The 69,387-nt window shown below is 45.6% G+C and overlaps 6 protein-coding genes and 3 long non-coding RNA genes across 12 annotated transcripts; 4 read left to right on the forward strand and 5 right to left on the reverse strand.

Moving 5' to 3' along the window:
• The first annotated feature begins 12,930 nt into the window (after window positions 1-12,930).
• Window positions 12,931-17,913, forward strand: LOC101761366 (T-complex protein 1 subunit eta). The gene is made up of 14 exons (XM_004966222.3): window positions 12,931-13,092; window positions 13,181-13,441; window positions 14,013-14,138; window positions 14,240-14,443; window positions 14,603-14,772; window positions 14,883-15,018; window positions 15,115-15,231; window positions 15,366-15,485; window positions 15,572-15,670; window positions 15,749-15,838; window positions 16,322-16,403; window positions 16,515-16,603; window positions 16,684-16,758; window positions 17,501-17,913. Exons 1-14 carry the CDS (start codon window positions 13,078-13,080, stop codon window positions 17,597-17,599), a joined length of 1,683 nt encoding a protein of 560 aa, XP_004966279.1. The 5' UTR covers window positions 12,931-13,077; the 3' UTR covers window positions 17,600-17,913.
• A 2,444-nt stretch (window positions 17,914-20,357) lies between these two features.
• Window positions 20,358-23,118, reverse strand: LOC111256985. Of its 4 annotated transcripts, none has more exons than XR_002677328.1 (3): window positions 22,864-23,118; window positions 20,945-22,689; window positions 20,358-20,699 (listed from the first exon to the last, which is right to left on the reverse strand). It is a non-coding gene; the product is annotated as an uncharacterized LOC111256985 (long non-coding RNA). The 4 variants fall into 4 exon arrangements; XR_002677327.1 differs by having other exon boundaries at window positions 20,358-20,605; window positions 22,773-23,118; XR_002677326.1 differs by having other exon boundaries at window positions 22,773-23,118.
• Window positions 23,119-23,480: 362 nt separating this feature from the next.
• LOC105914156 lies at window positions 23,481-25,063 on the reverse strand. Its single transcript, XR_001163789.3, has 4 exons — window positions 24,916-25,063; window positions 24,756-24,811; window positions 23,843-23,884; window positions 23,481-23,757 (listed from the first exon to the last, which is right to left on the reverse strand). It is a non-coding gene; the product is annotated as an uncharacterized LOC105914156 (long non-coding RNA).
• A 3,115-nt stretch (window positions 25,064-28,178) lies between these two features.
• Window positions 28,179-32,406, reverse strand: LOC101760548. The gene is made up of 6 exons (XM_022825743.1): window positions 32,181-32,406; window positions 31,738-31,870; window positions 31,369-31,472; window positions 30,802-30,946; window positions 30,559-30,699; window positions 28,179-30,467 (listed from the first exon to the last, which is right to left on the reverse strand). The coding sequence occupies exons 1-6, from the start codon at window positions 32,219-32,221 to the stop codon at window positions 28,593-28,595; spliced, it is 2,439 nt and encodes an 812-aa protein (XP_022681478.1). The 5' UTR covers window positions 32,222-32,406; the 3' UTR covers window positions 28,179-28,592.
• Window positions 32,407-35,352: 2,946 nt separating this feature from the next.
• On the forward strand, window positions 35,353-39,973 carry LOC105914253. Its single transcript, XR_002677305.1, has 3 exons — window positions 35,353-38,930; window positions 39,020-39,233; window positions 39,319-39,973. It is a non-coding gene; the product is annotated as an uncharacterized LOC105914253 (long non-coding RNA).
• Window positions 39,974-46,509: 6,536 nt separating this feature from the next.
• Window positions 46,510-47,706, forward strand: LOC101760136 (ras-related protein RHN1). Its single transcript, XM_004966220.2, has 6 exons — window positions 46,510-46,542; window positions 46,676-46,921; window positions 46,998-47,046; window positions 47,158-47,231; window positions 47,325-47,418; window positions 47,517-47,706. Exons 1-6 carry the CDS (start codon window positions 46,510-46,512, stop codon window positions 47,627-47,629), a joined length of 609 nt encoding a protein of 202 aa, XP_004966277.1. The 3' UTR covers window positions 47,630-47,706.
• Window positions 47,707-47,873: 167 nt separating this feature from the next.
• On the reverse strand, window positions 47,874-51,824 carry LOC101759729 (uncharacterized protein At1g04910). Its single transcript, XM_012845654.2, has 11 exons — window positions 51,376-51,824; window positions 51,233-51,283; window positions 51,047-51,137; window positions 50,493-50,569; window positions 50,102-50,190; window positions 49,867-49,986; window positions 49,362-49,478; window positions 49,116-49,259; window positions 48,908-49,031; window positions 48,604-48,795; window positions 47,874-48,378 (listed from the first exon to the last, which is right to left on the reverse strand). The coding sequence occupies exons 1-11, from the start codon at window positions 51,679-51,681 to the stop codon at window positions 48,016-48,018; spliced, it is 1,674 nt and encodes a 557-aa protein (XP_012701108.1). The 5' UTR covers window positions 51,682-51,824; the 3' UTR covers window positions 47,874-48,015.
• A 515-nt stretch (window positions 51,825-52,339) lies between these two features.
• LOC105914318 (probable methyltransferase PMT9) lies at window positions 52,340-56,367 on the reverse strand. Its single transcript, XM_012845653.2, has 7 exons — window positions 56,043-56,367; window positions 55,759-55,923; window positions 55,477-55,659; window positions 54,778-55,372; window positions 53,885-53,997; window positions 53,582-53,802; window positions 52,340-52,921 (listed from the first exon to the last, which is right to left on the reverse strand). Exons 1-7 carry the CDS (start codon window positions 56,292-56,294, stop codon window positions 52,606-52,608), a joined length of 1,845 nt encoding a protein of 614 aa, XP_012701107.1. The 5' UTR covers window positions 56,295-56,367; the 3' UTR covers window positions 52,340-52,605.
• A 4,398-nt stretch (window positions 56,368-60,765) lies between these two features.
• Window positions 60,766-65,388, forward strand: LOC101759323 (U2 small nuclear ribonucleoprotein B''). The gene is made up of 10 exons (XM_004966219.3): window positions 60,766-61,256; window positions 61,393-61,455; window positions 61,650-61,734; window positions 61,815-61,877; window positions 62,252-62,327; window positions 62,489-62,525; window positions 63,269-63,375; window positions 63,453-63,522; window positions 64,493-64,575; window positions 65,020-65,388. Exons 1-10 carry the CDS (start codon window positions 60,966-60,968, stop codon window positions 65,069-65,071), a joined length of 927 nt encoding a protein of 308 aa, XP_004966276.1. The 5' UTR covers window positions 60,766-60,965; the 3' UTR covers window positions 65,072-65,388.
• Window positions 65,389-69,387: the final 3,999 nt, after the last annotated feature.

The raw sequence follows: 69,387 nt of genomic DNA on the forward strand, positions 1-69,387 counted from the left end.
TGGATAAGGAATTTCCTCATTGAGCTTGGTGTGTTCCCGAATGCGTCCAGCCCATTGAATCTCTACTGTGATAATAATGGGGCAATTGCGCAAGCAAAGGAGCCAAGGAACCACCAGAAGAACAAACACGTAATGCGGCGATTTCATCTCATTCGAAACTTCGTTAACCGGGGTGAGATCAAGATATGCAAAATACACACGGATCTGAACATTTCTGATCCGTTGACAAAACCACTCCCGCAGGCTAAGCATGATGCGCATGTAAGAGCTATCGGTATTAGGTACCTTCTTGATTGACTCTAGTGCAAGTGGGAGACTGTTGGAGGTATGCCCTAGAGGCAATCATAGAGATGATGATATTCCATTTGTATCCATGATTTGTATATTGTGTTCATTGAATATCCATTAAAGGCTACTTGAATTGATTTGCAATTATGTGAATTGTATGTGAAACTCTTTACTTGTATGGTTATTCTAAAGTTGTCCCTAGTCGGAGTTCATGTGAGGACACACATGAATATTAGACTAGCACATGTATTAGTTGATGACTATGTTTCACAAGTCATGGACATGGAGATGTTGAACTAATAATGTGGACACATGTGGAGACATTTGCTAGGACTGACCCAACACGAGAAGTAGTTCTCTCTTTAAACAACATATACGCTTTGTCCTTAGACCTGAGATTGTCGCAAGTATTCTAGATGTGGATCGACCTACTTAGGGGCTATCAAACGCTACGCCGTAACAGGGTAGTTATAAAGGTAGCTTTCGGGTTTGTCAAGAAGCATGCTATGAGACATGGTCAATGAAGATGGGATTTGCCCCTCTCTGATTGAGAGTGATATCTCTGGGCCCCTCGAGTGATCGGATCCGAAAATGCATGGCCATGCTACGTACGGTTAAGAGTTAACCTACAAAGGGATTTCGAATCACAGGATCGAGAAAGAGCGGTCGGTTTGAAGCTAGACCAAATATCGTGAGGCAAAGGGAATAGCATGTATATTATGTTGTGATGGTTCGTCTGATATGATCTTCGTGTGCGTATATGAGTTGGCACGTCTTGCTAGAGGCCGCTACCGACTATTGGGCTGAGTAGGAGTACTCGGGCCATGTCTATACGTATCCGAACCCATAGGGTCACACACTTAAGGGGCTGGAAGCCCAATTCGGATCTGATCCGAGTTGGATTAGGTTTAGAAGTACTAATGGGCCTCAAACCCAGAGGCCCGTTAGGAACCTCTATAAATAGAGGGGTGGGGGCGCCCTAGGGTTTACACCTTTTTGGCGAAACACACCTGCCGCGCCTCCCACGCCCTCGCCTGTTGCAACTCGCGGATCTAGCAGTCCGGCTTGCGACGCTTCCTCCCTACACGTGTGGATACCTTGGAGGTGTTGCGCCTGCAGCACTTGGACGAGCCGCCGACGAGCCGCGGCACCGGAGGCGATCTTGTTGCACGTGGACGTGAGAAGCTGCTGGACGTGATCGACTACGTACGACTACGTTGATCGACTACGTACGACTACGTGATCATCTTCACTGCATCGACGCATATCTACATCTTCCGCACCAGTAGTGCGTCGAGTGGTAATCCCGTGATCCTTATACGGCAGTTATTCCTGGTTTTACGCGGTAGAAATTTTGTTTTGCGCTAGCGTAGCCTACCTCGTATTTTCCTACAGCTGTTCGTCTGCATGGACCGCCTCGGGATTTATGAGCACCCGGAGTACACCAGCAGGGAGTATGAAGACCGTGGGACTCTCCGGTGTGAGATGACCATCTACGTCGACAGGAGCAGTTGTTACCCCGACATTCAGCCATGGAACGTGTCTGCCACTGGTTTTTGGTGGAAAGACACTTACCAGGTGGCAGCCCAAAAGGCTCTGCGCTACCTGTCCTAGATTTATGAGAGGCACATCGGCCGCACACCGATAAGGCTTTACCCGCCTGTCAAGAAGAACCGTCCGGTTTGGCTGGCTCGTGTGAGGATCTTGGAAGGACGTGGACAGCGTGAGGACGACCCCACAGTGCTCCACATGGTTGCCTACCTTCTCACCTTGGATGAGCTCTACGATGAGCAGACCGCACAGCTGAAGCAGCAGATTTGTAGAGCCGAGGATGCAGAGGTTATGGTAAGGTGGCTCCACGTTAGGTTGGCAGCAGCTAAGGCGCGAGCAGCGGCCGCCCAAAGTAACGAGGCCGTCACCATTGAGGCCCTCAAGGAGGCTGAGGATCGGCACTCTCGGGAATTGAAGGATGCCCATCTCACGAACCGCACGAGAAGGAAGATGTGGGTTGCTGAGGACGATGAGGCCCCGATCTTGGAAGGGATTCCCGGTGCCCAAGGGTCCGGCAAGCGGAAGAGCCCTGAAGCCACACCAGCACCACCGCCTACGGAAAGAGACTCTGAGGTGGCCGATGGAGAGGCGCTAGAGCCCCCTCCAGCGGGTGGGACACTAAAGGATAAAGTGCTGGCCCTCCTCATCCCGCCTGAAGACCACTCCGCTCAGGATGAGGAATCGCCCCGCGAGTAGAATGCCCCACCAAGAGTTGTACCCCTAGCCGAGAAGTCGTCCTGAGTCTAGTGTTGTACCCTAGTTGTATTGTTGTACCAGTCGTGTAGTGCGTGTTTTGGTCTCACCCCAAGTGTTGTAACCGCCCCGGCAAAATAATAAAATCGTTTGTGCTTGTTATTTTTTAGTTTGTGTGCTTGTCGACAGGATGTGGATTCTGTCTTTTCGAAAACACGAGCTAATTAACTAAACATCACTTTAGGTCCAAATCCAAGTCTCATGAAAATTCGCTCAATCTGCAGATGCCTCCCAAGCGTGCTACAAGGACCTCCCCGAGTCAATGTGGATCCCAAAGCTACGCCCAAGCGACAATGACTACGCCGGTTCACCCAAGACAGAAGAGAAGCCATCAAAAAAGAGTTGGCAACTACTTGCAACTGGCTTCATAAAGGAATTCCTTCATCCAGAGTGGTTGGTTAACCCCATCTTGGTACGGAAGAAGAACAACAACAAGTGGAGGATGTGTCTCGACTATGCAGACCTCAACAAGCACTGTCCAAAGGATTCTTTCGGGCTCCCTAGGATTGATCAAGTCATCGACTCGATGGCTGGGTGCGCTCTACTTTGTTTCATTGACTGCTATTCGGGGTATCACCAGATATCACGAAAGGAAGAAGACCAGATCAAAACCGCGCTCATCACCCCGTACGGAGCTTTCTGCTACACCATGATATCCTTTGGGTTGAAGAACGCAGGCGCCACATACCAATGAGCAATCCAGGAGTGCTTCATGAACCAGCTACACCGCAACGTAGAGACGTATGAGGATGACGTGGTCAAAAATACCACAAATCCCGATGACTTCATTGCGGATCTAGAAGAAACCTTCGCAAGCCTGCGAGCATATCGATGGAAACTGAACCCAACAAAGTGCGTGTTCGGTGTACCCTCCAGAAAACTACTCGGGTTCATCATCAGCCATTGAGGAATCGAGGCCAATCCCAAAAAGATCGCTGTCATCATCAACTTACACGCTCTATCATGCATCAAGGACGTCCACAAGCTGATTGGATGCATGGCGGCCCTCAATAGATTTGTCTCAAGACTTGGGGAACGGGGACTACCCTTCTTCAAACTACTCAAGTGGCAAGATAAGTTCCAGTTGAAGGACTTCTCATCAAAGCCACCAATCCTCACAGGACCTACTCCTAATGAAGACTTACTGCTCTACATCGCTGCAACTACTAACATCGTCAGCACGACGATCGTGGTTGAAAGACCAGAACCGACCATGTATACAAAGTACAGAGGTGTTGTCAAACTCCAAAACAAGGTACTATACGCAATATTACTCACCTCGTGGAAGCTACGACACTACTTTCAGGAACACAATATCTCTGTCATCACAGACTTCCCCTTGAGAGATATACTGCACAACAGAGATGCAACAGGAAGAATCTCCAAGTGGGTAGTAGAACTCGAAGCCCTTTTTGGGCAGTAGAACTTGGAGCCTTATCCCTGGAATTCAAACCAAGGACTACCATCAAGTCGCAAGCACTATTCGATTTCATGGCAGAGTGGCGGGAAAATCAAGTACTCGCACTGGTAGAACGACCAGAACATTGGGTCATATACTTTGATGCATCAGGTGCCGGCGCAGGAGTACTCTTAATCTCTCCCAAAAGCAAACAACTCAAGTACATTCTGCAAATCTTCTGGGAGGTTTCCAATAATGAAGCAGAATATGAAGCATTACTGCATGGGCTTCGCCTAGCAGTCTTGCTGGAATCAAACAGTTGTTGATCTACGACGACTCACTAGTAGTCATCAAACCAAGTCAACGACGAGTGAGATTGCCACAAAAACAACATGAATGTGTACTGCCTCGAAGTTCGTAAGCTAGAGAATAAGTTCTCTGGCCTGGAATCCCATCGCGTGGCTTGTGACAACAACGTATCCACAAACGTCTTGTCCAAGCTCGGGTCAACTCGTGCCCAAGTCCCAGCTGGGGTCTTCATCCACAAACTACACAAGCCATCCATACAGGAGCTAGCACCATCTAAAACCACCGATCGCGGCAATAATGCGCCAGACCGGGAGGTTATGATGATCGACGTAGATTGGAGAACCCCCTTCATCAACTACATCAAGGAGCACAAGTTGGCTCCCGACAAGATAAAAGTAGAGCAAGTCTCATGGTGCGGCAAGAACTACGTTGTAGTCAGGGACGAGCTCTATAGACGAGGCGCATCAACAGGAGTACTCATGAAGTGCGTCTCACGCGAAGATAGCAAGGACATATTGGAGGAGATTCACAAAGGCATCTACGACAACCACGCATCATATAGAACGATTGTAGGCAAAACTTTCAGAGCTGGATTCTACTAGCCTACAACTCTCAAAGACACCGAAGAATTAGTCCGCCGATACCAAGGTTGTCAATTCTTCGCCAAGTAGTAGCACGTCCCTGCCTACAAGCTGATCACCATACCGCCCTCCAGGCCCTTCGCATGCTGGGGGCTAGACATGATTGGCCCTCTACCTACGGTGCCCGGTGGCTTCAATCGAGTACTTGTGGCGATCGACAGGTTCACCAAGTGGATCGAAGTGAAGCTGGTGATCTGCTCTAAGGCAGAAAGAGTACTTGACTTCCTCGATGAGATCGGCCATCGCTACGGCTTCCCCAATCGCATCATCATAAACCTGGGCTTGAATTTCAACAATCACGAGTTCTGGGAGTACTGCGAGAACAACAGGATCGATGTCTGATACGTATCTGTCGCTCATCCGCAGCCCAACGGTCAGGTTGAGCGCGCTAACGGGATGGTACTGGAAGCTCTCAAGAAGAGACTACACGATATTGACAACACCAAATGAGGCAAGTGGCTCAAGGAGCTACCCAATACCCTCTGGGGGCTTCGCACACAACCATACAAGCCTACCGGGTACTCACCCTACTTCCTGGTCTACGGATCAGAAGTTGTCCTACCCGCCGACGTCACGTGAAAATCTCCATAGTCGAGCAGTATGAGGAAGGTGGGGCAGAAGAAACTAGGCGTCTAGACATAGACAGCCTCGAAGAAGCTCGATGTGCAACACTCGTCTAGTCAGCAAGGTACCTTGAAGGAATCCGCCGCTACTATGATCACAACATCAAATAACGTTCGTTCAACACAGGCAACATGATCCTCAAGTGTATTCAAGACACAAAGGGGCTGCACAAGCTAAACTCATCTTGGGAGGATCCTTACATCGTCTCCAAGGTCACTGGATCTGGGTCGTACATGCTCCAAACTCTCACTGGCGAAGAAGTCGACAAGTCGTGGAACATTGAACACTTGTGTCGATTCTACCCATAGTCTACATACTCATGTAAACTGGCCATCGACCACAGCTGTATAGTTACAATTTAATAAAGCAGAGTTATTTTTAGTCTCAAAAGACTAGTCTCTACCACCTCGCAACTTGTATTCGCAAGTCTGCATAATACATCCTTCGGGTTATTCAACTCGTTGGATAGCAGCAACTTGCACAGAAGCAAGCCTGCACACACAAATCTTGAGCTAATCAGCTCCTTGAACAAATCTGTCCATTGACGGTCTTCGTAGACAGAAGTTGTCAAACTACTTGGGGGTGATCCATACTACCTGAGTCCTTCTATCTGCAGCTTGTAATAACAAGTTTGCAAGTTTCAGGTTCTTCGGAGCACAGCACCCAAAACAACCCAGAGAGGTTGCAACAAGTAAGCTCCAATTCATGAAGTCCTGAAAAGTCTACTCGCTTGAAGAGTTTGACTACCCAGATACACGAGTACTGGAACTCCGCAGAAAGGAGTCACATCCTAAAGGTACTCTACATAGTGTATTTGAAGAGGCTCCCAGGAGCAACCTTGTGCATGGACACTCACGACTACCACACGAGCAAACATCTAAGTAGTCCGTGAAATGCACTAAACTGAAAGAATTCAAACAAGTCGACAAGCAAACAACAATTGCGATAAGACTTCAAACAATTTGCATTAACATAACTTGTTTACATTACAAACAATTATTTTTGCAGATTCACTCAAGGTCTATCTGACCAGCTACTTCCTAAGCTATGGGAGCCATCTTCTCCAGGTACTGCTGGAACTGCTCATCAGAGCAGTCCTTGGCAATGCCTTTTGCCACAAGAGCCAAGTTGGCTTGTGGGTAGAACGACTTTACCATCGCCAACAGTTGCTTGGAGACGGACTCTGCAGTTTTCTTCACGTAGTCAGTGAACTTCTTGGGTACATCCTTGAGTCTCTCTACCAAGGAACGGGGCTCCACGCCTTCCTCAGGGGGCTCCACCATGTCAGCGATTGGCTGGGCAGCTTCTGTTAGCTCCTTAAGAGCAAGATCCTTCACCTCCAGCTCAGCCTGTTGCGCTCGGAGTTTCTCCATCAGATCGACAAGCTGGACCTCCCTATCCTTGCGCAGTTGCTTCTCCTTATCGAACTTATGCTCCAGGGTTTTGTACTTCTTGGTCACCTTGTCAAATTCATCAGTGACTCGGTAGTACACGTTCTGCCGGTCAACACCACGACCCTAGAGATCATTATTATCCTTGGAGAGCTCTACAAGCAAAAAGGCACAGCACAAGTTAGTACTACCAAGGAAAAATAAGTACTCGAAAGCAACGGAGAACAAACAACCTACCTTTGTTTCGGGTCCTCAGGCCTCTGTTGAGTACCCGGAGCCGATCCTTTTCTTCATCAGCTTTCTGCAAGAGGTTCCGGTACTCGACGGCCTGTCCATCATACTTCATAAGAAGCCAGGATTAGTATTGCCTCTCCTCAGCCAGTCTCTGCTCCAGCGCCTCGGGCCGCTGGATAGTGTCTCCAACTTTTTCGAGAACTCTTGATTTCTTATGGGAGCGCTGGATCAGTGTCTACAACATGAAGCAAAGTACTCGTATAAAGCATCAAGTACTAATTTCAAGATGAATATCAAGAGTAGGAGTAAAGCCTACCAATGTGTACTCGCCTACTTGGCGTTACATATCCATTAGTGTGGCCTCGAAATCCACGGCGGCTAAGGGGTCAGCTATCAGCCAGTCTCTCTCTCGGTTCACCACGGGAGGGACCCCATCATATTCCCTAGCACCCAGCGCATCAAGAGGGACCATCCTTTGACGACAAGGAGGTAGTCGCCACGCAACAAGTCGATGGCCTCACCTCGGACGGCGGGAGAACGGGCAACACTTGCAGCCCCCCGGCAGCTCCACATCAGCTTCTAGCTCAGGGGCTACACGTGCAGCCTCGACTTTATCGACGGCCGCCACCTTCACCTCGGCCTCTGGCTCCACTTTGGCCTCCAGCTCTGGCTCGGCATCCAGATTCAGCATCATCGCCACCAACTCCGTCGCCATCGTGGATGTACTCTCCACGACGGGTTTGACCTCTGGTAGCTCAGGGGCTGGCACTACAGAAATGTCAAGTGATGACAACAAATCATGCATAAGAGATGTAACAAGAGATACCGCACCTGGGGCAACCTCGGGCATGGGTTGATCCTCTGGCGGCGGAATAGCGAGCTCCAAGGCAGGCTTGGGGGCTGAGTGATTACTTCCATCAGTTCCAGACCCCGGGACGACTTCCTGGGCTAAGTGGCTACTGCCATCAGCACCAGACTTCATACTCGGTCTCTCGGTTTCCATATTGGTGGATTTTATACAACAAGATAAGCATCACAATATATTACTCGGTGATACTACTCAACGACATCAAGTTGACATTGGCATATGGATACTTACTGGGTGGACCTCCTTATCCTGAGGGAGGGCCCGGTTCCCGGTGCAGGGCCTTGACGGTAGGTGAAGACGTCGTTGGAGCGGCTTGCTGGATCGTAGTCGGATCTTTGCCAGCCTTAGCTGTCGTCTCCTCTCATCAAGTACTTGACGTCGGAACTTCTTGTATAGTCGGCAGCCTTCGCCGCCGCAGGATCGAAGTAGTCGGTTCTTGTGTCCTCGTATCCTCCTCGACTACTTGCACATCAGCAGTGTCCAAGTTAGATTCTAGTGATAAAGCAAACAACAATGGGTACTTGATCCTTAGGATCTTATTACCTGAGGAAGGACTTCATCGACCGATGACTTCTTTGCCACCCTCTTGGCAGCAGCAGTACACGCCTTCTTCGAGGGTGGTGCCACATCGACTTCCGTAACATTCTTCGCCACACGCTTGGACATCCCAGATGACGACCCCGCCTTGTCGAAAAGATGGGGTTTCACCACAAACTTTTCAGCAGACTCTGAATCAGAGCTACTGAGGGAGGATTAGTCTGGTGACTCCTCTTTTTCTCCTTCCTTCTCATCCTCCTCCTCGAGTGCCCTCCGCACAACCTCAAGGGACTGCATACGATGCATGACATCAACGCCTGGTGGAGGAGGGTTGGAGACATACAAGTTCAACTCCTCCTGCAAACAATAGAAGACTAGTCAGCACGATGACAGATATCAATACTAGTACTTGGGGGCTGCAAGGCACGAGTACTTACAGGATTCAGCGGGTTTGTGGCGCAGTACTCTTGCAAGACCGCTGGGATACCAATGACGTGCTTGAAGAAACGCTTCAGGCACGCCATCACCTTGTCGTGGGATAGCTCCTCCGACATCATCCTCTATGGGTCGTTGGGACCTGAGTAGTCACACCCCGCAGTGCAATGCAGCTACAGGGGTTGGATGTGCCTCCTCATGAAGCTGAAGGCCACACTGACGCCAGTCAGGCCATTACTCTTGAGGCGGGCAATCTTCTTAATCAAGTCCGATAGCTGAAAGCCGTCGGAACTACTCGACTCGTCCAGCTAGTGGTTGTTCCACACTGGACGATGGCTGGTGACCTTGGCAAGACGGGGCTTGTGATTCGCAATGTAGAACCACCGTTGCTTCCATCTAGAATGGGAGTCTATCAACTCGTACTCAATGTACTAGCTCTTGTACTGCTCCCAAAGTTGGATCCCCGTCCCTCCGACTGTTAGCGTGTGATCCATCCGGGGATGGGGCTTCACTCTAAAGAATTTCCTAAAGAGCTGGAAATGGGGCTGAATCCCCAGGAAGGCCTCGCAGAGGTGCACGGAGATGGCAATGTGGAAGATTGAGTTAGGGTTGAGGTGGACTAAATCCAGATGGTAGTACCTCAGCAATCCCTTGAAGAACTCGAACGACATTAGCGCCAGCCCACGCTCGATGAAGTGCACGAAGATTACTATCTCGTCTGGGTAGCTCTTGAAAGGCCACGCATTTCCGGTTGCTTCCCTTCAATCTGCGAATTCCTTCTCCTAGAGCAGATTGGCACGCACTAGTACCTGGATCCCCACCTCCTTCAAGGTGGATGGCTTCCAGGCCATGGCTTGGTTTGTTGGCGCCGTCTGGTCGGTCTTCCCATACTTGGGCGCTGACAGCTGGACCTCCTTCTCCTTCTTGGCAGCCTTGCGCTTCTTCAACTTCGTCGTCTTGCTCGAGGATGCTTTGTTGGGCACCATTGCTCCAATGGTCTTTCGACACATCAGTTGGGTAGCTACACAATGGGGGGTGGCGGCACTCCGAGATGGCAAGCAACACCACTAGGGCAACAGTGCTCGGGGAGTGCAAGCGGCGGCGCTAGGGCGACAGTGGAGAAGATGAATGGCTCGAGCGAACTAGCTTGAGTAAATAGAAGGGATAAGATTCCTCCATCATTTATAACCGAGGCACAAGGTAACTGAGTGGCGAAGATTATGGGGAATATTCCATTTTTTAAGCCATGAATTATCGTCAGGATGGTTACCAAGTTTTTTCAGAAGCGATAAATTTTCTGAAGGCAAACGGTCACATTGGACCAGTGGTTGCCCTTATATCCAAACTAGTCGTGTTACAGCTCGGGGGTTGTATGCCACGTGCCCGTTGGACAAAAAGTTTTTCTCTCCAGGCTTTAAGGGGAAACAGATGTGAAATTACAAGATTGACCCTCAGCCTAATTCTTCGATTCAACCCAAGGCTCGGGGGCTACTCCATATGGAGTGCGATTTTTTTAAATCGCACTTCCATATAAAGATTCAAGATTCAAGACTAAGTTAAATGAGTCTTGAGCACCTTCTAGCCGCATGGTAGTATTCGAGCACATTCGAAGACTCAATGTGATGGAGTACTCAAAAAGAGCATCACAAACTAGTTAGCGACATCTACAAAAATTCTCAGGACTGCTGCATTTGACTAAAAAGTATTCGGGGGCTTGTTGGCCATACCCCTATGGGCCCACCGGGAGGCTTGAACAGTCCTACAATACGGGGCTGTACACCAAGACGTATCAAACATGGAGACTACGGTGTAGAACGGCGTGGTCTACGTGGCGGACAAGGACTAGTCGAGGATTAGGAAACTACTCGTAGCAATTAGAGTAGAACTCTCTGGTCATATCCGACTAGTACTCTTGTACAATAACCGACCTGTAACCCTACCCCCGGCAATATAAGGCGAAGCAGGGACCCCCTCCAAACATCTCATCAATCAATACAAACCAACCAAGGCACAAGACGTAAGGTATTACACGACATAAGCGGCCCGAACCTGTCTAAATCATGTGTTCGAGTTCACCTTCGAGTTCCTGGTCTTCGGCGAGCCGCACGCACAAAACACTACCTTGGGTACCCCTCGGTAAGTTGCCAGGTCTAAACACCGACACCTACCCTCGGTAATATAAGATGAGGCAGGGACCCCCTCCAAAGAAAATTCAATCCAACCAACACACAGGACGTAGGGTATTAGCAATCTAGCAGCCCGAACCTGTCTAAATCATGTGTCTACCTTTGAGTTCCTGATCTCGACGAGCCTCACTAACCAAAACACTACCTTAAACACCCCTCTTGGTAGGTTGCCGGGTTTAAACACCGATAAATACTTGGTATCATACACACTCCATCTTCCAAAACCTCACAAAATACACACCACATTCCGCCCCCGACTGGGTTGAAGTGGTTTCCAAGGGAGTTTTTATTGATGCGACCATTGGCCCCATAAGTCAGAATGAACATCATGTGTATGGACTCACTTGTCAGCCTCATCTCTCTCCACACTTGCTTCTCCCTTCCCCTTCCACATCTACCAACCAACTCTCCTCCCATTGGTGTTGTATGCCCTCTCCTCCGCACGTCCTCTCTGCCTGATGTAGTGAGCTCGGATTGACGGCGAGGGGGCCAAACGACGGTGCGGCGCAGCTCGAGCAGCGCGAATTGTCAAGGCGGGGTGGATTGGCGATGTGGCATAGCTCGAGCGACATGAACTACTCTAGCGGAGCATGCTCGGCTACCACGAGCCACTCCGTTGGAGAAGGATGGGATACACATCTCGAGGGGACTTGCCCGAGGAAATGTTCCATCTGCAGGGCCCGGCGCTGGTGTCGTGCCACACAATGACCTCGAGTGGCTCCCCTGCACTAGGATTTGCACCAACACTGATGAATAGGAAGTTGAACTCACCACCACCCCTGCTCGACCTCGCCTCCACATAATGCACGGGTCAGGACGGTCTTGAAGGGGGACGAGGAGCTCGGGCGAAGCACCAGTGATGGAGCACAGGTAGAGAGCCCTCCATCCCCTAAATTTTGGGCGAGCTGCTGACCCTCGCCACGGGCGAGCCTTGTGCCCTAGCGGTGTCACAAGTAGGGCAACCGCTGGTTGAGGGCTCAACCCGTTAGAAAGGGTTGAGAGTGGCAAGGGGGATCCTAGCACGCTTTCATAAGAGTTTTATGAGTATTAAATTTCATGCCGCATCAGCAATTTTGCTGACTTGATAAGCTCATTATGAAGAGAGATGAGGGAGAGTTTCATCAAATGAAAGATGAATTTTATCATTATGACACTCACCTAAGTTTTTGTGCAATTAGACTAGCCTAATGGCCATGCCACCCGTTGAAACCCAATCCTAGGTTTGCGACAACTATTTCAATACCACTGATTTTTAATCCCAAGACATTAATGTATGTATGTCTTAGCAATGAATTACTAGATTGGAGGTTACTCATAGTGGTTTAATATAAGGTTAGCACAGTTACTAAGGTTGAGAACATGATAACTGTGTCTACAGAATTTCATGGTAATGAAATTCTTCTCACATATGATGAAACTTCTTCTCCTATTTCGCATTTAACAATGGCGATTAAACAAATGATGGATATTGGTTTTACAATGACGCGCATTTAACAATGGTGATTAAACAGATGATGGATGTTGATTTTACAATGACGATTAAACAAATGATGGATATTGGTTTTAACGATGTCATAACGAAATTTGAAGTTTATCGTAGTGGCATACGAAGAATTACTCCCATTAACCACTGCAAATGCTGGCGTCCCTTAGATCTAAGGATGAACGGCCGCGATGCAAGCAAACCCCATATGACCACACCCGAACTGACGAGCCTCCTAGAACGCTCGCCCCGCGCCGCCGGCGTCCACCACCAGACAGAGCAGTCGAAAAACCCTCGCCGCCGCGCCGCCTCGTCGTCTCCGCCGCAGATCTCCCACCAGAAAGCCCCAATCTCCCCGCAACCCCGAAGCTCCCCGCCATGTCGGCGATGCTGGTAGGCAGCAAGGCCGCGGGCTCTTCTTCCGCCATTCCGCAGTCTCGTTCTCACTGACGCTCGTTCGTCTCGTTTCCCGATTCCGCAGCAACCGCAGGTCATCCTGCTCAAGGAGGGCACGGACACGTCGCAGGGGAAGGCGCAGATGGTGAGCAACATCAACGCGTGCACGGCGGTGGTGGACACGGTGCGCACCACGCTGGGACCCCGCGGCATGGACAAGCTCATCCACGACGACAAGGGCGGCGTCACCATCTCCAACGACGGCGCCACCATCATGCGCCTCCTCGACATCGTCCACCCCGCCGCCAATATCCTCGTCGACATCGCCAGGTCGCAGGACTCCGAGGTGAGCTCACCGAAGAGATTTGCTCTAACTTGCTCGAGTGTGCGCTTGGCCTGTTGTGATGTATGAGCTTGTTCCGTGCATTTTATAAGAATGCTCCACTTCGCAATGAGCTGAGGGACGAGATTCCATTCTATTATCAATGTGCCATAAATGCGCTGAAATGAAGTTTGCATTTCCTTCTGGATCTTTTGGATTGTCTTTCTTACAGATCAGTTCTACAGTATAACGCCCATGATGTATCGACTATTGCAAATTGTTAGATCAACTTTCTGAGCATAAAAGGTTCCATTTATTTTGTCCAATGCTTACCTTTATACATTGTCCAGAAAATCATTCCTCAATAAACAGCATACCAGTCTTGTTTGTATTTTGTCAGGATGTACTTTACGTTTTCCTCTGTGCTCTAGAGTGATTAGGCCAATATTTGTGTTCCCTGCTATTTGAGTGAGCTGCCAGTTTTAGCCTGCCATTTCTTGTATCTTGATCGGTTTAATCCCCTAGATTTGTTTGCAACCTTCAATGTGCTGTAGCTGTGCAGTAATCTGGACAAATAAAATTCTGTTTTCCTCAGGTTGGTGATGGGACTACTACTGTGGTGCTTCTAGCTGGTGAATTTTTAAAGGAGGCAAAGCCTTATATTGAGGACGGTGTACACCCTCACAGTCTAATTCGCAGTTATAGGACTGCTGGCCATTTGGTTAGTGCATTTACGAGTCTTCTATTCTTTGAACATCTTTGCATTGAGTGCCTTGCCAATTTTTAAATTTAACTTTTTAATCCACACGAGTTTCTCATCAGGCGACTGAGAAAGTTAAAGAGCTGGCGGTTAGCATAGAAGGGAAAAGCCTTGAAGAAAAGAAAATACTGTTAGCCAAATGCGCTGCAACAACGCTCTCATCGAAGTTAATAGGCGGCGAGAAAGAGTTCTTTGCTTCTATGGTTGTTGATGCTGTGCTTGCTATTGGAAATGATGACAGGCTTAACATGATTGGAATAAAAAAGGTAATTTCTTAATATCTTTGTACCAGAATCGTCATGTTAATCCTTGATGTTGATATATATTGGTTGCTACTGATACGAAACTGGGTCTTTATTTCTTTTTATGCTTAGCTGCTAAATTTCATTCTAATCAAGGTGTTCTTGTATTTGAACTGTTATTAGGTTCCTGGAGGTACTATGAGAGATTCTTTCCTTGTTAATGGTGTTGCCTTCAAAAAGACGTTTTCATATGCTGGGTTTGAGCAACAGCCAAAGAAATTCTTGAATCCAAAGATTCTTTTGCTCAACATTGAGCTTGAGCTGAAATCTGAGAAAGAAAATGCAGAGATTAGGTATGCTAATCAAATCTAAATACAGTTACAGTGTTGACTTGATTTGTACTTGTATTTTACATGCCCTCCGTTGTCTGTTTGTTTCTCACTGCACTCTGATTTTACTATAGATTGTCAGACCCTCTGCAATACCAGTCAATTGTTGACGCTGAGTGGAACATTATTTATGATAAATTGGATAAATGTGTAAAAAGTGGGGCAAAAATAGTGCTTTCTCGGTTGGCAATTGGTGATCTCGCAACACAAGTATGTACTATCAGTCTATCACTGCAGTCTTTTTTTTTGCTCTAACTTGCATAGTTTAATGCTGTAGGCTTGGCTTAATGAATCTTCTTTATGCAGTATTTCGCAGATCGTGACATTTTCTGTGCTGGCCGTGTTACGGAAGAGGATTTACAGCGTGTTGCAGCAGCAACCGGTGGATTCGTTCAGACATCTGTGAACAATGTCATCGACGAGGTATATGCTCAAGTGGTTGTTTTTGGTATATAGATGGATATTGAGCTGTATTTTGAGTTCTGTGTTTTGCTGTCGGTTATTATGCAGTAAACATAAGCTGCCCTGAACTTATCTGCTCCTTTTTGTTGAAAAAGGTTCTTGGTTCCTGTGAAGTATTCGAGGAAAGGCAAGTGGGAAATGAACGGTTTAACATATTCAGTGGCTGTCCTTCTGGTCAAACAGCAACCATAGTCCTTCGGGGTGGTGCAGATCAGGTCCTTAACTGCTACAATGATTTGTCAAGTCTGAAGATTAATCATAACCATACTAATTCTGTTTTTAATGCTAATATGCTATATAGTTCATTGAGGAAGCTGAAAGAAGTCTCCATGATGCCATCATGATTGTTAGGAGAGCGCTTAAGAATTCAACAGTTGTGCCTGGTGGTGGTGCGATTGATGTATGTATCATCAACTTAAGCTAAGTGGTGTGATATTTTACAAATATTGGTATCCTAACCTGTTTCCTTTTATATTAGATGGAAGTAAGCAAGTATCTCAGGCAGCATGCACGGACCATAGCCGGGAAGTCTCAGTTTTTTGTTAATTCATTCGCTAAAGCACTTGAGGTATATCTTCCTGGCTTGTTCTTTTCCATGCAATGCATATTCTCCTTTTATTTTGTAATCATGCTTGATTGAGGAGCTTTTAAGATGTCTCCTCAAGGGTTGCTCAGATTTTAGAGCTCAAACTACTTAACCCTCACAGTTCAAGATTCATGTAACTTGAAATGTGTGACCTCTGTGACCTTTGTTTGATTGGTAGAAGTGCAACATTATAATTCACGTATATCAATAGTTTGTGCCAGTCACATCGTCTGGAAACGTCCTTGACCTTTAATAGGCTGCTGTTGGTTGAACTTTCTCTGAAATGAAGGAAATATGCTTGTTTATGTTTTGTTGAAGCACTATAGTTTGTGAATAACATTAGAATGACGTAGTTATACTTTTGAGTCACTCAGTTTTGTTTGGTGTTTGTTAAGTTCTTATATATATCACAGTTTTCAAATACATAGAATGCTAGTTCCTTAGTTGAAATAAATCTTCGTGCAGGTTATTCCGAGACAACTTTGTGACAATGCTGGATTTGATGCAACTGATGTGCTAAATAAGCTCAGACAGAAGCATGCATCTGGTTGGTTAAACTTTGTCTTTGTTTCAATACTTTAGCTTCCCCGCAATTTCGGAACTTCTTCATGAACTCAGAAACTATTATTTTTCTGAACTTTGTGTTCACTTTTAACAGGTGAAGGTGCTAACTATGGTGTGGACATCAACACTGGTGGAATTGCTGATTCTTTTGCTAACTTTGTGTGGGAACCTGCAGTAGTGAAGGTATATGTGCTTTGCATGTTACTTCTCAGCCTTCTCACATTCTAGTTCTAACATTGCTGGCATCAAAAATTATTTTCCAGATCAATGCTATAAATGCTGCAACTGAAGCTGCTTGTCTTATTCTCAGCGTGGATGAGACTGTTAAAAACCCCAAGGTAAGGAAATGTACAGAATGCATGATATTGGTCTTACTAAGAATGGGCAAATGTTTTTCAATTTCTATATCATCCACTACCAACACATTTTAGTGGGAACATTGTAGTCGTAATCTTTTTTCCATATGTAATTTGAAGAAACAAAGAAAGACAGACTCAAAATTCCTTTGCTTGGGGGATTGGAGAGCGTTAGTGATATTTCCTGTTTTTAAATGTTTGGTGTCCTCCTTTTAGGCACTGTAATGTAAGTACACTTCAGTATGGTAATAGTTAATTTAACGATGAAAGAACTGTAAGTCTGTCGCATCATTTTATAGTTGCCAGGACCTGCACATAATTTTTGCAACCATGCTGTTTTTTATTATTCTGCTACACAAATAAAAAGGATGAACCCAGTGCTGAATGCTGCTACACATATGCTCGTGTTTAGTAATTTGCAACTTCGGGATGCTTGAGTGTTCTTTTTCTCCAGTTAAAGTTTATGGAAAAGTTTGTTCCAGACAAAACATTCCTGCTTACCTTAATGTTGTATTAGTTTTTATCATATTGTTTCTCTACATATTGGTGGTACTAGAACCATTGTTTATATTATTTTTATACTACATATCCTTGTGCTAGAAGCTGTTTGAGCCAATCACACATCAATTTCGCAATATTAAGATTTTTTTGCAAGCTGCTTCTCTGCATATTGTTGCTACAACGAATTTCAAATAATCTAATTGGGTTGTCATCTATGCTCTAGTCTGAAAGTGCACAAGGTGATGCTGCTGCTATGGGTGGTCGGGGCCGTGGTGGAGCTGCAATGCGTGGCCGTGGTGGAAGGGGTATGAGGCGGCGATAATCAATCGATACCACATAGTATCTTTGGGTCACTTGAGTGGGTCAAATTTTGGAGCTGGGCCCTTCCTCTTCCTATATCCATGCTCTCCCTGCGTGGTGTTGTTTGTGAGCTCTATGATTTCCTAGATGTGCTAATTGGAACAGCAAATGGATTGCAAATATTGCTGTTATGTAAACATTACAGGCAGACAATTGGGAGCTTTTGGCCCCATCTTGTTCGTTTCCTGCGTAGCACTCGGTAGTGTCGTCTTGTGAACCAGATTTATGTGCTGAGATTGTTCAATATTATTTGTTCATTGTGCGGGTTTCATCTCATCTCATCTCAAGTTGGTGAGATCATTCAGCACACACTTCTGTGCGTTGTTCGTCATTCACAATATGCCTGGTTTTGCATAGGCCAATTTCCGACGGCTGAAACCAAAATTGTTTCGTGGAGATGTATTGACCGATTGAACAAAAGGTAGAGATAAAACTGTAAATGAAAAGATGGGGCGTCAAATGCACCACTAAACTACTGGTCCACATACTTAGACAACCGAATTATCTGAACAGAACTGTAAACAGTAAGCCCGAAGTATGCAGTGCTGATCAAGCAGAAGCAGCCATTGACAAAGTACATGAACTTCTTAATGCCATGCCTACAGTGGAGTAATGTGAACGAATGATTAGGTCATTCAGAATTCGGAAAGAATATGTTTGGTGAAACTGAAAGCACCACTATACCTTGAGCAATCACATTCTCGGTCTGCTGGAAGAGGCTTTTCGTTCCCTGGGGCACTGGGATCTTTCTTGGATGGATTCATCTGCAGTTAGATACAGTAGTTCAGATTCTTTCTTCTCAGTGTAAGATTTGTGGGGCTTAACAAGAGCATCATGCTCGACTAAGCATCTCAACTAAACAAGATACAAAAGAGGCAACTCGATTGTTTCGTTTTCTTTTCAAGTGAAAAAAATGTAATTAAACACCTTATATTCTAGTTGATTATTAGAAGGGGTTAAACTAATTACGAAGGCATCTTCCCAATTGCTTAAAGAAAGCGTGCAAAGAAATACGCCAACCTTTAGTAACAGGAAACCGTTACTATTTAGAATTTTGAGTTGAATCGATCCGATTTAATACTGACATTTATAACTAATTCATAAAAGAGTAACAAACTTGGGCATGCTATTTCAAATATAGTCACATTATAAAAAACCAACATTGCAAGGAAGAAAAGATTTGTTCTAACAACATGTTAAAAAACTTAGTGACAACTGTATCCGCTCAAATAATTGTATAAATTAAACAATCAATTATTTAGGAAAGGTTTAGAAATATGAGTGGAACACTATACCCTGGTATTTTCAGTGGGAAGGCCTGAGCTGATGTTCCTTCTTCCAACAGCAGAATCAGAACCTGCCTGGACCTGAATGGACAAATAACGTGCTAAAAAAATCAGGAAAACTGGTTCCTCTGTTAAGGAGGGAAATCTTCTGGTGCTCAAAAAAATAACTATCCCATGACAAGTAAATCGCAGAGGTCAATTGATGTGTATATCATGTTGAACTGCAAAAACTTGGTCCTGAAATTTCGTTTCTGAATGAACTAATAATCCATGCAGCACATAGATATATTTCGAGGAACAAAGAAAAGACTCACAAGAACATAATGTATATTACAACTTTAGTAGATAATGCTAGAAAAATCTTGACAGGAATAGAAACAGCACGGATAAGCTTTTTAATGGCAACGTCAAAAAAGTATTACCTTTGAGGATGAGCTGAAACTATAGGTAGCATTGGCTCTAGGCTTATCGTACAGTAGATTCTTGGTTCTTGGTGGGCAGCCAAAGACGGAGCTCTCCTATACCTGAAGAGGAGGAACCCATTGAATCTAGCGTTAGAAAAGAGTTGACGACATTACACCTGAACCCAAGCAGAGTCAAATCGCCTACCAACTTAGCCATCTTAAGCCTAATTAATCCATCATTAGCAAATATTTACTGTAGCAACACATTGTCAAATCATGAACTAATTAGGCTTAATAGATTCGTCTCGCCGTTTAGATTCGTCTTATGTAATGAGTTTTGTAAATAGTCTACATTTAATACTCCTAATTAGTATCTAAATATTCGATGTGACGGGTGCTAAAAATAAGTCAGTGGAAGAAAACGGGGCCGTAGTGTCGTGCAAGGGCTCTCGGCTCTTCACGTACCCGCATATTCTTGTGAGTATCATACTCAAAGACGGGCTCTTGTGGTCGTCCTACATAGCTAGTATAGCTATACGCCTATACGACAGCAGACGCGTAAAAAGCAAGGACTCCGCGTGTTAACAAAAAGACCGGTAAGGACTCCGTCCTAGGACCGATAAGCGACAGCAGCCGTCCTTCTAGCGCGGAAACCAGAGACCAATGCCGTCTCGCCAAAGAAAAAAAAAATCACGCAGCAAGAGCTCCTTTACTTTTCCTATATAAGCGGTGGCGAGGTCACAGTCCAAATATCCAAATCTTAGCACAGCTTGGATAGATTCCGTGCAAACCGTAGTAGCTTCTCGAGGCGAAATGTTGTACGCATTCAATATTTCAATTTACTCAAATGAACTCAGACGAACATCGAGACAAAGTACACAAGAAATCGACGTACTTTTTGGTTTTTTTGCTTGTCACAGAACACAAGAAAAGCATTGCAAGTCTTAACCCATGTTCACCTTTTTTTAAAAAAAAATAATCGGATGAACACATGTACACTCGATGAATCCATTCTGCCTCACTTTCTGTGTGCATAGAACTAAAAAGTTTCAAGAAAAACAATCTGGGAACATCCTTACAAACAAAATCATTTTCAGATACGATCATGGATTGGATACAAGGAGAAAAAAAACAACATGAATCGCCGACCGCCTTGAAGCCGAGGATGTAGATGTATTGGCCTCCAGTCCTCCACTGCTACTCCAAATCTCCAATACTGCAGTACTTCTCTGTGCTCTGACGTCCGAACAGGAGGAAGATGCAGTACGTTCGTTTGACCTGCTAAATAAAGCCCACCGGACAGGCGGACAGCAATACAAGCTCGCTAGTCATCTTATCTTCGGCAGCGAAGTGGAGAGGCGGTCTCTTCCACCTGCTCCCATAAATAAAATTATCATGCAGTAGATAAAGGAATTTCAGCTCACATAATTGGGTGTGATATTTTAAAGGGAGCAGAGATCATTGTAGTGTTATCATGTGGTAACTTTCACACTCTTCCATACAAAATATCTTAACTCTAGAACTCTCCTCATCCTTATGTAGTTTCTTATATTTCTCATGCTAAAATATCTAGTGAAGTATGACAACTATATCTCATACATTTTAGAACCTTCTTACCTTAAGAATTATTAGATCTGAACCGGCCACCAAACATGATTGATCTTAGCGTCTTTACATCAAGAGCCAAATTCCACAAAAGGTTGTCACGGAGGGTAACAAGTACAGACACAATTTTTAGGCAATTCGTCAAATTCACCTTAGCCTTTAAGCGAGGTGTACTTGGGGTGGCAATAGGGATATAGGCCTTATTCTCGGAGAGAATTTTAAAAGCTCTCATTCTTCCCTCCTCCCTCTAGTCACCCATCCTGATCCTTCACCTTTGACTTCGCGTCTCCCCCTCAAAAGTACTTCACCTTCCTCGTCTCGGGGTGGACTATTGCCCCTTAGAATCAACGCATCCTTTTAGTCGACTTCGGGCGCTAAGTTTGCTCGCAACGCGAGCAAGTTGGCGAACATCAGCAGCCATCTTTCCGCACGCACTAACTCCTCCTGCAAAGTCACCAATCACTTGAACAAGCCAAGAAAAAGAGTCAGAAATTGGAGTAGAAGAAAGACATAGGGGTGCTTTACGAAGTCCGATTCCCCAACAGCCATTACTCCTTATGAATGCAGCCATTACTCCCTATGAATGCAAATCTCCCTTCATTACTCTGCATAAGATCAGCTCTCCTTACACACCCTCTTATTTTTCATTTCTCCCCCACAAAATTCCATACCGCTCCTATATATTTACACACCCTCTTGGAACCTTGCCTCTTCTTACCTTCTCTACATCCTATGACAAGCAAACTGCATACGCATAATGAAGATGTCGGTTAGCATTAGAAGAATAATTAAGTCTTTTCTTAGCGTACGAACTTGTTCATCCGTTCGGTATGGGAGGTATTGGGACCTGTAGAGCACTAAGCCTGCAAGAGGAAGTGGGTATCTTAAGATTACGCCGAACTAATAGCTAGCATGATTCATCTTGTTATTGACATTACTCAGCGTATAGATGACATTATTCAACTAAATGGCTACTTGATGGCATTACTCGACTGATAGATGTCATGCCTCAAGCCATGGATGGCCCTATCTTGGTCAAAAATGGACAAATGTGTACACCTAATCTTTTTGGCAACGAGTATTTAATTAACTTACAAGGTGTGATTAGTGTATATTGTGATAGTTAGGTCAAGCTATGAATTTTGATCCCAAAATCACTAAATAACACATTTTATATAATCTCTTAAATTATCAAATGGTTACCTTTCTCAAGCCCAATTTTCCTTACAATTTTCTTTCAACGTACAGACATATAAATCATCTGTCCACCAATGTCTAAAATATGTTTGCATGAGATTGAGAAAACAATATTTCTTCACTAAACTTAGAGCACGTGCACAATTTTCTTTAGAACTTGCTACGCACGCATCAGAGGAATCAAAACACCCATCCAAGTTTAACCGGAGTGGTTGAAGAAAGGAGTTAGAGGTCACATACCGAACCCAACAAAATTAGCTGTTACTGTGCAGCCATGACGCATATTGTTCCCAGGGCATAGCGTGGAAAGCTCACAAAGCCCCCATCCCAGTTCGACCGGGTTCAACTGGTGCAGACATCACACTTAGGGTAGAAAAGATCATATTAATCATGAGAATGTGTCTATAAGATTGTTAGTGATACTTTTAGCTTTGAGACACCTGTAAAACATTTATATTGGATGGGATTAACTTTCATATAGGTGTTTAACGATGACAAAACATTCTCTCCTTTTAAACATTAATGCGTACCTTGCATTGTATTTCTTTGATCCAAGGCATCTGTACCAAAAAAAAAAGGGAAAGTTATATTGCACTTGAGCATTTCTACTTCTCCCCATACTCAAATTTTAATGCCTAATCACCTGCCACAACACCTCCTTGAGCTCCGGTAGCAACTTTTTCTTCAGCTCTGGGAAGTTTGGGCTCGGGGTTGGGTTCGGGGGTGGGGGTTACCTGTAGCCTCCGGGTGTAGGAGCTCCGGGTGGCTCACCAGTCGGCGATGGTGGTGGTAGTCGAGATAGCGGGTGAGCGGAGGCAGCGAGGCACCGTCAAAGCCGTGCAGATGTGGACCCCCGGTTGGGGGTGGAGGTGGCGGGGGCGAGCACCGATGACGAGAGACAAGTAGGGCGGCGAAGGAGGTGGGGGCGGCTCAGGTGATCTCCGACAATAGGAACGAATGGCAGAGGAGGGTGGACGGAGGGAGGTGTGGTGGAGGGGAGGGTGGGTGGGCCTCGCCAGCGAGGCAGCAGCAATTCAGTAAAGGAGATGCGGTGGAGGACTGGAGGGAGGCTGGTGGAAGGAGATAAGGTAGAGGATGGAACGTTACCATAATTTTAGATCTGACGGTATCGTGTGGGAAGGATTCTCTACAATGGAGTGCTGCGTAGATAACCCAAAAAATCACATCTAACATCACTTTGCCATGATACGCGAGCATGAAAATGTTACCAGATGCCAGATATGTTTAGATAAAAACGGATGGGGCCAGATAGGTTCACATAAAAACGGATGGAGCAAATAGCCTGCTTACTGAGGAAGGGATGTAAATGGAAAAGAAAAATCAGCACAAATAAATTAAGAAGACAACATCTTAGAATGCCATGTTATTATCATAGAACCATCTGCATCATAGCCAACATCATCTTCGGATCAAGCAACTGACTGCAACATTACTAACACAGAACCCACTTAAAATAGTTTTGTTACAATCACATTTGGTGAACCACAGCACATATAGGCAGAAGATTTATCATTTCCCAAGTAACAGACTCATTTCTTCCCACTTTTCTTCAGGCCAGAGCCGCCAATCGCACCCTTCTGTGCCTTGGCCTTCAGTTCTTTCAGCGCCTGTCCATGCAACATAGACAAACCTTCTGTCAGCAAATAAGGATCCCAACTGAAGAAACAAGCACCATTTAGAATTGAATCTCACCTTTTCCTCATCTTTCTTCTTCTGCAGATACGCAAGATCAGACTGCACGATAGATGGTATCAGAATGATGTCAAGTGGAGACACATTATAACTGATCACTGAATCAGCTCAGGCATCCTTTTCTATTGCTACATTCACTAGTTCTCCAAATCAAAAGAGATTTGGATTTTTATAGCAGTCACAATATCATATTCAGATTGCTACCCTATCCTTTTCATAATATACTTTGGAAGTGCTTATTGGATTCAGCTTGGCTTGTTTATCATGGGACTTGACTGCCATGTGTTCCAGCAAAAGAACCAATAACATAAACAGTTTCCTTCCTATTATATAATTGCATTCTCTTTTTGACTTAAGACATGAGGTTGAGTTTTTTCCATTAAAGAAATTTCCATCCTGAAACACTCTGTCCCAACCAGCTTCTAGATTAATGACAGGATAATAGGATAGACCAAAGAAACAGCTCCAAATAGCACAATCCCTAACAATCAAATGGAAGATGCACCCAATTCAGAAACATTGCAATTAAGATGAATCCTCAATTTCCAGATTGTCAAAGACAGACAGTTTTTAAGCAATTCGCCAAATTCTCCTTAGCGTTTAGAATTACTAGATCTGAACCAGCCACCAAACATGAACTGATCTTAGCGTCTTTGCATCAAGAGCCAAATTCCCCAAAAGGTTGTCACGGAGGGTAACAAGTACAGACACAGTTTTTAGGCAATTCGCCAAATTCACCTTAGCCTTAAGAATTACTAGTTATGAACCAATCACCAAGTATGAACTGATCTTAGTGCGTTTGCATTAAGAGTCAAACCATACGGTCAGAGACTACCCGCGCAGATCGCTAATCAGGCAACCAACCAAACGCGCGCAACGGAATGGAAGAAGAGGACAACGCGCAGCAGCATACCTCGTCGTACTCCTTCTTGTCGACCTTGGGCGCCTTCAACGGCTTGGCCTTCCCTCCTGCAAGGCCACCCCGAATCCCATCAGTCAGAAACCAAATCGAACTAGATCCCGCGAAACACGCGAGCGCAAGAGGAGGTAGGGGAGCGAGCAGACCGACGCACCTTGTTTCGACATGGCGGACGGGGCGGATCGGCGAGCGGGGCACGAAACCCTAGCTGGCGGGTGCCGCGGCGACGGGGGAGGTGGGGAAAGGCAAGCGAGACTGCGGCTGGAGACGGGCGAGGTGGGCGAGCGAACGGCGTTTATAGATAGACGGACCGAAAGGTTGCGTGCACGAGCCGCGAGGCCGTGGGAATCTTGGCATCTTGCGATCGGCGGAGCTCGGGCCGGGCTTTCCTCTCGGTGGTGTGCGGGAATGGTGGGTGCATTTGGCCCATGTACTGTGCCTAACTAAATGGGCTGATATTTTTTCATGGACTCTGTTGGCCCATAACAAGATCCTGGGCTGTGTTTGTCAGTATTTTGTGATCGTCCTTCCTTGTGCGTTACAACTTACAACTTGCAATAAATTGCTTGCTCCTGTCACTCGCTCCATACAAAGCCAATTGGTTGGAAATTTAGCATGTTCGTTTTAGTTTATCAGCTATCAAACAGTATTTTTCTCTCATAATAAATCAGCCGTTTCAGCTTTTCAGCTGGCTTATAAGTCCAGCCGAACAGGCCGTTAGTTCTGTAGCACCCAAAGAATGCCGTTTCCGGAAAATACTACCGAAAGACGTCTGTCACGCGAGATACCACAGAAATAACAATCCGTTACCCAGAAATAGCATTCCGTCGCATTCTAGGCTGACGGCGTAAACTCCGTGAAGAAAAAGTTCGCCTGAAAAAAACGAGGTGCCCATCACCTGCCACTCCAGTCTCCAAGCGCCGACGCCAGTCCAAGCGCCGCCCACGCCAATCGCGACCTCTGCTGCCGGAGTTCATGGATGGGGACGCCATGCGCGTGATGCCGGCCTACAGCCACGGGTTCTACGCACGCTGGCTCACGGGCGAATGCCACTCGTCCTTCCCGACGTGCCGCGCGCCATGCCGGCTAATGGCCACGGCTTCATATCCGACGTGCCACGCGCTGGCCATGGCGCTGCTTACCGTCGCTGGCCCGCTGCGGTACCGCGAGCGATCCCCACTGGGAGCACAATTTCGCTTGGCCATGGAGGAGATGCAGACAGTCGCGGCGGCGCCGGTTCTACCCACCGTGGCAGGCACAAAGGACCCTCCTCCGGTGACCTCGTCTTCTTCCTCTTCTTGTTGCTGCTAGTCTGAGTGGCGCCCGTTGATGTGGAAGAGGGGTAAATCGAGGCGCACCGCCGCTCGCGCCAAGCTTTGCGATACCGCGGCTCGCGTCGAGCTTCTGAGCTCCAGCCGTCGAGCTCTTCCTCGAGCTCGCGGCACCGACCGGGATCCGTCCCCGCCGGGGGGGCTCTGCCGATCTATGCTGCTGGAGACCACCCTGCGCAAATCCGACCTGCCGTAGCTCAGGGAAGGAGAAGGTGAGGGATTGTCCGCCCATGCTTAGCGTGGGAAGAAGGTGAAGAGGTGCAAGATTTTCACACCGTTAGCTCCAACCGTGACGGAACGATATTTTCAGATAATGGATCGTTCTTTTGTTGGTATTTCACGTGACGGAACTCTTTCAATGATATTTTCCGGAAGTGACGTTCTTTTGATGCTACGGAACTAATTTTCTCATTGGCCAAAGGTGAACTTGAGCATTGATCATGCGACTTATACGTATCCATGTTATGTTTATCATATCTCTGGACGTTCCTGATAAGTCACCGTACATGTGTACATCTAATCTAACCCAGTACCCTCGAATGAAGGCGATACGAAACCACCAAAAAAACGTCGACGAAAAACCAAAACTCCCGCTGGCTGCTGCTGACCACGCGGGGCGCCACGCGGAGCAGAAGCAAAGCCAGGCGGCAGCCGCCGAAAGGGGATACGCGAAGGGTGACGAAATGGGGCTGCGCGGCGCACGCAGAGGGTGAAGCCCCCGAGATAGGCTCATGTGGGCGGCGGGGTGGTTGGTTCGGGACGATGGCCTTGGCCGTTGCTTGTCCGTAGTACGGCGCGGCCGGCCGCCGGGCCGGCTGGCGAGGCGGGCGCACACGGTGGGCGCCGCAAGCCACCGCCAACCGTTTGCGTCGCCAGTCACGGGGGCACGCACGAACGCATCGGATGGCTCACGCACGCCTGCGCGGCTCACCGGCACCGCGCGTCCATCTGTCCGTCGGCGTCGCCGGCTTTATATATATCCAGAGGCCTCCGTGAAGCTCTGACCAAGAGCCGTCGACATCAAGAATTCCAAACAAATCTGCAGCCTTTGCGTTCTCGGCGACGGTCTCGAGGTGGCATCTCCGTTGCCAGTTGGCAACGCCTTCAGCCGCGACATTGTCACCAGCCATCGCGCATGGTGAGGGGTCTGGTCTTTGCTTATGCAAGGCGACCGTGCAGGTGCAGCACCGTCGCGCCATGGTCTCGCCGCTGCTGTTGCCGTGCTGACATGTTCTCTTCTTACGCTCATCGTGCACAGGCCCTGCTCCCGCTGTTCCTGAGGCCGGTCGTGCGGTTCGCCGCGCGCGTGGCGGCCGGCGGGCCCGCGGCCGCGGCGGCAACGATCCTGCACCGCGCCGGCGCGCTGCCGAGGAACCGGGGCCTGGAGCGGCTCGTACGGGACGACGCGCTCGACGGCCGCGACGGCCGGGGCCAGGACTGCATCGCCAGCTTCGTCGTCGGCGTCATGCGGTGCCTCTGCTAGCGAGGTAGCCACTGGCCAGAGCGATGGTGGACGACGACATGCGCATTGCCATGTGCAGTATCTTGTACTCCAGGTTGCTGCGGATTCGATTGGATAGACTGGAAAAAGAATGGACTCCATTGTTCGGACTTCGGAGGAAAAAAATCGATTTGTAATAGGAAACTTGCAATGCTAACTATTTGCACTCTGATCTGAACACTCGGGATCTGTTGCTTCTGCTACGCAGAGCCCACTGTTTGAGGTTGGTAGGATTCCCCCATGGTTTTGGAGAAGGTGGAGTGGCAGTGCCATTACATGTGGCCGCCGCCATTTAGGCTTCTCAAAGTTTAATACTCGGGCTAAATCTGACATCTTCTCTAAATTAACCAGCACTACAACTAAAATAAGAACAAAGTGCAGGAGCCAAGTGTACCTGTAGAAATGTATTTTTCCTTTTCCAACAGGAGAGACAAACATACAATCAAAAAATGTGCCTCTTGTAAGGCATGACGCAAGAAAAAGGACTACGGAGGGCAGTACAAGTGAACTGGGAATGTAGAAGTACCCCATGCAGTTCTGTCAGTACAAACATAAAGCAGACTCAAACAAACTTGGCCAGTTGAAGAGAGAGAATCAATGAAACTTAATCAACAACATTTACAGACATCCCATCATATGAATTTGTGAATTAGTACACCGAATGTGAGGATACAGTATATCCAATCCAACCCCTAACAATCAAATAAAGAATAACCAATGGAACTCCCTATCAACTGTATGTATCGTGTTAATCCTCAAACCAGTGCTCCTATTCTGCACAAACACCTGGTGCCAAGGAAAACCTATAGCAAGGGCACTATAGAAAAATCTAACACAAAAATCAAAAGAGAAAAATGCATACACAATCCGTTTAATCTCTTATAGGAACTGCACATACAGAATGACTCGATGGTCGTGACTTGCAAGTAACTGTCAACAAAGTATCAACTCTTCAGCTGAAAGAACGTGCACACAAGCCAAAGGCAATCTTAAGCCACCTCAAGCCTTCCTCAGAGCATTGACCCGGGCAGCCAGTTCATCAAAGTCTGGCATTTTGGGGTGCACACGCACACCCCTAGGACCGTCTGGCTGCAGCGAGGTTGACCGAGCAGGAATCTTAACTTCTTCGCCGGGGCCAATGGGTTCAGGCGGTAGTGAGATAGCTCTACCGGGAGGATGTAAGGAAATCTTTTGCTGGGAATCAATTTGTGCTTCTTTGTCATTATCAGATTTGTTAGTTGGATCCAAACCTTTCTTGCTATAATGAATCAGGAGCTTGTCCATCATCCTTTCCTCCTCATCAAGGTCTCCGTGGCCTCTGCTCTTATGTCTCCTCTGTCCATTTGCGTTTCGAGGCAAGAGATTACCAAAATCAATAGCAGAATCATCTGCTTCTGGTTGCCTACGCTGCATGAACCTGTCATAGTCACAGTTGTGGTTCAAGGCTCCATTCTTTCTGCCTGTGTGCTTTGGTCGGCTACTAGTAGTTCTCTCATCAGCAGTCCCATTGCCATTTGGGTTATGGTCGTATTCAGCACCTGTCTGCCTGCTAGAGTGGCTTCTGTGACTGCTGGGTGTTTGGTTAGGCGCCTCACCATAAGCATTAACAGGAGCTGGCGGCTTTGCTGTTCTCCTTCTGACAGAAACAGGCCGAAGCACATCTTTGTTGTCCATGTGATCAATTTGTCCAGAGATGTGCTTGCTGCAATCACTTGGAGTTTGCTTTTCAGGATCACAATTTACAGGCTGCATGTTAGATTTTGGTTTAACATAAGGAGGTCGCATAGTTGTTGCCCTGCCAGTCACTCCTTGTCCTTTTGGCACCACATTTCCCAGATCAGTGAAATGCTGGGGTTTGTCATACAACAAACCATTGTTTGCTTGTTTTTCAGAAGGATTCTTCAAATTTGCCCCATTCGTCTTAGCATAAGGAGGACCCTTGTTTCTGTTACCATTCAACGGACTCACTGGACATCCTTGATTCTCCGGACGCTGAGCTCTTAGCACTGGATCTGCATGTTTCCTGCTGAGATCAGGACCAGCAGGTCGTGACAAGTGGTGGTGACGAACAGCTTCCTCATGCTCTTTTTCAACACAGTTTTCTTTCACAGCCTCCTTTGACCTAGCATTTAGATGAACTGTAATGTTGCTTTCTGTTTCAGGAAATTTGACTGCACCAAATCCCTTCTTAGGTAGGCCATTGAGATCAAGCTCCACTGCTTCCATCAGCTCCTTTTCAGAAGGGCGGCCATCTCTTCTGTTAAGCTTCTTAACATCTTTTTGGGTGTTCCTTCTGTTAGTGTCGATTGGAGATACTGATTTCAGCAAATGCTCCTTCTCACCAGATTTATCAGATTGCTGCTTCCTGGAATTCTCATCAATTAGACTAATGCCATCAGCAACAGCATGAATATCTTTTCGGTTCAGCTGTATTTCCACTTTCTCAGTACGACATGCAGGTTTAGCACCATGTTTTCTTTCACATGGAGCATCCCCTTTACCCTTCTGCTTGTTGGATAAAGGTGTTGCTAGTTCTGCTGGCTTGATTGAACCATTCTCAAGCATATCCTCATCTTGTCTTCCATATGGAACATCCTCATTGCACTTCTGCTTGTTGGATGAAGGTATTGTTTGTTCTGCTTGCTTCCTTGAACCCTTCTCAAGCATATTCTTATTTTGCCTTTCACATGGAGCATCCTCATTACCCTTCTGCTTGTTGGATAAAGGCATTGGTAGTTCTGCTGGCTTGATTGAACCATTCTCAAGCATATCCTTATCTTGTTTTCCATATGGAGCATCCTCACCACACTTTTGCTTGTTGGATAAAGGCATTGCTAGCTCCGCTGGATTCCTTGAACCCTTCTCAAGCATATCCTACGAAAAACATATTCCATGATTCCAAGTTAAGGGCAAATATTAGTTTCCCTAATTCATCATTCAGGTAGTAAATTAGAGGAGCACTTACATGTTCAGTGTTTGGCATTGTCCATAACTTGAGTTTCAATTCCTTGGCATCAAAACTGACGGATAGTTCTTCAGCAATACTTTGCATAACTTGCAACTTTTCCTCATTAGTGAACTCTATACTGTCAAGTTTCCGAACAAACTGCAGCCACAAGGATTGAATTAATACTGTCAATATGTAATACAGAGGACCACAAAAGCATAAAGCAATTAAATAACAACAAAGTAGCTTTATCCTGTGCACCTCGAGGCTAACAAAAGGATCAACAAAGTTGCCATATCTCTCTGTGAATATGTGCCTCAGGTCGCACAGTTCAGGCAGATCAGGAAACCGAGCAGCAGCAAAAATCAGAGTTGACACGGCTTCTCTGGTTTCTGGGGGACATTCCCTGTTTTGAAAGAAATAAACACAAATGTGGTCATCAATTGACCATCAAGACAACTGGTTACGCTTCTCTATTTGAACTCTTAGCATGCTAGTAATGGCTAGTTGCTATTCACTAACTGAAGTTCCAACACTTCAATAACACCAAAGCAGGCAGGCAGGCAGAGGTATCATATGGATATACTGTGTATTATGAATGCAATACTCCTGTACTACTGTCTTACTTCCAATAACAAATGCAACACAGCCAGGCCCCCCCTAAAGACATGGGGTCACCATAAGGCTCATAAGTCATAACCAATAATTTTTCCCATTAACAATGTGTTCCATAGACTAATTCCTCGGTGTTAACATGATTGCTAGTCGTTGATTGACAACAGAAAGAAGGAATCAAAACTAACCGTTAGTTGAGTTGATTGAATTTACCTCTGCTTCTGAAGGCTGCCAAGTTGCTTCCCGATGGAATCACAGAACTCCTCGATCATATCATAGCAAGAGGCATGGTTCAACTCAACTATCAGCCCATCCATCTGCATTCAAGATTGAAATTATAGCCAGGAAACAGAATCACCTCTACCAAATTAACCACAGTTTGACAACCGACCAGTAAAATCTTTACGCCAAAAAAGTGTAACTTTTCCAATCGAAAAGGAAGGGAAAATAGAGCAGCTTTCAGCAATTCAACCCCAAGCCAACTTCCTCCCAATTCGCATTCGCCCCCAGAACAAGTATCATTTGTGAAGCTAGAGCAACGCAACCGCAATGTTGAGCAAGAGAGAACCCGCATGAACGTACCCGTCCGAAGGCGTGGGTGTCGAGGCCATTGGCGAGGAGGTCGGCGACGTCCTTCTTCAAGAACCGAATCATGGCGTGCTTCTTCCGCCGTATGGGAGCCATCCGCGTCCGGATGCATTTGAACGCGTACTTGCTGCATCCGTGGTGCAAGAAACCAAAGATTGGTTAGCGCAATCCAAGAACAGAAGCCGTTTTTCTCGCCCAAGCCAAATAAACGCAACCAAATCGTCAAGAACATGGGAGCGGAAAGCCGCATTGAGCAATCCCAGAAAATAGAAGAAAAGAGAGAGAGAGAAAACTAGCGCAAGAAACTAAGAAGAAGATCGAAGAAACCGAGTAGACTCATCCGAGGAAAAGCAGCCGCAAGATCGAATCCATCTGGAACCGGAACAGAGCAGCCCAGGAACCAAGAAACCTAGAAAGAAAGGCGAATCTTCCGGTACCATTTGTTGTAGAACTTGGAGTTGAGCAAGCTATCAAACATCTTCTTCCCCCTCCTCCCGCGACCTCCTCCCTCCTAGTCCTAGCCCCCTTCCTCTCGCTCCCCCTGCTCTTCACCAACAGGCAAGCTGCCAATGGCGTTGTCAAGGCATGAGACGGACGGGGCTTTGAGGCAGAGGCAGGAGGGGAGGGAGGGGAGAGACGGTTGGGGGGAAGAAGTCGACGAAGTGGAGGAGGTGGTGGTGGGCAGATTGCAGAGCAGGACGGAACAGGACGGACGTGAGCTGAGCTGTTGGTTGCTGCCGGCCTGCCGCCTGCAGGCGCGGCGAGTCCAGGTGGCGACGGGTGGGGTTCCGGAGGTCCCCAGCCGTCCGATTGGATATCGACGGACAGGAACGGGACGGCAGCGGTGGCAGGATCCTAACAATCACGGGGAGGAAAAGGTTGCGGAATAAAGCAACCGCCTTTCGAAATTCAGACGCCCTAAAATCGTGCAGTAGCCCGTTGCGGCGCCTGCCGAGATTTATCACACCAAATTTTAGGGAACCATATATCATCGTGAGATCTGCAGATTTTGACTTGCTGTGTCATAAGAGATAGATGGATAGATGTCATATTTGATTCATTTTAGAAAATCTAGAAATGTAATAGACTATAGTCTTTATTTATTACGTACCGGCCACATACACCATGTGGATGCAGAGGCTGAAAAACTATTTTACTTTTTTCATCATCAAATAAAAAGGTTTGAAGAATTTGGGTTGAATGTGCACATGGTTTTTCGTAGGTGATTCGTAATTGTAGGACATTTTGCACAAGACGTGCAAGATCATCATTTTCTTTCTTTGTTTCGAAAGGCAGCAACATCCATGGGTCACATACTCGTATGTTAATTCAATTTTTGCTTCCTGCAAAATTTGTTAAATTTCTTACGGAGTTGCATACTGGCCAGCACGTTGTGCCCATGTTGACTTTCCCCAACATTCCGACATGCTGTAGAATCTCCGTTTGAAGCACATACAGTGTTATAAAAACCTTGGAATATTTTATATGGTCATAAGCTGCAATTGCATAATAATAACTACTAGAAGGTTCAGTTTCATCTTTCAACTGCATCATCTCTATCTGCTTCCGGTGCAAGTGTTTATCCTGACACATGGGGGTTGCAGAGTGATTAGCACAAGTGGTTTCACGTACCCCGAGACGGAAACGTCAGGTGCTCATCATGCGTGCCTTTTCCGTTGGGCAGCATGGAAGCTCACGGACTGAAACCAACAGGCAACAGCAAGGGACAGGATTTCAGAAAAAGCTTCCATTCTGCCATGACTTGCTTCTACCACACTCTTGCAAGAACTGTATGCCGAAATAATTCGGCCGATCCAGAGAGATTTGTGGTCTCGGATTCCAGCAGCGAATGGATCGATTTGGCATGGGCATGAGCTAATCCACTCAACTGTCACCTGCCAAACCTTTCTCCCATGACTGCAGCAGCTAGACAGCTAGGGCACTACCAGGTGAACGAAAAGAGGTTGCCTTTTCCGTGTGCCGTGGTAGCCGTTGATAACAACTTTTTCATGAAATGCATGGTTTGCCCCCCATTTAGAATCTCCAAGGAATACAGTGCCATAAAGAAAAGTTTATCAACGGAGCAAGTCAGCAGAGGACGTGGCTAGGTGACAGGTTCAGGTTGTGGTTCTGAATTCTAACGAACAGAGACGAAGCGTTGCCGACAGAAAACAGAGGATTAAAGAAATCAGAAATGCTCGAGCCGGCAAAGTGGAATTCCCGATGATTTGTACTCATGTATGTTGTATTCATGTACGCATAGTGTGCTTCTAGGCACACAGTCGTCGGGGTTTGTTTCAAAGACATCGGGTTTTCTTTTAAAAGAAACTTTATATTGCAGGCCATTGCCTGTCAAAGAGGAAATATATGAGCTTGAGAAATGAGAAGCCACGACCGAATGAATGCTCGTCCACGATCGTTGACAAAAGCCCATAAAGGTGACACATGTAATGTAGTAGTGGAAGATCCCACTGGTCCGTCAAGCAACAACGGAGAGAGTGGGAAATCGTCAAATTTCGTGGCCCAAGTGTCATCAGGTTCCATCGCAGATCCAACTCCTGCCAAAATCTGGCAACCGACGATACTATTTTTTTAATAAAAAGAGGAAAAATACTCTAGCTCTACATGAGCAGGGATAGAGTAGCACTGTAGCAGCGTATCCCTGACTACCTGTGCCGTATTTGGAGTTCTACTCAACCCAAGAACCTGGGGGTCCCCCATTTGGACGTTAGGGCGCGGCCGCCTTCCAACGGTCAGAACGGCCTTGTTGTGCTGCCGCCATGTGGGCGCCAGGGCGCTAGCTTGCTGCGGGCTCCGGCATCGGTCGGCAGCGTGCGCTAACGGACAGGAGGAGGAACGGTCACGTGAGCACAGGCTCGTCTCGGCGCATAGTTAAAAATTTGGTAACTTAAGTGTTATAAAAATGAAACTCCTTTATCATTTGATGAAACTCCTCCTCGAGTTAGCAAAATTGCTGATGTGACAATAAATTTAATACTTATAAAACTTCTATGAAATTCTCATTAAGGCCCTGTTTGGAGTCGCTTTTCTGGAACTCGCTTATCTGGCAAGCAAGCTTATCTGATAAGCCGCTGCCTGGAGAATCTGCTGTCTGAATAAGCAGGGTGTTTGGCAATCCTGATTATTTTGTGTCGATTGTCTGTCCTGGTTGGTAAATTGACCTGAATGCCCCTAAGGCTGATACTCCTGCTTTTTTTTTGTGACGTTGAGGTACATAACGTAAGAATGCCCTATAACTTTTTTGCTTCTGTAACAGGAGCCATGTCAATATGTATATTTGCTATTTGCTTCAATGCATATTTCAGAGATGGTTAAAATGCCTGTTGGACTGGTGAACCAGAAACATTCAGGGGTGTCCGGCGGCGGGAGGAGCGGCGGCCAGGCGGCGGCCAGGCGGCGGGGACCTCCGGCGGCGGGGCGGCGGCCAGGCGGTGGGGGCGTCCGGCGGCGGGGCGGCGGCCAGGCAGCAGTACAGTCCGGCGGCGGGGCGGCGTCCAGGCGTCGGTGGTGGAGCCGGATCCAGGGGGGTGGGGCGTTGACCGGCGGAGGTGGCGCCCAGGCGGGGGCGGAGGGTGCGTCCGGCGCCGGGGCCGGCGGGGGCGGCGCCCAGGCGTCCGGCGGCGCGGGCGTCCGGCGGCCGGCGGCCCGCGGCGGGAGCCTGGCAGGGGCGGCCGCCGGAGGTAGGGACGCGGCCCGGCCGACCCCAGGGGCGGCGCCGGGATCTGCAGGGGGGCGGCGGCGGGATCTGGAGCGGCGGCGGCGGGAGGAGCGGCGGCGGTCGCCTGGAGGTCGAGGGTACCAGGGGAAAATTTCTCCGCTTGCCCCAGAAGCGTGGTCTGACCCGCGTGGGAGATAAGCGGAGTGCTAGTTGTATTTCAGATTCTCCAATAAGCGGCTTACGTGACAAGCGGAAAATAAGCAAGGTGTTTGGGTGGGTTTATCGCTTATTTTCACCAATAAGCGGGAAATAAGCGACTCCAAACAGGGCCTAAGAATAGCCTTAGCCAAGCCAAGGGGCTCCTACCAGCATCTGCTGGGGAGGCCCTGCGTCTGCGCGCTGTTCCAGTGCAGCTGTCGCGGCTCGTCGATCGGATGCGACATCACCATGGGGGTCATCTGTGCAGCCGCCGGCTCGGCGGCGACGCTGCTCGTGACCTACATCCACAAGCTCCGCCGCCGCGCCAACGCTGCCAACAACCCCGCGCCGCCCCCGGCCTTCGGCGTCCCACAGCCACCGCCACCGTACCACTACCACCCATGAAGCAAGTTAGCCGCCGCGATCATGGCTTGTGACTTGGTGTTTCCGTTGGTAGAATGTAACCTGAGTTGATGCTTCATGCCGACACAAAGCATATAACCTTAGCCTATCTCAGTCAATAGATTGATTACGCGTGATTATTTCCGCTATCAATAATCTTTATCTTTATCTTTACCTAATATTAAAGCAAGCAACTAATCCTTCGTGTTTTCTGCCAGGTTAGTTTAGTTTTTCGTCCGTCCGATGCTACTTATCAGTTTTTTCGGTCCGTCGGTACGTGCTCAGACGCAGGGAATTACCGATACGGAGCCGACCTCGAGGCTCGAACGTCGCCGCTGCAATCGAGCCCTTGGCGCGCACGCCAAGGAGCGTCGCCGGGGCCCGTCTAGCATGCCGAACCCAATCCGCGAGTGCTCGGCGGCTCCGTTCCAGCCCTCCCGCGCCGTCGCTCCGCTGCCCTGGCGCACTCGCCGTCCGCGTGTTGTCCAAAGCAAGGCAGGTAAGCACCGTCCATCTTCAGCCTCGGACCTTGCTGCTCTGTTGCCGCACGGCGTCGTCCCTGGTCGAGCGGCCGTGGTGTGCCCAGCATGTCTGAGTCTGACGTTAATTTGTTCTGTGCTCCTTCTATGCTACAAAATGTGTTGATCTGATGTGATTTGCTTGCTCGGTGGTGTTAGCTCTGCTTGCTGCTGCAGTGCTGCTTCGTGGTCAGCAGTGCTACTGCATGCACTTTGGTTGTTCGATGAAATGCCTGTTCAAGTTAATTATTACTTTGGCAATTGTGCTGGCATATGCTAGCTGCAGGTAGTTTATAATTAGATGATGTGGCCTTCTTTGAACAAACAAATTGTGTGATTTTTTTATGACCCTTTTAACTGTTAAAATAACAACCATTCAGATATATAGGCTATAACAGTAATGCAACCATTCAAAATATAGAGATGAATCTTATGGGGTGGATAGGCAAATAGAGATATAGAGAGTCTGACTTGGTGAGTACATGCTGGACATGGTGTAAGAGAGACAAAGATGGAAAACCAGATACACATTGAACTCTAGCGCCAAGTATTTTGACACCTTCTTTGACTTGATGAGGGCATCAAATGAACGAAGTGAGTACCAATTACATTGAATCATCCTTCGCCTGCATGCTTTACTTGTGAAAAAAATTCAATAGAGAATATCCTCTCGCTTGAGTCTTTCTGCATCCCACAAAATGCTAGGAAAATCATCGGCATCGGTGTGCCACGTCAGCAACGTCAATTTTCTAATTAAAGACAATGGCTAAGAAACACGATGGGTTTATGATTTTCTAGAGCTTTCCCGCTCATTTAGATAGATATTCTAGATAATATTGATATTCAATTTACATTTCTGCGATACAATTGATCAATCGCGAGCTGTTTTTCTTGTAGATGGCTTCTTTGAAATAATCTGAGGACCCTCCGTTGATAAACCTAAACGGGACCCACCAGCATAGACGGTGACAACATTAGAAATGGCAATGGGTCCATGACAATTGACATTGAGCTACCACCTACTCACAGATCCTAAAGAACATAAAAGTCAGCTAGCAAGAAAGAAATAGGTATGCACAAATGTCTCACCATCAAAAGGATGAATTACTAAAAAATGGCACCTCAATTACTAAAAAAACATGCCATTTTTCATTGGTTTGTTTTATCAATCTTATATCCAATCTTGCTCAAGAAAATTAATATTATTTAGGCCCGAATTCCTAATATTATTGAAGTCTATTTTGATAATAATTAATATGGATATAAATCAAGTCATCCTTGAGGTTTTGGTCATGTTTGCTGGGCAATGGGTAGGCAAGAATTTTTTTCCCCTCCCGTTACAACGCACGGGTATATTTGCAGGCATAGTTGGTAGTAGAATGGTAAGTTTAACACGGTCAGCATACTCATGTCTTAGAATACACAGCAGACAAAGTTCTGACTTCTGAGCATAAGAGAACAACAAGTCTGGTCGGCTAGATTAAGATGATGACAAGTAGTTCTTGGATGATAGAGTAGGCTAATAAGTAACGCGGCTGTGCACAGCTGCGATTATTGTTTGATGGGCCATGTGGTCGTAGGCTTACGCCCTGTTTGATACAAACTCCTAAAGTTTAGTAGTGTACTAAAGTTTAGGACCCTTAAATTGCTAGTTCTAACAGGGCTGTTTGGATGGACTACTAATCTTTAGGATCTTAGAGGGAAAATATCATTTTTACCCCTCAATTACTCCTCTAAACTACCCCTACACTGTTCACGTCATTAATGCATGCGAGGACAATAGGGAAAGGGGGACTTAGGGACCACTTTTAGGAGAAATAGGATCCATTATGACCCCTTGGCCCTCCTAATGAGAGGTTGGGGCTTCTCTGTCTCCTTTGCATGTCTCCATCCATGTCTCTGCACACGTGGATGCCATCCGTTCACTTCTTGGGCCCTTTAATTTTTCCTCAGCCCACGACAACAGAAAACGGAGTCAGGAAACGAAGGGTTAGGGAGAATGGCCCCACGTGCGCTTGTTTCTTTGGCCCCACTAACGTAATTACGAGGGTTAGGGAGAATTAATGGAGGGAAAAGCTGCCTAATTTTGAAGAAAATGGCGCCAATTACAGCGGGTGCAGTTTTTATCGGCCGCCAAGCTAACAACACTAAAAACACAAAAAGATAATTATCAGATTTCCATCTTCCTCATCTCCCACACAACAACAATGGCATCTCAGTCAAATCACATTACACCTATCAACGAAGACAACTACTTGGATCGGGCACCGCCATTACTTCCACAAGTACTAAGCATGGCCATGCCGCCGGTTGCAGGTACCACATCCTCGCCAAATTTCTGTAGGATCAACATTCCTTCTGGTCATACGGAATGAATAGAGTTAGAAAATGTAAGTCATACTGTACCTATGTAAATATGTTTGCATATTCTGCATGATTTCTAACTTGGTACGTATGTAATCTCTACAAACCCGAACAGGATTCTGGTAAATTTGATTTTGCTACTCGAGTAGAAAATTCTCTAGAAGACAGGATACCAAAGGTTGGTATGAAATTCTGCACTGAGGAAGAAGCCTATAACTTTTACAATGCTTACGCCAGATACAAGGGTTTCAGCATCCGAAGGAGTAGTTCACACAATGTTAAAAATACTACAACAATAAAGAACAGAACCTTTTGTTGTTCTCGTGCAGGTATCAAATTAAATCTTTTTTATAATAGTTTCTTCATGGTTTAGGATAGAACATCAATTTAATCAAATTTTTTATTTATCAATAGGTATTCGGGGTCCTGATAAAAGAGAAGAAAATTCCAAGTACAGTAGGCCTGAGACACGATGCATGTGTCAAGCACGCATGAAGATAAGTCTCACGGATGGGTTGTACTACATCTATGAATTTGAGCCTGAGCATAACCATATTCTTGCTACTGTCATCCAAGCCCAGTACTTAAGATCTCAAAGGAGAATAACTACAGCACAGATTGCCAGTGTCGAAGCTGCTAAAGCGGTTGGGGTTTCAAATAAAGCCACTTTTGATCTCATGGCAAAAGAAGCCGGTGGAAATGAGAATCTTGGATTTACGCGTGAAGATATGAAAAATAAATTATATTCAAAGAGATCAATGAAGGTAAAACAAGGAGACACGGGAGGAGTGTTGGAATATTTGGAGAAGAAAGCATCAGAAGATGGGAAGTTTTTCCATTCCTTTCAGGTTGACGATGATGACTTGATAACGAATATTTTTTGGGCTGATTCTAAAATGGTTTCAGACTATGAAATTTATGGTGATGTCGTTTGCTTTGACACAACATACAGAAAGCTAAATGATGGGCGTCCATTCGGTTTGCTAGTTGGAGTGAACAATCATAAGAAAACTACTATTTTTGGTGCTGCACTTTTGTATGACGAAACTGCTGAAAGTTTTGTGTGGCTTTTCAAAACTTTTTTTAGCTGTTATGTCAGGCAAGAAGCCAAAGACCATTTTAACTGATGAAGATGTAGCAATGGCAAAAGCAATCAAGCTAGTGCTACCAGAGAGTCATCACAGGATTTGTATTTGGCATATGAACCAGAATGCATACAAGCACCTTTCTGGAGTTGTGGAAGAACATAAGAAGTTCAATACAGATTTTCAAAACTGTATTTATGATCAAGAGGATGAGAAGGATTTTATAAACGTGTGGAACAATTTGCTAGATAAGTATAAGCTACAAGAAAATAAATGGCTCGAAAGATTATTTGATAAAAGGGAGCAATGGGCCTTAGCATATGGACGAAATACATTTTCTGCTGATATGGTTAGCACTCAAAGAAGTGAAAGCATGAATAATGAATTGAAGGGATATATTAGTGTCAAATATGATATACTTACTTTTTTTGAGCACTTTGACAGGTTGGTGGGAGATAAAAGATATGAAGAGGTAAAATATGATTTCAAAGCAACACAAAGTACACCAAAGTTGAAAGCAGACCTAACAATACTAAGGCATGCAGCAAAAATTTATACCCCAGCAGTATTCAAGCTAGTACAAGAACAAGTTATGCAAACACTAAACTGCGATCTATTCTATTCTGGTGATATTGATGCTGAAAAGGTGTACAAAATAAAGGTTTATGGTAAGAAAAATGAGCATGTCGTAAAGTTTTCTGCACTTGAAGGTCATGTGAAGTGTAGCTGCAAAAAGTTCGAATTTGCTGGAATCTTATGCTGCCATGCATTGAAGATACTTGATATTAACAATATAAAAAAAATTCCTGAACAGTACATACTCAACAGATGGACAATTGATGCAAAAGTGGTTCATATAAAGAGCAACCCTGAGATACATGAAGATCCCAAAATAAAGCTATCCAAACGCAGAAAAGAGTTGTATAGAATATTCCTTCAGTTAGCTAACCGAGCTGCAGAATCCGATGAAACATACTCTATTGCTGTGAACAGTGCAGAGAAATTAGCAGAGGATGTGGAGAAAAGCTTGAAAAATAGAGGCGATACAGATACGGGTAGTTCATCTCAGCCGCAAGGTTTGCACTGGAATACTACTTATCTTAACCCCACATATGCCACACAATTTATTTGTTTTTGTAATTTTTTTTAAAAAATGACTTTTGCAGCTACACTACAACTAGACCAGGCTATAAAACCAAAAGGTGTCAAGGTTAAGGAGAAGGCAATCCATGGATCTGATAAACCAATTGGTGGATTTGAGAAGGCAACATAAAAGAGAAAAAAGAATAAGAATGACCCAAACAAAAGGTGTCAAGGTTAAGGAGAAGGCAATCCATGGATCTGACAAACCAATTGGTGGATTTGAGAAGGCAACACAAAAGAGAAAAAAGAATAAGAATGACCCAAAGACATCTGGTTCTGCATCTGGTTTTGAGAAGGCAACACGAAAGAGGAAAAAGACCAACAATGACTCAAAGGCATCTAGCTCAGCAATGGAATCAGATATTGTGACACATTTGCGACCACAAGCCATATTGGTATAAGATTTCAACATTATTTACTATTACTATTATTAAGACTAGTCACATATTCAGTAGTGATATTCAAATCCTTTTTCTTGGTTTGAACACGGCCACTTAGGGACTAGTACAGATCAACATCACATACAGACACCAGGCTACTATCAAGGCTACTATCCTGTTGGAAATGCTTTTACGCATCCATCCTTCGGTTCTTTCTTTGGGACCCCTGATCATGGTCAACATACACAGCAAGAAAATACCACTCAATCATTTGTTACAAATCCCTACAATAATATGTTTTCCCATTTTAATTGAACTATTGAAAGCCACATCCTTTTAGGCCACATCCTTTTAGGAGAATGGATGTGTTCTGTGCACTATCTATCGAATCCTTTGTATCAAACAATTTATCTTACCTAGGAACTATATTTTCTGTATTTTGTAAAAAACAATTAATATAATTTCATTTCTGTTCACAAACTAATCAACTGATTGCAAGTATCACACTGAAGTGGTAAAGTGCATATTCCTCACGAAAAAAGGGGGAAGGCACAAGACAACTAACCAGACTAGATTTGTCAGGGGGAAGATTCTTTGCTCCGACAAGAGGACCTTGAAGGATACACCATCACCATCGTATTCACAACACCTGCTGTCACACCCTCCCAGCTCGATGTCCCACCATGGTGACCTTGACTGGACGCAATGACGAGGAAACCGCAAAATAGAAATCCTCACGATCCTAATCGAGATCTTGCAGCAAGAATCGAGGTTGTAGCCACCCAAATCGAAATCCTACAGCCGGAATCGAGATCCTGCCCACCCAAATCGAAATCAGCAATAATCGAGATTCCGCAGACCAAATCAGCTCCCTACCACCGTGCTTTACCTTGTTGTTCCACCAATCGAACTTCTTGCTATTGGATGTAAAGTCCCGCTGAGATCGAGCTCTTCGATTTGTGCAGCAGCTAGGCGGACCAGCTTGGAGGAGAGAAGGGGAAAGGATAGAACAGAGGACGGAGCGGCGACAGACTAAATGACGGTTCCGTTTCCTGGTGCCGTGCGATAACGATGGAAAATTAGTGGACCTGCCTCCTGGAGGGGAAGCCAATAGGTGGTCTCCACGTGTGGAGGGACACATACGGAGACATGCAAATGAGACAGAGAAGCCGCAGCCCTAATGAGAATGGCCCTTCTAAAATTTAGGAGTGCACTTTTAGGACCCATATTTGAATGCACAAGTTCTAAAAGTGTTCTAAAAGTGAACTCCTAATCTTTAGGAGGGTGTATCCAAACAGGACCTTAATTGTGGATGCCTTGATGGTGGCTCCATCGCGTGGATCTGCAGAATATCCTTTGAAAATGGAAACCCAGAGAGAAGAAGTGATGTGGATGAAGAAACAGGCATTTGTTTGTGAAGTTGTTTATTTTTTTCCTCCAGAAAAGCAACTGTAACATTTTCATGGAATCCAAGGTAGGGTTCCGAGGTTTCGGGAGAGGGGGACACATCCATGGATTCTTCCGAGGTTAGAGGGGGCCTAGAAGCAAGGGTAGCCGGCGGAGGAGGCAGCCTGGTGACATCCAGTGGGCGGTGCTGAGGGAAAAGAAAAATAGAGTGGTTAGGATTTGGAGAGAGCGGTCGTAGTATCCCTGGCCCGGACACTATTGAACAAGGGCGAGCGTTGCGTATCCAAACGAGGGCGCATAGAGAAGACAATATGTGAAAGAAGAAGCACCGGAGCACTCCGATCTCGTATCAACGGTTTGCTTGAAAAACGAAAAAAATGGGTCCGTAATTTAGTACCTCCAACGCCAACAAGATCTGTACTAGCACACCTGGATCGTGCACTTTATTTAGATAATAAAAATATTTTCGGCTTCATCCCTTTAACGAAAGGAAATAATTCCACACATTATTATACGTAGTAGACCAACACTACACGCACCGCTGCATAATGTTTAAACAGAGTATCTAAAATATCAAAAGACAATTAATACATAAACTAGACGTCCATCCATGGGATCGTGCACTTGATTATTATAATAATAAGATATCCATATCAGAAGTAACAAGTATATACGATAGACTATGTGGAATATAGGTAGAGCTTTTCAAGGGAAAGAAGCTAGAAGAAACAAGAGTCAGAGGATTGCACATTACTCCATATTATTGAGCTGGAAACCTTAAAATTTAAAAAACATCACAAATAATGGAAACGTACTCTGCCTTTGCGCAAACAATGATCCAGTCTACGTTCGTGGCCCCATAGAAGAATCGCCCATTGACGATGGGGTCACGGCGTAGGCATTCCGATTCATCTCCAACTTGGGCAGGTTCCGTGTCACCAATGGCGGAGCTAGGATTTTAGATTAGGATGGTCCAACTAAATATAAAATTTTTAACACCATAAATCTACCATTGCAATGCCAATCTAAAATTCCGAAATTGAACCTGTTCTCCTATTCCAGTGTTTGCCATGGACGGATGGTGCAAGCCTGCAGCCGCACAGGGGGCCAGGGGCACGGATGTGCGGTACTTGTGCCCCTTCTCCGGTCTCCATCTGTGGCAGTGCGCTGCACGTAGCCATCAGCAACGGCAAGGCAGTGCCTACTGCCTACTACCTAGGGCTTAGTGGAGAGAGTCAGGGGCTATTTGAGAGCAAGGAGTACGTAGAGGGGGAGACAAATAGAAACAAGGGCAAGACGTACCGCCTACCGGCCGGTGTAAGCTGCTGCTCGCCGCCGGCCGCCCACCTGCCGCAACCATCCGCGGCTCGCACCATGCGCAACGGCAGGCCACGAAAGGGGCGAGCGAGGGCGACAGACGACTCTTTCCGCGTGTGGGCAATGCAACGAATCGAGGAACAACGCAGACAGAAGAGATGCAGGCCGAAATACGTGAGGCGTTGTGGGCTTTGGGCCAAAATTCTAGCCGTTTTGGTCGACGAGCTGAATGTTGCCGATGGACGCAGCGCTTTTGACGTCCGTTGGCAGGTACCCACTTCCCATTGGCGTTGGCTTCGTTATGGGTGCTGACACGACGCCGCCAAACGTTACGCCGACTGCTTTGTCTGCAAAGCCTCCGGTGAAGAGCGATCTAGGGAAACGGCCGATCAGTTGGGGTTCCCGATCGAGCCCGCAGTGCACGAGCCAGTCACCTGATGTGCCATTCTGTACATGTAATAAGGATCATGTCTCTGTCAGTATATACTTATACATATACATGTATGTAAAGTATGATGAGCAAGCGAAACCGCACTCTGGCAAGAACGTACGAGAAGTAACGCACCTTGATGATTTTAAGGTTGAGATTTCGCTTGACTCCGTTGGGAGATGATACGTGGTCGATGACATCTCCAGGAGTGATGGCTGCACCTTTTTCAGGCTGAAAACCATTGCACTTCATGTTGAGGCAGCCTGTGCTTTGGAACCCATCATTCTGCGGTGACATTAGACTAGCTATTAGAGGAGAAACACTCCCATGTTGAAACTTAAAACAAATACATTTTTTTAAAAAAAAAAACTTAAAACAAACATGCTAGGTAGCTACTGCTATCGGTTCGCGTTGTGGATTCAGAAAAAAAAACAAAAAAGAAACTCACGGTCCACTTGGCATAGAAATGGGTCTTGGAATCACCGTACAGGTCGGGTAAAACCTACGAGAGCAACGGGAGTGTCAGCCAATTTCCTGAAATTGCAGATATATAGGTTATATATATATACTTAAATCCCAACCAATCATAATGTTTTTCAGGCTAGATGGTGCGCCATCTCCTTCGTCTGAAATCCAAACCGCTGCCGCACTCCCTTGTCCTTGCGCCAGCGGGAAGCCATAGACGTCCATTGTTCCGATGAACCCGTAATAACCATTTGGTGCCATTGCGGCACCATGATATGCAAACTAATTAAGTTATGACGAGTAACAATTAATTAATAACATCTATTCAGAAACAAAAAGATTAAATAATGTTCTGTGCTCTATCACAAATTCACAATGCGCCGTAGCTATCCTACATTACTGTCTCCACCAAAAACAAGAATAGCCTCCATGAGGAAGTGAAAAAGGGGTCGATGATGCACCAAGCACATAGCGGATCGGAAGAACTCACGCAGACGATATTGGCGTCAGAAGAAGAATCCTGGTGAGGTGAGACGTGGTCGATCAAGCCAGGAATCGAACTTGTTCCATTGATGGGCGCATGGGACTTTTGTTTGACCTCCTCACCTGTTGGATGGCTCCGAGATCCATCGGCACCATGGGCTAGAAGCAGCACGAACAGAGCCACAGCAACCAGAAGGATACCCATCTCACTTTGTATCAGATTTGCACAGCATGAAAAGTATACTACGCGTTACGGCATGCATCTAGCAACGCGCATAGCTAGGTCACCATATATACACTCCAACTTGAGACATTTTAACGATATACAGGGAAGATCTTGATATCCTCATGATTTTCTTCATTAACTAGTACAAAGATTATGTGGATTCCCTACTGCTTATCTTTCTTTAATCTGGCATGGATATGTGTGCATTTGTCCGGTATAGAGCGGTTGGGCCTCTTAAGTCTGTGAATTGTAATTAAGCACATGATACTATTCGGATACGAGTCCAATTATGTGATATACGATGATATGATGCACCATTTCCGTAAGAAAAACATTGATACGGTGATACATATGCCTTGGCAACATACTCTGCCGGGCGCCGTCCCAAAACCAGAAGGTAAGTTGTTTAGTTTTGTCGTCTTAGAAAGGGGCGGCCATTTAAGAGCAACTTAGCCTAGCACCCGAGTCGGCCCATGTAAAAGGAGCCCATAATAGAAGACACATGTCAGGCAGCCCACGACCGAACCTAACGGTCAGACAGACAAACCTACCAGCTCGCCAACGTGCTCCCTCCGCACCTGCTCCTTGCATTCTCCACACCCTGCCTGACACTGACAGAAGAACCACAGCGCCGCCCGTTCGCCGCCATTCTTCCAGCCGCGTCCATCGATGGCGAGCAACGCCATCATCCAGGCCAAGCTGGTGTGTGCACACAACACGCGCACGCATGCGCCTCCCGTCCTGCGGCGTTGCTCGCAGGGCTCCGCCATGGCCAGCCGTGCAGTTGCCGACTTGCAGCGCATCTTCGTTCGTCTGACCGTTCATGGCTTCGCAGGTGCTCCTCGGGGACCTGGGCGCCGGGAAGACGAGCATCGTCGTCCGGTTCGCCAAGGGACTGTACTACGAGTGCCAGGAGTCGACGATCGGAGCCGCCTTCTTCTCGCAGGTGATGTCGCTGGACGAGGCCACCGTGAAGCTCGACATCTGGGACACCGCCGGCCAGGAGCGCTACCACAGCCTCGCGCCCATGTACTACCGCGGCGCCGCCGCCGCGGTCGTCGTCTTCGACATCACCAGCACGGTTAGTTTACTGACTGACCTCTCATATTCAGATCGCCATGATCGATTTGCAAACCGTCCTGCTTCGTACCCTGCAGGACTCGTACATGCGGGCGAAGAGATGGGTCGACGAGATTCAGAGACAAGGCACATGCTATTTTATTACATTTCATCTCATCATTTCGTTTCCAGTGTTGCTTCTTTCAAGTTTTCTTCTATGCAATGCTACATTTCACATGCTGATCAAAATTAAAGCAGGGAATCCACATCTGGTGATGGCATTAGTTGGCAACAAGGTTGATTTGGAAGAAAGGAGGCAGGTTGGGACACAGGTAAGCACAACTGTCTCATGTATCAAGCCTGCTGCAACGGCAGGCAGGAATCCTCATGTTGCTGCATCTGTTCTGCGATCCTGATGCCTGCAGGAAGCCATGGACTACGCGGAAGCAAACGGCCTCCTCTTCACCGAGACGTCGGCCAAGACGGCGCAGAACGTCAGCGAGCTGTTCCACGAGCTCGGCAAGTGCTCTGTCCGTCTCAGCTTCAGTTTTCTGAATTGTTATCTGTTGATCGATCGCATGATTGCTTAGGGTGTAAACGTTTTTGTGCATTGACAGCTGAAAGACTGGTGGAGTTGCGGCCTAGTCGTCCAGCCGGAATGATCCTCCACGACGGCAGGCACCGCCACGGCAACGGCGGCGGCAGGTGGCGCTTCTGCTGCTCCGGCTGACACCGTATTTGTTGCATGAATCGTCAAATCCATCACAAAAACATTAGGAACGAAGTATTATTCTGTAGATGCTGTATTATTCTGCCTTTGCGATGTTACGAACCTTCACATCTGTGTAAGAATGTAACTAGGAAAATCATGCTCTCCACATTAGTGGTATACAAATACAATTATGCCGATGACATGATTTTTGGTGGTCACTAACAAAATCCTTGTGTTTGATCAGAAAAAAAAAAGTCTATAGTTTTACGTGGAAAGAAAGCACAGGATTCTGCATCAGTTAGGGTTTAATATCCAGTACAAGTGGTAGAAAGAAGTTATACAAAATTTGCTGTATCAGCCTATGAACAAAGAATAACTATCAACAATCATCTGTGGTCTATAATTTAAGCTCTACACATGCAAGGTGTGAGGGGATTCTCCCAAAGGTCATAGTGTGGGAAGGTGGGCTCAGGGAGGCCGGTTCGCGTCTGATGGGTGATCATCACGTCCTCCACGAAAGTCGCCCATGGCATGTAAGGGTCGCCAAAGAACTTGGACATGAGGCCCTTGTCTGGCTTGATAGACTTGAGACGGTGGCGCCCCATATAGCGGCGGTAGCCGATGATAAGCTTGGCGAAATTGCCACCGTGGGTCATGACAAACACGTCTGACTTCAGGCATACCAGGAAGTCCAGCGCAGCAAGGCTGGTTACATGCTTCTTGAAAGGCTCCATCTCCTCCTTGCTTGCAAGATCTTCTTTGCTAACCTGCATTTATCAAAGGATTGCTCAGTTGCTTCTTAAGCAGCATGATCAGTTATTTCTTGGGCAGCTTCTATAAACTCCATAAATCTACAATGCTAATGTTTAAGATTAGTTATCTCAATTATATGTATTGCTTTGGATACTTCTTTGCATTCTGTGTTCCTGTCTATATTTTAAAATATCAAAGACAAGATACAAGGGGCCTGCGTAAACTTCAAAGGCACCTACCAGATTGGGGAACATATTCCTCAGGGGTGCCATCCTTGTGTTTCCACCGTACACCTGCCCTGATGCAACGTAAATCTGAGTTTCCTTTGTATACCCCATCGCACGCAAAATAATTCCAATTTCCCCAGGTTCGAGTGGGCAGCGGCCTTCTTTTCTCTTCTCTAGTGCTAACGGCCATAGGTGTGATCCATTCTGCACACAAGTACAAGTGAACAGAATATATTCAAATAGTGCACACCACCGTTAATATTTTTAAGAATTATGTCAGCGTCTGGCATTAAAAAAAACTGAAAATTCACATCACCTTGTACCGCCTTGGCCACTGTTTCTGTCTATAAGTAGCCATCATAGCTTTCTCCTCTCTAGTTCCAGCAAAATCACAAAAAGAAAGACCCACCATGCCCTTCTCAAATCGCAGATGAAGAGCCCTTTGAAAGCAAGTGTGATTGAATATGTGATATCAATTTGTCAATTGCAAGCAAGACAAATAGAAGACAGCGGACCAAGCTTACATGTACGGGTTTAAATTGCCTGTTCGGTTCCTCATCCTTGTTGCTAGTTTGTCAGCCATTTCTTCAATGTCAGGTAGAAACTTCAAAGCATGATAATTAACTCGACACCTGAGCCGGTTAATATCCATTGGAACATTATCATACCTGAAATGGCATGCTTAAACATAATTAGCACATCTATAGATGCAACCATAGGGTAAAAAATGTCTCAACTATATTGTCATCTTGATGCCATGCTACACTTACCCTAACCTATCAACAAATGGCTTGATGGACATTATCTTTTTCTCTTTGATCCTTGGAAGCACATTGTCAACATAAAATTGTGCTGAAGCGTACTTTGGGATATTTTTTACAGTGCGCCTGTTACAACAAACATACGGAACTTTAGAGGCGAGAGTTGAAAACACAATCTCTAGCTGTGTCAGTGCTGTATAAGGATAATAACTCTTGCAAAACCAAAAGTGAACGATGCAATTGTGTATATGACTAGGCAACTAGGTTGCAAGTGTGGCTATACAAAGCAAGCAGCAGCAGTTGTCCAGTCAGGTTGCCCTTCAGGTTCATCAGTTCATGTGATCATCAAAAAAGAAAAGGAGCCTATTTTCAGGTTTGTGTAATCAAGGTATAATAATACCCTCACTAACAATAGTGCTTATTTTGAGATGACAAAGGGTAATATCGACAATAACAGTATCAATCCTATGTGTAACTTTTAGCACAAGGGATAGCTGAAACTGAAGCAACTAACTTTATACTGGTGAAAAGCTCCTCCTTTTCTGTGAACCAGTCAGGAATATCTCGAACAATGCGCACATCATCCTTCAAATAATTTATAAAATGATCTACATCAAAGATATCTTCAAATTTCCTGCACAAAAAGATAAAAGTTCTCAACTACTGAAGGAATCATGAAAACGGTAATGTAAGAAAAAAGGGTGACCATAAGTTGTTTAGAGAAAAAACGGTAAAAGTTCATCACTTACGTTTGATCTTTCCATATTTGATCCTGCTTTAGCACCGGCAGTATAAGCGTGGCATTCATTATCTTAGCAATTGCAACAGCATTACATATCTGTAAATGAATCCAATTTTCCAAACAAATTAGTAATGATGCAATTCTACTAAGACAATGTGCAGATTTCACTAGAAAAGGTAATGCTATATAAGAAGCTAACAAAATTAGCTGGCAACAAAATGACGATTTTCCAAAATTATACTATTAAGCACAAATACCATATAAAGAATTACAAAATCAAATAGATTAGGTACATCAAGATTTTCCTTTGTAAGCCTAAGAATGTGGTGTGGAATAACTCATGTGTTCACAAGACTACTACTTAAAGGGCATAAATTCTGAGAAGGGCACATACGTACAGCTATACGTTGCTGGTTTAATCCACCCTCAGCATGAATAAATATAAACCCAGAGGTTTCATTCTCTGACACAAGATCTGCAAAATAGAGGAGATCAAACTGGTAGTTGTCAGGACCATGACTTCAAGCGAATTTTGCCATGTCAGGCCTTGCAAAGTGAAAACACTTTCCCAATAGGGCATGTACAGTGAAGGTACTTAGACATGGTGCTTATAGGTAACTAAACCGGCTATTTTTTGCCACACCGTACGCACCGAGTGCTTATAAGGTGGATAAGGTGTTTAAGTTTGCCCTCGGTGCTTAAAGTGTGCTAACAAGGTGGTTAAGCCTATTTAACCTTGAATTTGCATTGGGGGATTAATGTCTGTACATGCACGCGCGAGAGTGGTGCATCGACTAATGAAAAACTATCATAGTATCATGACCTGCAGTCCACGTTACTAACAACGAATCAAAGTGATCACTACAGCAAAGAGCAAACTAGGGATGCAACTAAAGCAGTCAACCAATTACCATATGCTTTTTCAATTGGGACACTCAGTTTATGTACTTGCCTGAGATCTCGTCGCTACGACGCTCAGCACACGGCTTCCAGGAAGTGGCTGCTGCACGAGGATTCTCCCACAGAGAGTCCCGATCGCTCACCTGCAGCGTAATACCAAGCCAAACAAAACAACAATTCAGGTCCCAATCACATTGACAGGCCCCCTAATGCATCGCTCAAATGAACACCTCATTACCCGGGGGCAGTGGAGCCGAATCCCCTCCTTGTGGCACAGGTACGGCGCGTTCTAGGGTCCAGCACCGACACGAGCGTAAGTAGCAAGCAGGAGATCTCCATGAACGTAATTGAGATGCAGTGATCAAGGAATCGAGAACTCACGAGGCGTGACCAGACGGAAGGGGCGGAGAAGAGCGCGGCGAGGGCGAAGCAGGCGATTGCGGCGACCAGGATCCGGTAGGAGGTGGAGGCGACGGGCGACCTGGGGTCCTCGAGCGCGAGGAGGGAGCGGACGGGGGACGGGAGGGACCACCTCTGGTGGGGGCGGAGCCCGTCCTTGCTGCCGCCGACGCGGGGGGAGGCGACCAGGGGGGACGAGGCCGACGCGGCCTCGGCGTCGCGCTTGGACGGGGAGCTGGAGGCGCGGGTCGCCGCCGCCGCAGCCGTGGCGTGCCGCAGCTCGGCCATGGCGCGGCCGCCCCCGCCCCCGCCGCCCGGCGTCCGTGCGGGGTTTTCTCCCCGCTTCTTCCGCGGCGGCGCGCGGGGGTTTCACGGTTGCGGAGGCGACGGCAGCGAACTGTTCGGATCTCCCGAGTGAAGTGAGGCGAGGTCGGGGGGACTGTACCCGGAACCGGTTTTCCAGCTGCGTTCACTACTGTTCAGTGTTCACAGTTCAGGGGCTTCAAGTTACTTTCATCAAAAGTGAAATTTTCAACAACAAAAAAAAGAACTGATTCATGAAAAATTATGATTTCAAATAGATACTTTACAAACATTTAATCTCTTCATCGTAAGTTAAAAGGTTTTAGAAGTCATTTAACCAACTTCAACGGATTTGGTAGTTGTCAATTAGAGCTCAAATAGAGATTCAACAACACATACAAGCATAATTTAGTTGTTGGCTCGGTAAACGTTACTCCCTCCGATTCCAAATTATAGGTCGTTTGGTTTTTCTACATGCATAGATATTATTATGCATCTGTATATCTAAGTGTATAATAAAGTCTATGAATTAAAAAAGTAAAACAACCTATAATTTGGAACGGAGGGAGTACTAGCAATGCAACCTCTCCTGTAGCACGATATGATTTTAATCTAAACAAGCACAAAGACAGTTCACGTCGGGTCAATGCAAATCGGAGAGTGGTTGTTGAGCCCCTGACTATTCGCAAGCATTTCACGAAACAAACAGTTCACGAGAGGAGTGGAGCACTCCGAATTGCTCCACTAATTCCTATGGTAATATGTGGTATAACTGCTACTCTACTCTTTAAGTCTTAACATTCCATCACAACCGGTAAAACAAAAAGTCGAGAACTATATTACACTTGAAGATTAGGATAATCACCGTACTCAGTTAGCTACAGTTAGGATCAACGAGAGCTACGACTGCTACAAATCTTGCAATGTCTGATTCCACAGTTTTTTCCTCACGATCAATACTCTTTCATCACCCGACGAGAGTGCATCTTTCTTAGCTTTCACCTCAAATGTCCAGTCATCCCACCTTAGCGCTGGTAAAAGCTTCTTGATGTAGTTTATGACAGCGGCTTTGTCTCTGATGATCGCATAACCTTGAGGCCTAAGGATGCGGTCCATCTCAATCAGCAGATCCTCCAGGCTACACCCCTGCTTCTCTATCTCAGAGAATAGAAGCCAGGCGTGAAGGAGGTCGTAGGTGCGCGGGTATGTCGAGAATGATTCACACCTTCAGTTAAAAAGAACCACAAATAATGAATTTAGAAGCAGATGTTGAAGCATTTGAGTATGGATATACACAGAATAATGCACAAAACACTTGTCAGCCATAAGTTAACCATGGAAGTCATTACAAATGGAGAGAAACAATGGAATGGAGCACCTGGATCAGATCTGGAGATAGGCTCAGGTTTTTCAGTTTTGTGTAATCATAATAGCAATTTAGGGAAATTTTCTTATGGAGAGAACTACTGCACGGCTTCCCCAATCATGAATTCATGATGAGCCATGACTTATTACCATCTACACCATCTTCCAAAATATGACAACTGGACTACCTGAATTTCTGAAACCGTGTCTATAACTGCCAGTTATCCTGTCCCATACAAGTGGAGTGGAGCCAATCTGCCACCATCTACTAGTTGCATGGCTGAGTGAGTTCCACAGAATTACACGCAATTGCATCTTAGAAACCAAACAATTTATCACAACTTCTGCGCATAACAATGAGCTTATACAGACAATCGCTAAAAAGCAACTTGAACATCTGTACTTTCTAGTTAATTAAAGTTAGACGACAAACCAAAAAAATTATTCTAACAATTGTAGGCATGCAAAATTGACCTTGAAACAATTATATAAATGGATGGGAGTAGAAAAAAGTTCTTACCAGTTATGGATAGTCCCCATTAAACCGCGATCATATATAACCTTTAGTTTTCCAGATTCCGTGAAAGGAACTACATTCATTACCCAGACATCCTTTTTCCTCAGAGATGCTGCAAATCCACCAAGGTTGGCGCTCATATCCATAACATTTCTAAAGGGATCCTTTTGTATCTCAGATTTCATGTGCTTCCAGTACTGAGTTACTCTAGAATGCCAAATCTCCTGCAAGCGATATTTCAATGTCAAAAAGATCACCATCAGAAAGATGTGTGTGCTTATATTGCAAAATCATGCCGTTACTCACATTGTCTTCAGAAAAATTGTTTGAACTGATCCCAAGCTCTTCAAGGCGAGGTGGTGGTGCTGTGAGCCTTTGTGGCCAGGGAAGCAATTCACTGCCTTTAACCTTGTTAACTCCTAGTTAGGCAAAAGATCATGCCAAATCAGAATGTCAGTGTGCTAAACCAAAAGGGAGGCAACACATGATTGATACCTGAGCTATTTAGTACAGAAGTATAGAACAATACTGAATTTACAATTTCCCAAGGAAAACATGCAAGGTGAATTCGTTGATCAATAGTTCCAGAACCGTAAGAACATGCATACCGGAACTCAATCCAAATACGCAATATAGTGCTATAACTCATAGACTACATATGTCGGTTCAGCAAGGAAGACGTACAATTATTCTAGCAAATCACACAACATGTCATTTAGTTAATAGTAAAATATTGGAACAATTTAAAGTAAAGCATTTAACACGTGATTTACTTTTCCCAATAACAAATTAGTGTGGAAATAGTAAAAGAGTTGAGGCACCGCTGTCAACTTAAAAGAGGGAGTAATCTTTGAGGTCTACAATGACACAACTAAGGGGGACTGTTTGAGCCTATTGGTGCATGAATGGGCAGCCCAGGGGTTATGGCACCATGTATTTTCTTCGCATATAATCCATATAGAATTCAAACTCCACCAGACTATAAGAGGCAGCATAAAAGATTAAGGCATTCGGTCACTTGTCCCAGATTCTTAGTCTGATCTGGGAGAAGGAATGGTTGTGGTCACCTAATTCCTAGCAGTGGCACTAATGTAATCTCTTATCTTTGGTCTCTCTTTGGACATAAAACTCTCTTCTTAATGAAATGACAAAATCAAGGCATTTGATGATCTCAAGGAAAATCAAGGAACTGTGCTTACTCTTAGAGTATGGAGTTAGGCATGCTTTCATGGGTACATTCCAAGCAGCATCTGGATCATCATCACGTTCGCACATGGGAGGACGTGTTCCAGGCTCTCTCCTCATATAGCATCCATTGGCCAATGGCTTGGCCCATATCACCGTCTGGTTCTTCTTAGATGCAACCCGCCAACACATTCTTCGAGCAAGATCGCTCATCCGTCTCCATATCTTCCTGTTGAAGGGATCCTGAGCATAGGCCTCCGGTGACGAATACACAAAATATCCCCCAGGCCTTAACACCCTATCAACTTCCAGCAACAATATCCCGTTCCTCTGAAGCCAGTCGATCCGACAACGAGAGCAATGTGCCATCTCGAACGAGCGGCTTGGGTATGGCAGCCTCCTTGTGCCCAGCACGCCAAGGGTTGCTGGGATCCCTCTCTCAAGGGCAAACTGAATTTGGTTTTCATGCACATCATTGGGAGCAAGAGACATTGCAAGTACATCGTGCGAAAGAAGGTAAGCCCCGAAGCTGGCAACACCACAGCCGACATCAAGCACATTCCTAACATTCCCTCCATTGTTAAGCTTGCCATTTGGAAAATTCAGCATCTACCACCATATGAAAAAAAAGAAAAGAAAAACCATTGATCCCATTAGCCTAAGATAGCCACCATGTGCAGTCGACTAACTGAAGGAAGTTGAATATCTCAAACCTGCGCAAGGTGCACAATATACTTGTCAGCGCCAGTGTGGAAGTGGGTGCCCCCACCAGGGAAGTTGATCTTATCACCGTTGACGACCATCCACCGCTGGTCTGACTTCTCAGCGGCAAGGTGCGGGTGAGGTATGTTGGCTTTCCACACCTCGTCCCTGCTCCTTGGCCACCTGATGGGCACCTAAGTAATCATCACGCACATCACATCAGCATGAGCACAACAGTCAACGCTCAACAGACAAGTGCACGCATTGGTGCAATACACGGTGGTGTCTCTTACCTGATAGCCGTCGGGCGGTGGGATGAGGCAGTTGAGGCGGCGCGGCGCGGGCGGGCAGTGGCGCTCGTAGTGCTCCATGAGGGAGAGGTTGAGCCGGAGCCGGAGCTGGTAGTGGAGAGCGCGGTCCAAGCACGGGATCAGCTCCGAGTGCGTTGCGTCGCACACCTGAACGAAGCCCTCAGCAGTCAGTACACGCACGGCGTGGGTCAGCAAAGCAGGGGCCGGCCATCACGACTCCACTAACGATCGAAGCAGAAAGCACGGGGGTAAGACGACAGGCGCACCGGGATGGAGGGGAGGACGAGGTCGGCCGGGAGCGCCTCCGTCGCCCGGGCCCGGAACCCGAGCCGGCGGAGGGGGAGGCGAGGGTGGGCGCTGCCGCTGCGGATGGAGGGAGCGAAGGCGGCGCCGTAGAAGAGGCAGAGGAGGGCCACCGCGACGACGGCCGCCGCGAGGAGGGACGCAAACGCGCGCCGGCCCAGCGCGCCACCCCCGCGTCCGCCTCCCCGGCCCTGCGGCTGCGATGGCGGCTTCATCGCCCTCCCACTCCCCGCGCGGCGTGTGTCCTCCCTCTTTACCGGCCGCACGGCGTCGGCATGAGTGATGTCGGAGCGGGCCTGTGTGTTTCTGAAGGGGGTGGGGGGGGGGGGGTGTTTGGTTGGCGGGCTCACACCACCCGCGGGTGGGGCTCACCGAACGGACCACGGAGGGAGGCGGAGACGCGGGTGCGGAAGGGGAAGAGCCGTAGCCGCGTGGGAAACCAAATGCGAGCGGCGGATTGGTGGGGTGGCGGCAGGGTAGAAGGCGGTGCGGTAGCCGCCGGTAAGGAAGGGCATGGCCGCGTGGGGGCCTGGGCCGCGGTCCTCTCTCCGCTCGTGAGGCTGACTCGTGGGCCGTGCGCTGACATGAGGGGAGTGTGGATCAGCCAATTGGGTCCCGTTGCGCGGGGGATTACCGCGGATGCGGGGGAATTTTGGGAGTTTTTCATGCGTCCGGTGCCGGGCGACGCGTGGGTTCGGGGACTTTTGTCGGGCGCGTACGGTGAAAATGGGGAACGCACGGTGCCAGGCTCGTGCCCTCGCCGTGGTCGGCTGGTGGTGACGGCGTTGCAGTGCCGGGCTGCCAGCTTGGTTTCCTGTAACGCTGGCTGAACCTTTTTTTTTTTCGGAAAAAGGATGTAACTTATATTAGAAGATAGCAGTACATCCCTTTCTTGCAGAAAGGAGCCTGAGTAAAACGAGAATTACAACAAGATCCCTGCTACACCTACTGTTCGCCAAGGCTGACACCCGAGCATCAATCCCCCAAACTCGCCGAGCCAAATCGAAGAACGGACTCCAAGCTTTGGATAGCTGCAAGAGGTTCTCGGTAATAGAACGTCAGCCGTCAGTCTCCTCGATTTGGCACCACCGCGCACTTCCTCCACAAACCGCAGCCCAGATGCTCTAGTAACCAGCTCTGGCAACATCAGGAAGGGATCCAGCAATCCAAGAACCGAATCCAAAGAAGAAAGAAGACATCCATGCACAACTCGAACGCCACAAAAATTCCACTCCACCCTGCCACCCCAAACAGCAGCTAGCAGAGGGAAAGCAAGCCGCAAAGGATCCGCCGTTGCCTCCTTCAAGCGACCAAAATCGAAAGAGACGAACGACGAACCTCCGGCAGGACGAACATCGCCGGAGAAGACGAAAGGATCGACTTCAAAGCCGACGAAGAAACTTATTCGGTGACGGAATAGCTCCTCCGCAGCCGCTACTCCCCACAACCCTAGCTCCGCCATCGCCGACGATGGCGAGCAAAGCCCTAGGCGTAGATACTACCCTACCTACCCTATATACATCCGCACAATGATTCCCTGGCCCTCCTCCCTCTCCGGTGCCAACCCGGCCGCCGGAGAGGAAAGGGCCCGGCGGAATCGCCGCCGGAAGGAAGTCCGCCTCTCGTTCACCCCTTTTCACCCACTCAGCACTGTAGCAAGGGATGAGGACGATTTTGAATAAGCTGGAGCAGAACTAATGCTGGTTGAAGCTTGGGGGCGTTTGGTTCAGTATCAGATTTTACAGCTTGGGGCATTGGGATACAATGTGCTAAACTTTAACAGCGTCATATCGGATGTTCGGATGCTAATTAGAAGGACTAAATATGAGTTAATTACAAAACTAATTGCACGGATGGAGTCTAATTCGTAAGACGAATCTATTAAGGCTAATTAATCCATCATTAGCAAATAGTTACTGTAGCACCACATTATCAAACCATGGACTAATTAGGCTTAATAGATTCGTCTCGCGAAAATCAGACTCCATCAGTGCAATTAGTTTTGTAATGAGACTATATTTAATACTCCTAATTAGTATCAAACATCCGATGTGACAGGTGCTAAAGTTCAATGAGGGTATCCAAACACCCCATTAGTTTCATGTGCTGTTGTACTGACCGATTTGCAACAATTGTTTGGTTCGTGAACCATGTCATGCAGATCTTACTGAGAAGAATGGATTTTTTTTGCTTTGAATGTTAGAATCATGTTAAGAGTTCAGACATAAGAGCCCCGTCTTTAATATGCACAATATTTCATTTTGAGTGATAACTAAATTTATTTAGATGAGTCACGGGAAGCACAAATTGTGTGGTTCAGATCCTATTCATACCAACGTCCCTGCATGCCAATACCAACATAGCAACCATTCTCCCTTAAAAAAATAGTTTGCTGGTTTGGAAAGAACTAAAAAAATAGATCAAATCTTAATTTATTGATGCGGTAGACACAACTTGTAAGCGACAAGGAGATGATCTCGCAACAAGAGGTGATCGAAGACCGCGGACAAATAATCCCCTTTGTTCACGATCCTCGATCGATCATCACCAAGTCGCTTGCAATTCATCTCTGTTGCGCCACTAATTAAGGTGTGATCTATTTTTTTAGTCTTTTTCAAACTAGCGAGCTGTTTTTTTATGGTGGATTGGTTACCATGTTGGTATTGGCATGCAACCACGTTGGTATCGGTAGGACCTGAAGTTCTGAACCATGATTAGTACCTCTTGTGACCCAAACAAGTTTATATACGTAGATATGTATTTTTCTAATTGAGGTACCTGTTTAATCACACGAGACAAATTTAGCTACCCGTGATGTATTTTACTCTTTCACTTTCTATGGCAGTATTTTTATCTTCAAATATAAAATACATCAGACTTTAGTACTATTTTACAGGAAAGATAGTCCTTTGTCCTTGATTGCATACCATGGCTCTTTGCGCTAGCCTGTCTTGCACTCTTGCTAGTGTTGTTATTGCTCACAATCAATAACCGATAAAATTGTACTCATCCCACGTCAACAGTAAGAAATTATTATGATACCTTTTTAATTATGTGTAAATCTATTTAGTTTTTCAAAATAAAATAAAAAAGGAAAGTATCTACAATTGAACCATTGTAACAAAGCTCTTATGAGAGATTTAGAGTGATTTTAATTTATAAGGCTTATCTATTGTTATTATTACGTAGAAAAGTCTTGTGGTAAGCTGTCTAGGAGGTGGTGCCATGGTGGAGGGTGTTCGATGCTTGTTGCCACATTTTAGAACTGCGAAAATTGCATAGTGCGATATGTCAGCGGCTGGCAATTAGATTCGTACGACAAAAAATTATTAGAGGTTACCTCTATATCACAAACTTTGTCTCACGTCCCCACCCTTCCTGTGGGTTTCATGGCTTACTTCGTCTCCTTGTCAATCAATCGTACTCATTTCGCGTGTTACTCTAGAGGCTGCAGCGTGTTACTTTAAAGACAGCAAACATAGTCACATAGACTCGTTTTTGCCCATACCGATTGCCAACATCTACCGCATACCCCTCATTAATATGTCTGCACATATTCTCCTGCCGATTCCACATCTGTTGCTTGGTGCAAGGCTGCGTGGCTTCAGTATCACCAGTCCACCATGTGCCATGTGACATAGGTTGTAATTTGGTAAATTATGTAGTACTTATCAAATTTTTTTAAAAATAAATCTTATTATGCAAATCCATCATTTGCTATCTAACTTATATGTGATGTGTTGATGGAATTATCTTTAATTCAACTACCGTCTAATACCTTCGTCTTGTATAATACCGCCACATCTAGAAATCATGTACACATATTTTTCTTTGCAATTCTAATGTCTACTTCGATAGCAGTTAAAGATACAAAACACATACCATGGAATATGTATCCACGGACCACGATAGTTTCGGTACTGGAAGAGGAATTTAGGATTCAATCAGAAGATTGAGTACAAATTTGTAAGATTCAGTTAAATATTGAAAATTTTCATGTCAAAGTTATTAAGAGGGTGTTTAGATCTTTAGTCCGAACTAAAATTCATGTGACATCGAATATTCGGAGACTAATTAGGAATACTAAATATGAGCTAATTATAAAATTAATTACACGGATGGAGGCTAATTCATGAGACAAATCTATTAAGCCTAATTAATCTATCATTAGTCCATATTTACTGTAGCATCACATTGCTAATTCATGAACTAATTAGGCTTAATAGATTCGTCTCACAAATTAGTCTCCATATATGCAATTAGTTTTATAATTAATCTATATTTAATACTCAAGAGTATCTAAAAAATTCTTCCCCAAAACTATGTATTGGGGGTTCTCCTAAAAAATTTTTCCCCCAAAAGCATATCAGTCCACAACAGATCGCTAATAAATAGCCCCCAATATTTCAAACACAGGCCACGTCATCGTATTGGGCCCATCGGAAGGGACGCGCGGGTGTGCGGGAATCAGGATTGGGGAGGAACGCCAACGCTAAAATATACGCGGTGGCAGGCTGTTTTTTAGCGTCGCTAAAAAATTAAGGAAAGTTTAGGTGGATTGTTGGAGTTCATTTTTTCTTTCTTTTCCTTAAAAAAATATTGAGAGTAAGATTAGCAGCCTCTTGAAGTTGCTCTAGTTACCTAAACATTAGGTACCGAAGAAACAAGCACCCCCGGATTCCGGGAGTCCAAAACCATCCCCCGTCACCTGAAACTGAAAAGCACCCCAGTTCCGTCAGCCGAACCCGCACCGCCGCGCCGGAACTCACCAGATCGCGTCCGCTCGACCACCCCACCGGCCACCGCCACTCTCAACCCACTCCGGCGCCGCCGCAGCCTGTAGCCGCCGCCTGCCCGACCCCCCGCTCTCCGCGGGCGCGCGTCGCATGGCCGCCTCGTACTTCAACCACTCCTCCTCCTACCCGCCGCCGCCTCCCCCGCCGGGCACCTCCCCGTACGGCGCGTACCGCCACGCCTACCCCCCGGCGCCGGTTCCCCCAACCGCTTACGGCTCCTACTACGACCGCGCGGAGCAGGTCCTCCCGCAGCGGGACGAGCTCCGCACCCTCTTCATCGCTGGCCTCCCCGCCGACGCCAAGCCGCGCGAGGTCTACAACCTCTTCCGCGACTTCCCCGGATACGTCTCCTCCCATCTCCGCACGGGCAAATCCTCCCAGGTTTTCCCCTCTCCATACTATAGCCCCCTAGGTTTGCCCCACCGCTAGGGATTTCACTTGTGGCCTGGAGGTCTCCCTTTTCCTGTTCCTTTCTTGAAGGTTATATCTAACCTAATCGACTGTTTCTGTGTTGTAGGCGTATGCGTTTGCTGTATTTGCAGATCAACCATCTGCGTTAGCTGCCTTGAATGCCACAAATGTAAGAGTTCCACACGACATTGTTGAACTATATGTCAAAGTCTCACTCAGTTCAGCTAAATTACCCACATGATTTTCATCCAATTCACCATACTTCCAAAGTGATTGTTTCCGTGTCAGAAGTCTTGCCCGCAAGCAATTTGTTTATATCAAGTTACTAGCAATATTATTGACTCTTTTTGTTTTTTGTTGCAGGGAATGGTATTTGACCTTGAGAAGAACTGTTCTCTTCATGTGGATCTTGCAAAATCCAATTCCAGATCAAAGCGCTTGAGATCAGGTAGCCTTCAGTTCCAGAACATCTTTCCCACTCTACTGTGTGGTTCTTCATTGATGCTGACATACTTTTGGTCTCATCAGATGATGCTTCACCTTATTCTCCTGAGAAAAGAACTAGGAAACCTATGGGATTTCCTGATTCAGGTATCATTCAAGTAGCTTTTGAGACTGATATCATTAAAGAAAACCATCTGTATTTTCACACCTTGTTGATCTATGCATGATGATGGTAGTGCTTAGAGCTTACGGTAGCTCCACTACGATCACATGAACAATGCATAGGCTGTTCCAAATCCACAGTTCTACTCCCTCCCAGCAACACAGTTGATTTCTAACTGTCAAGGAAATTAGTTTATCATGAGTTCCTACAGTATATATTCCACTATTTTCTTTGCATTCATAAATGTGTATATCTGTGACTTCCTATCCTCAGTGAAGTGCCCCTTTTACTCACATGGCTGAACATTCTTACAAAGCACTCACCTTGCACATCTTTGGCACACTTTGCGCCCTATCAGGTGCTGGAAGCAATATTTACATATCTGGAATGGGTAATTCTTCACACAGCTTGAGTGGTTATCCTTCTGCACAAAGGTTATGGCACGATACTTGAGCACAGTTTTATCATGTGATTTTGTTGGGGGTCTGCTTTAAGCTACCCACCAGCTGATAATAGGACGTAGACAATCAATATTACATTGGAGCTATAATTTAGGAAATATTACAATTCTAATTAACACTGTTCCATTCTGCAGCTACACAAACCTTGAATCTAGTACTTCTGTCAGGAAGGTAAGTTATAGTCTCACACATTGTCTCTTGATATGTATATGTATGATGCTTTGTTGTTTTAAAATTAAACTTTGAAGCAACGAAACAAGATATTTGGATTTAGGGGGGTCACTCTCTAGCAGTAGTCCCAGTTTAGTTACTTCAAGTTTTTTGGGGAATTTTTGCTATCTTGACGGTTTTATGTGGAAACCTATGTGCCGTTTTAACAGATAATCCTGGTATTTAATATGGTAGCTGTAAAGAATTGCTACAAAGTTTGATACATTTTGTCAAGTTCTATCATTATATATGCTTTTGTGATTTGTTTCATTCACAAGAAGTTTGACATATTTTTTAGAAGAAAAAGCCATTTCCTGCATTTACAATATTATCCGTGCACTGGCTGCTTATATCTGCAGTCGGAATGTAAACGGCCTATATTATGTTGTCAACTTAATGACTTCAATTGTATTTTAATTGGTTGTCCACACATACAGTACAACATATGTTCGCATATGCCCAGATGATGAGGAACAAACCTTTGATGTTGGCCTGCCAAGTGAGCCATATTAAAAACTGAAGTGTTCAATGGAATACTGAATAAAGTCCCATGTCTATGAACTAGGACTGTGAAGCTTAAGATTTAAGAAAGTGAAATGTTTCAATATTTTCAGCTTTTAGTCTGTTTCTTCCTGTTTCTGGATGAGATGCTTTACTGAAAGAGGTGCGAGGTTTACATATTTACATTGTGCACTTGCCTGCAGGATCCATCCACATTTGCCCCTCAAAATAATCCTCCATGTCCTACTCTCTTTGTTGCGAACCTTGGTCCAGCTTGTTCAGAGCAAGAGCTCATAGATGTTTTCTCGAGGTATTTCCAATGTTACGCTTCATGAGATGTGATAAAACCTTTATTTTTATTTTTGACAACCTTATTTTCGTGATTAGTTGTGCGGGATTTGTGAAGCTGAAGATGCAAAACAAGCTTGGAAATCCTGTTGCATTTGTTGATTTCATGGTATAAGTGCTATTCTTCCTGTGTCCCTGATTACCATTTTATTTTATTGTCTATGAATCAGTGATGTGAACTATCATACCACCTTTTCTTAATTTCCAGCCACACACCCACTGCATTGGACTTATAGTGGTTTTATTTTTGTTACGTGGCTTATGGTGTACATACAGGGTTCGTGTTATATAATGGTTGACCTTTCAGTTCATGCCAAATCTAGAAGCTTTAATTAGAACTGGCACAAAAATATCACACTTGATTTCATCACTAGGCAGATATTGTGAAACATCAATGACTATAAATTGAGCCAAGGAGATGTCTCATATGTTCAGAGTATCTAATTATATTCCTTCCTGGTGATTCAATCCTGTAGAGATAAATTGAACCAAGGAGATGTCTTAAATGTTCAGAGTATCTAATTAGATTCCTCCCTGCTGGTTCAATCCTGCAGAGATTCTCTCTGTTTAATGTGTTTTGGATTGGAATTGAGGAAATGCAGTTATGCCTTGGTAAATGAGTTAAGTGGGTTATGAAAGGAAAATATGTATCTACTCATCATATAGTACTGAATTTCAATTATATCAGTTTGGCATGTTAACAAGATGAACTCAATCAATTAAGGTTGTGCTAATTGTACTTTAAACAATTTATATGCTTTCAGGTTTACTTTGATGTGGTTATTGTATATATGTGATTTTTTAATCTGTTGCTGCGCACACAGCTGCCAATACAATATCTCATCAAGTTCTAATATCCTAGTGCATACACAGTTGTCAATACAAAGCTTTCTGGATGTGATGCCATGAAATAGTGTGTAGCAACTGTTAAACAGCTGAAAACTAGCATTTTGTTCATTGTAATGCAATGCTGCTTTTTCTCAAGTCACATTTTTGAATTGCACAATATTTTTTTACAACTGCTATGTGCCTGAATTTCTTTCCAAAGTAAAACCCTAAACCTAATCTCATGTCTGCAGGATGCAAACAGCTCGACTGAAGCCCTAAATCGTCTCCAAGGAGTTATCTTGTATTCATCACCTGGCGAGGGAATACGTTTAGAGTATCCTACAATAAGGAATCTAGCCTTTTACTTGTATATTTGGCTGCAAATTCTTTTCTCAGGGTTTATTTGGATGCAAATATATCGGTAGGATCAATTTGATTGCTTTAATCATTACCATTTGATGAGAGTTGGTCACATTACATATTTGTTATGCCTGGACTTTGCAAGCACAATCACCAGATCATTTAGGCTAACTTCTAAAATTCATTTTTTGATTTCAGTTCATGTTTGTTCAATACTTCAGTCCCACCTCAAGTCATGAGAGCTTGGCATTGCAAGTTTAACAAATAGCAATCATTGCGGTAGCAATTATTATCTCATTTAAACCAGTTGTCTGTTGCCACAATGCATGCTAGAGCTTTTAATAGTAACCATGCTAATCACAGTACTTTCCATTCATCTTTCTTTTACTTTTGATCAAGTTCCTTAACATGTTTTTAGATATGCCAAATCCAGGATGGGCCTTCGTAAGCATGATAATAAGCGCCCCTAAGTGCAGCTGAAGAAAGATGAGGCAGCCCTTAGACAATGATCAACAGTTGTTCATTCATGGCTGGTTCTGATACCGAGCCTGCCGACATATTCATGCAGGGAATGCCCATGTTTTGGTCGCACGACATGATGTAACTGGGTTTGGTTGTATCACTTAGTATTGTCAGTGCGCATCTTTCTTTTCCTCCCTCCCTTCCCCAATCCTGTCACTACCTCTGCAGATTTTAAGCTAGGAGTGTTATCTACTTACAACTGAATTGAGAACGCTTTTACTTATGGTTATGAAAAATCAATTGTGCAGTACGTTATTTATTGTACTTGTTGATGGATGACAGAATAAGATCCAAGTGGGGTATATGGTGTAGAAACGTCAATGAAACAATGACTGTACTGTGACCTGTGTGCATTTGTTGTTCACAATCGCTAGTGTACTGCGAATGGTTGATCCAAGTGGGGTATGGCGCAACAATGTAGGAACATCAATGAATACTGTACTTTGAATGGTTATGTGGGAAAGAGAGAACATGATGGGTTTGGCGCACTGCATGATGTGTGTTTTATTCTCATGCTAAAATGCTGGTGTAAGTGTTGGTTCAGCGCTGAAGCTACTCACAAGAGCTCAAAGATTCCATTATATTCCCTTTTCTTGACTACAGCCTTCACTCTGATAATGTGTGGAAAAATTTATGTTCCCATTTATCATCAATCATGTTAGCATGAACCTAAACTAGATTAGCCGTGCTCTTTTATGTGTACTTAAGTTGCTGCTACCGGTTCGATCAACTCTATGCTTTCATGGAAAAATTTGGAGTAAACAATAAAGTTCAGCTTACACGGACGGAATCTGAAACGCTTGCCACCTGTGTTATCCTCTACACCAAAAATACTCAAAATTGCACAAGAAAAGACAAGGAAAAACCATCATCTTTGTATGTTTAGGCTATTTGCAGGTTGTCCTACTTTCTGCATACAAGTACTGTATCTAATAGTGATGGTTCTGCTGAACTGTACCAGCGCTTTTGTTTCCCTATCTGAACAATAATTGTTCACGCCTTCCATTAACAGGACAGGTTGTGGTCACTGAAAAGGTGAACACTGTAAACACAGAAAAGTAGTGAGTGATTGCTTCGGTAATCCATCGATAATTGCATAACATTTCGATGGAAGCATATTTTATTCATTCTCCTTAGTATCTTCTGCATCTGCATGCCTGCCCTACCAATGTCTGAGAGAGCCTGTTATTGGATATGATAGGACAAAGGCGATGATCTCTCAACTCTGTCGAATTTTAGGCTGTTAGCTTAGCTGCAAGTCACCAACCGACCCCTTCGCTGTTGCAACAGAACCCCTAAAGCTACCTGAACTTCCTGTACCTCTAGCGAGTGGTTGAGTTTGACATTTTGTTTAGAACAACACATTGGTTATCAATGTGATTGGCCTGTCCCACTTAACTGCACAGCTATCACGCCCTTCAGAAAAAGAGAGATCAAAATACCAGTACCGTCTGTTTAAGGGGGTGTTTGGTTCTTTAGTCCGGATTAAAGTTCCTGTTACATCGAATGTTTAGATACTAATTAGGAGTATTAAACATACTCTAATTACAAAACCAATTGCACAGATGAAGGCTAATTTGCGAGACGAATTTATTAAGCCTAATTAGTCCATGATTTGACAATGTGATGCTACAGCAAACATGTGCTAATCATGAATTAATTAGGCTTAATAAATTTGTGTCGCGAATTAGCCTCCATCTGTGTAATTAGTTTTATAATTAACTCATGTTTAATCCTCCTAATTAGCCTCTGAAGATTTGATGTGACATGAGCTAAACTAGCTTAAGGATCCAAACACCCTCTAAGTGGAAGAAACAATAAGTGGAAGAAACAAGGACAAACACCTTTTGGTTTTCTTCAGGAATCATACACTAATTCAGGTGCTGTTCATAAGAGCCACGTCATGTGTTAATGCTTAGATTTCCGGTTCAAGTACGATGTTTCTGAAGCACTAGCGCAGTCAGATCCCAACAGCTCCGTTGGTTGCAGCGAGAGGCCAACAGCAATGTGCTAGTTCTCTGTCAGAAAAATGAAACTGGTTTTATGGGTACAATGAAATGTTGTCTGCTGGCATTTAACACACTGTTTGCTAGTTCTTGTCAAAACTGACAGCTGACGTTGTTTATTTTTGCTGTCCAGGTTTTCTGCAATGAGTTCAGAGAGGTAGCTGGGATATTTTATGTTTGGAATACAAGGCCAAAAATACATTGTCCCCCAATTTGGCCGTCACATTAACACACTGGAGCATAACTTGTTCGAATCTATTTGTATGTTTAGCTGAGAACCAGTAATGTACTTCGTTCCTTTTTTAAGCGTGAGTCCTTAAGCATTGGTCAAGTGTAAGGCTCTCAGAGGTTTGCCTCCTGCATCCCAGCTGGATGGAATAAACTTTCCAGTTTCTCCTATCCATGCTCTGAGCCCTAAACAGCATTAAAACAAGTAAAAAAAAGAGAGGAGTGAGCTGCATACTATCAGGATTAAACAAAACCATCCCAAACCTTTCAGCAAGATTCTGATCCAGGGAGCATGAGCAATCACAGCATCCATGAGCGCTGCAGATCTGAAAAGAAGGCGAGACTTTGCTTGCGATGATTCCATTAACGCTTTGACGCCATTATCAACCTAATAGTTTATTGTCTGGTGGAGGAGCAGCATCAGATTGCGCGGCTCTCCTTTTCACCTTGCAAGGGGAGCTGCGGCATGGCGTGGAGATTTGGCGTATGCCAAACATTCTTGGGAAGCCACCTAAAGTTTATGGGCGTCAATGTTAAGAGACCAAGACAGCATGCTTGCTCTCACCTTTCTTCAGATGCACTGATCATTTCTTTGCTTTTGATGCTTGATATTTGATACTCCCTTGGGTCACAGTAAAGTGACCAAATTTGCAGAGCAAACGGCCCATCACTCCTCATGGTTTCCATGGATTTGTCCCAAAGAAATGCCTCTGCAGTATCATTATTCTATTTAGTTTCCAGAATATATTTCAATAGGAAAATTTTGGCGACGACAGTACAAAGATTCTGTTGGATAATATACACTGGGTGTTGTACTTTGCTTGTGCAAAATGTTGCCGCGTTCTATGCCAGTAAGACAAATCTCTCTGGTGCAGTGGTGCTAACTGTCGGAGCACCCTCTGCTAATCTAAGATTAGCTTACAATTGTTTCATTCTCGGTTGCACAATAAACTAATGCCAGTGGTTCAGAAATCCCCAGGAGAAGTGGGGGCAAATGCTTCAGGTTCAGGACAGCAGCGCTGCATGGGTTCGTCAGGGTGTTGGCAGCTTGTGCTCTCCGAGCCGGAGGCGTCAGTGTTAAACGGCGACGCAGTTGCAGCCAGACAGGGATGGCCGGACGGCGATGGATGGGCAGCAGATTGGCCAATACGTGTCAGGCCCGTGACTTAAATTCCAAGCGTATTCTGATAACATCTCCCCATCTAACTCATTTATGGGCGGAGATGTGCAATAGATTTTTTTTTTAACCAGGCAAGGAGCCGGCTTGAACAATTGCATTGATAAGTAAGGTTGGTGCTTACAGAGTTTTTGAAAAGAGGAATGAAGAGAGCAAAGAGAGGTAAGTTATATTACAACAGATTGAGGCCACGTCTTGAGAAAGGAGGAATCTACTGAAGCCTTGCTCCTGTGAGCCCAAAGGCAGACATCGGCGGCAGTATCGTGGGTCGTTGTTGATGCACCAGTGTAGAGGCCGTTGAACACCATTGCATTCCTAGACTTCCAAATGTTCCAGAGGATCACGAGCGCACCGCCAGAGCAATGTCGTCAGGGAGGTCAGCAAGTGATCCAGAGATCGCGGTAGGAGAGCAAGTGCGGGACAGCGAACCATCCAATGGCCCGCCAGACAGCCAAGGGCGGAGCCAGGTCCGTCAGGATTTGAGGTAGGGGGGTAATGGATAAAGCAACGTAGAACCGATAGCCACGTGAACTGATTGCATTCACATATAATGATACAACTAGTGGATGCTCGGCAACCTCGACTTCAATTGGTTTAGCGGTAGTAGGAACATTACTCTGATTATTAGAATTTTGTACATAATCATTATGAGTCCCCTTCCAGATTAGGAGCACTTGAACCAATCAGCTTAAAAAAATTATTGATGGTCTTTCTCTTCTCCATATTGATTATCTGTACATGCATCATGAAACACATAAAAAAATCCCCAAGATCTATAACTAAAAAAATGAAGAGGGAAGAAAACAAGCTGTGCAAATGAACTACAGTTGACAGTCGACAGAACCAAGGAGTG

The sequence above is a fragment of the Setaria italica genome, chromosome IV (assembly GCF_000263155.2).
Source record: "Setaria italica strain Yugu1 chromosome IV, Setaria_italica_v2.0, whole genome shotgun sequence".
Classification (NCBI taxonomy): Eukaryota; Viridiplantae; Streptophyta; class Magnoliopsida; order Poales; family Poaceae; genus Setaria; species Setaria italica.

Coding starts and splice junctions, on each gene's coding strand:
- LOC101760548 (XM_022825743.1), bottom strand. CDS start 32,221: ATGTTTGATAGCTTGCTCAACTCCAAGTTCTACAACAAATG. Junction 31,473..31,737: donor ACACCCACGCCTTCGGACGG/GTACGTTCATGC, acceptor TCTTGAATGCAG/ATGGATGGGCTGATAGTTGA. Junction 30,468..30,558: donor CAATGCCAAACACTGAACAT/GTAAGTGCTCCT, acceptor TGTTTTTCGTAG/GATATGCTTGAGAAGGGTTC.
- LOC101761366 (XM_004966222.3), top strand. Junction 14,139..14,239: donor ATAGGACTGCTGGCCATTTG/GTTAGTGCATTT, acceptor GTTTCTCATCAG/GCGACTGAGAAAGTTAAAGA. Junction 15,671..15,748: donor CTGGTGGTGGTGCGATTGAT/GTATGTATCATC, acceptor CTTTTATATTAG/ATGGAAGTAAGCAAGTATCT.
- LOC105914318 (XM_012845653.2), bottom strand. CDS start 56,294: ATGAAGCCGCCATCGCAGCCGCAGGGCCGGGGAGGCGGACGCGGGGGT. Junction 55,373..55,476: donor ATATTGTGCACCTTGCGCAG/GTTTGAGATATT, acceptor ATATGGTGGTAG/ATGCTGAATTTTCCAAATGG. Junction 52,922..53,581: donor ATGGGGACTATCCATAACTG/GTAAGAACTTTT, acceptor TTTTAACTGAAG/GTGTGAATCATTCTCGACAT.
- LOC101760136 (XM_004966220.2), top strand. CDS start 46,510: ATGGCGAGCAACGCCATCATCCAGGCCAAGCTG. Junction 46,922..46,997: donor TCTTCGACATCACCAGCACG/GTTAGTTTACTG, acceptor CGTACCCTGCAG/GACTCGTACATGCGGGCGAA. Junction 47,232..47,324: donor GGAGGCAGGTTGGGACACAG/GTAAGCACAACT, acceptor TGATGCCTGCAG/GAAGCCATGGACTACGCGGA.
- LOC101759729 (XM_012845654.2), bottom strand. CDS start 51,681: ATGGCCGAGCTGCGGCACGCCACGGCTGCGGCGGCGGCGACCCGCGCC. Junction 49,260..49,361: donor CCATTTGTTGATAGGTTAGG/GTAAGTGTAGCA, acceptor ATGCCATTTCAG/GTATGATAATGTTCCAATGG. Junction 48,796..48,907: donor AGTGGCCAAGGCGGTACAAG/GTGATGTGAATT, acceptor ACTTGTGTGCAG/AATGGATCACACCTATGGCC.
- LOC101759323 (XM_004966219.3), top strand. CDS start 60,966: ATGGCCGCCTCGTACTTCAACCACTCCTCCTCCTACCCGCCGCCGCCT. Junction 62,328..62,488: donor GGTTATCCTTCTGCACAAAG/GTTATGGCACGA, acceptor TCCATTCTGCAG/CTACACAAACCTTGAATCTA. Junction 62,526..63,268: donor CTAGTACTTCTGTCAGGAAG/GTAAGTTATAGT, acceptor ACTTGCCTGCAG/GATCCATCCACATTTGCCCC.